Source organism: Drosophila virilis, unplaced genomic scaffold (assembly GCF_030788295.1).
Source record: "Drosophila virilis strain 15010-1051.87 unplaced genomic scaffold, Dvir_AGI_RSII-ME tig00000020, whole genome shotgun sequence".
NCBI lineage: Eukaryota > Metazoa > Arthropoda > Insecta > Diptera > Drosophilidae > Drosophila > Drosophila virilis.
Window position 1 is genome coordinate 1 of NW_027212788.1, and position 68084 is coordinate 68084.

A 68084-nucleotide genomic window follows, 5' to 3' on the forward strand; every position below is an offset into this window, starting at 1 on the left:
ATCTGAGATACAACTAGACTGACAGAAACCTGTTGGGAATTATAAAAGCGGAACGATCTACTAAATGTGGCTAAGTACTAAAGTTGTACTTAAAATATATATAATATATTTATCAGATAATATCAGTACTTGAGAAAGTTACCCGTTCTTTTCTTACTGAAGAATAGCAAAGCATAATATTCGATAAACATAAATATATATTTTGACAATTTCGGCTAAAGTTGAACCGACTGACTCATTGATTCCACTTGTAGATCGAATTTTCCACAACTCCTTCCTATTGTAATAATTTGATCCAAGAGTAAAATTTAGTGAAAAGTTAAGCTTCCTAGCGATAAATGTTTGCGTTTATCACCCATCAGTTATACTATTTATATATGGATACATCTATCTGATCTCTAGTATTGAAGATTTAATTATATATATATATATATATATATATATATATATATATATTTCTGTTTAAACTAAATGGTTAGCTTTTGCGCAGCTTATCTAGGAACTTAAGTAGTAAGAGAGTTCAACCCTTAAACCAAATCCAACATCATGTTAGCTTAAACTTGTCAAGTATAACTGCAAGTGTATATAGATTTCGGTGCAAGTTCAATGCTTGCTCGGTAGCCCGTTGTATTTGTGGAATTGAAAGGAAATGGGGAAGAAGCAGAGTCGTGGACTGTTACCAGCCAGTTTAAATATAGTCGGAGAATGGCTAAATATATAAACAAAAACAAAAATATTTTCTTGGCGAATTTTGAATTCGCCTAATTCGACTCGTAATATCCATAGATTAGTCATTCCAACTGGCTGTCTAGTTCTAAGCCCCGACATACATACATATGTATATATATAGATATCATACATGCGAAATTTATCCATATCTAACTATATGTAGAGATCTATATAGAGCGCCAATAAAAGCATATGGCCTCGCTGTCCTATTTGCGACATAAATCTTGTCCATTCTTTTACTCTGCAGTAAAACAACATATAACGCAAATATATGTACATATGAATATATGTATGTATATATGTAAGTGTGTGTGTTTGGTTGGAAGAGAAGAGTATGCCATAAAACGTAAACATGCCCCACTTAGTTGCTGCTAAAAAAAAGCATAAAACCTAATTTAAATGGATGATACCCTGCAATGGGCCTAGCGACAGGGCTGGCCTGCGATGCCAAACTCCCCCCCAGCCGAGTTGCATACAATTCGTAATTGTAAATAAACAATTTAGTTACTTGAATTATGCTCAGTACATGGTCGTTGGGGGGGGAGGGGGGCTGAGTGCGTTGCGCTGGGAAATATGACCAAAAATAGAAGTGCGAACCGTGGAATTTTTCATTGAAGGTGCAAACGTGCGCGAGAGATTCGAGCTGCGAGCTGCGAGCTGCGAGATGTGCGATTGAGATGTGAAATATCGAAAATAGAAAATGAATTTATTACGACATACGAAAAACACGAAAGTTATGAAAACCAAGAAAATTAGAGAATAGGCAACACAACTAGAAGCGGGGGGCAGTGGGCGCGCGTAAATGGGAACGAGGCAAACGAAATTAATTTTCTAAATCCCCCCACGACCTAAAAAAAAAACAAGTAGCAGCAGCAAACGAAAAGGAGAAAGACGAGCAGCGGCAGCCGAATATGCGCGCTCTCACGCACACCCGCACAGGCAGACAGCAGCGGCAGCAGCAGAGCGTGTGAGAGCGCGTGAGAGCGAGAGCGAGCACGCTGGAGCAGCAGCCTTGCCTTATACGGCACTTTTGGACTCTGGGCAAGCAACTCTGCTTCGGCCAGACGTTTTGTTCGTACGTTCACACGAAGGCGCCGCCCGATTGCGATCTGCATGCTCGATCATGCCGAACTGCTTTGTTGCACGCTCGCGTTCTCGCATGCTCTCTCGCTTGCGCCACCAGCATTTGTCCAAAGGCGGCCCCCCCCTATGCTAAGGATCTATTTTTAGGCGTCGCTGCCGTTGCCGAAGGTGGGCGCAGATATCCATGAGCGAGCATGTGTTGCTGTATTTGTAGCTGTGTCTGCATGAATATCTCTAGCTATATTTGTGTTCTTGTTGTTGTTGTTGTTGTTGTTTCTGTTGGTATTGCTTTTGATGCTATGCTGCTGCTGCTGATGGCCTGTACAGGGGCTGAGGGGGCTGGCGGGGACCCAACGGCTGTGACGATGTTCAATTTTCTTGAACGCCAAGACAAATCGCTGCTGGTATAAAATCCGTGTACCAACGCGGGGATACGTTAGTCAGTCAGTTGTGTTCCAAAGCGTACACATTGCCGTATTTCTTGATTTAAATTCACCCGTGGTACCGTAATACAAACAAACCCCAGACAAAATGTGTGACGATGAGGTTGCTGCTTTGGTCGTTGACAATGGTGCGTATACCGAAAAAAAAAGAAATGAAATCAAAGAAAATAGATAGCTGGACAACTATTAACGGATAGAGAAACGGATTATACACTTTATTTGTGGATTATATTTTCAAGGATCAATCAGTGCAGTGTTCAAAAGTGCAACACACAAAAGATGTGCATTAACAAAACTTGAGCAAAACTAATTTGCGAATTTTCACAATAACAATTTCCCCAACAAACATTTTCCAACACATTCCCCAAAAGAATTGTGATATTTTCGAGAAGAACAAAAACTTCCCTAGAAATCCAACAAAAATGTATCTACACATACTTCCACTGAACATTTTCCAAAGATTTTGACATAGTTTCTCAATAACAATTTTCTGAACAAATAAAAAAGATACACATGTTATCCAACACATTCCCCAAAATAATTGAAAATGGAAAATTCCAAATATTTCAAGAAATTTCCCTTGATCACATTTCTAGAGCACTTTGCTCGGGAGTCATCCCCTAAATTTGATCAGTTGGAAATTATCTCACATTTTTTTGGGAAATTTCCCACGAAGTACTCTATCCGTTTGGGGTCGCCCTGATTTGTAGTTTTTTTTTTCGTATTTTTGCTAACGGACGTTTGGTTTGTGTCTTTGCTATGCAGGCTCCGGCATGTGCAAGGCCGGTTTTCGCCGGTGATGACGCACCCCGTGCCGTCTTCCCCTCAATTGTCGGTCGTCCACGCCACCAGGGTGTGATGGTCGGTATGGGCCAGAAGGACTCGTATGTCGGTGATGAGGCTCAGTCCAAGAGAGGTATCCTCACCCTGAAATACCCAATTGAGCACGGTATCATCACCAACTGGGATGATATGGAGAAGATCTGGCATCACACCTTCTACAATGAGCTGCGTGTTGCCCCCGAGGAGCACCCAGTCCTGCTGACTGAAGCCCCCCTGAACCCCAAGGCTAACCGCGAGAAGATGACCCAGATCATGTTTGAGACCTTCAACTCGCCAGCCATGTATGTCGCCATCCAGGCTGTGCTCTCCCTGTACGCCTCCGGTCGTACCACCGGTATCGTTCTGGATTCCGGTGATGGTGTCTCCCACACCGTCCCCATCTATGAAGGTTATGCCCTGCCCCACGCCATCCTCCGTCTGGATTTTGGCTGGTCGCGATTTGACCGACTACCTGATGAAGATCCTCACCGAGCGTGGGCTACTCTTTCACCACCACCGCTGAGCGTGAAATCGTTCGTGACATCAAGGAGAAACTGTGCTATGTTGCCCTCGACTTCGAGCAGGAGATGGCCACCGCTGCCGCCTCCACCTCCCTGGAGAAGTCTTATGAACTTCCCGACGGTCAGGTGATCACCATCGGCAACGAGCGTTTCCGCTGCCCCGAGTCCCTGTTCCAGCCTTCATTCTTGGGTATGGAATCTTGCGGTATCCACGAGACCGTCTACAACTCGATCATGAAGTGCGATGTGGATATCCGTAAGGATCTGTATGCCAACATTGTCATGTCTGGTGGCACCACCATGTACCCCGGTATTGCCGATCGTATGCAGAAGGAAATCACCTCCCTGGCCCCATCCACCATCAAGATCAAGATCATTGCTCCCCCAGAGCGCAAATACTCCGTATGGATCGGTGGCTCCATCCTGGCTTCCCTGTCTACCTTCCAGCAGATGTGGATCTCCAAGGAGGAATACGACGAGTCCGGCCCCGGCATTGTCCACCGCAAGTGCTTCTAAGCATCTACTTGCTAATCATCTCCAGCGTCTGCCTAGTGGCCCATGCCTTGTCTTATGCCTGGCTCTGGGTCTACTTTGCACATACGCAATCCAACAACAAGAAGAACAACATCAAACACATCTCCGAACATCCGAGATGCCCAGCCATCTGTTTTTTGAATGTCATTTAACCAATGTGTCATCATCCTTGGTTCCAGATTATTTTTTGTACTGACTGAACACTTTGTAATGAAAACGAACCCCATTTAATTGTTTATTTTGTGTGTTTTCATCAATGTTAACCATCTGATTATTTTATTAAGAAACGCCAGCCTCTTGTTTTGTATAGAACATCCTTCAATAGTCTAAATGGGTCTATTGCTACGAAATATAAAATGATCGCATGAATGTAATTTTAATTAAAAACAAATGAATTTATAATTATTTATAAATAAAAACGATTTTTTAGATTTAATTCTTTTCTAAAATCTGATGATGATGATGATTTTCACAACGGGCAGGGCATGGGGCGTAGGCGGATCAGGGGCTGGGCGGGGTTCAGGCTCGGCTGGCTTAACCGTGGGAACTGGCATCCATATGGCGAGCTGCCTGTCGCTGCCTGCTCTCGTTTCTCTTGGCGAATGTTTCCGGATTTCTATTTTCACAGGCAACTCGAAAAACTAGAAAAGCTTTTCCGTCCGGTTCCAGCCGGCTGCGTTTCATATTTCCCATGCTTTCTAGAGCTTTCTGGTCAGTTGCCTAATCGTGGCCAAAAATATTTTCGAAATGCTTTTGCCCCCACGCCTGTGTATTCGAAAATTCCAAATGCTCTTCGGATATTTTTAGCTGAGAACAGCGGCATTCCAAAGCCAAAAGCATATCGAGAAATAGCATTTGTTTATGCACAGCCCGATCTGAGGAAGAGTAACTCGATAGGCCATGACGCAGATAGCTCAGAACGGAGCAAACATCGCCAGAACATGGCAAAGATCAAAGCATTGGATTTTCGTTAGATGAATATGTGACAAGGCTAGACGACTGTGAGAAATACCCTGCAAGCGTCTTACACATTGTTATACATATCGATTATGTATATAATACATATATACATATATTCCACATTTAACATTCCAAGGATCTGATTTGACGCTTAACTCGTAACGAGGAATTTCAAGACATGGCTAGACGACTATATTATACCCTGCATATCCTTTTCAGACATTGTTAGACAAAGAACATATATTATAAAAATATAATATGTCTATTGCATTCTAAGGATCCGATATGTCGCACAACTAGCTAGCAAAGAAATTGGCATCTTGAATAGGGCTAGAGGACTATGGGAAATACCCTGCAAGGAAGTTGAGGGATTGTTCGAATCTCTAAACAAAAATTTTGATATATTAAAAATATAGAATATTTCTTTTGCATTATGAAGAGTTGATAAATTTGACTAGCTAGCAAAGAGTATAATGAGTATAGTTTAAGAAATACCCTGCCAGCAGTTCAGGAATGGTGAAAATTATAAATTATTAAAGAATTCAAGAAGGAACCTTAAGTACGATGAAGTGCTCATATAATGCTGAGTTCCTAAGCTACCCCATATAATTTAAATTACAGGGCATTAACAAGCTGACAATTTTGACAACAGATTAAACAAATTGGCGGCTATATAATGCACCAAATGCAAAGCAGACAAATTACCAAATGCCTAAGAGCTGGCATTATGATCTATCTTGAGTACAAAAAGAGAATGTTTTGCCACAAATTGTGGCTGCAGCAGGGAATATACACACACGCAGACAGTTTGTCAACGTTGGGGCGTTTAATTAGAACTCGATCTTCATGAATGAAAATTGTGTTTGGCGGCCAGATACGTGTGCATCTGGCAACTGCAGACGATGGCCAATTAATGGGCGCCTAATCTGGCAGTTAGCCAGCAAAAAAATGAAAAAAGAAAATGATGGCTAAAATGGGCGCAAATTGCTGGCCGATCGAAGTCGAGTTCCTGGCTCGGCCGGCAACGGCTTGCCACATTTTCTCAAGCGAATCACTTTACAGGGCGCTGCACAACAATGCGCAAAGTCAAAGTCAAAGTCGGCGACGTTGTCAAAGCCAAATCCAAATGCAGAGCCAGCCCATCGTACAGCCCAACGACAACCCCAAAAAAGTTTCGGCCCACTAATCAATTTGCAACAAAAACAAAAATAAACACGCACACAATAAGCGGGCACGTCGAAATAATGCAATTTTCAGTTTTATTTAATTTCCATACAAATTCGATTTGAAATTCATAATAAAGAGCACAAATACACTCGTTGCCCCGTTTCCACACGTTTCCACCCGTTCGCCCAAGTTTCAAGTATGCCACACAGAACGGCCCATATGGTCAATTAGTTTATGACTGGCGCGGCACAAAGCACAATGAGGAGGGCATCAAGTTCTTCAAGAAGCTTTGCGACCGCCTCATGCACACACACACACACACACACACACACACACACAGTCGCACACGCACACACGCCATCGCACACACATTGTTTTCACTTCAATTATTATCGATGCCACCAAATATGAAAAAAATACCGAGCTTGTGTATTCGCTCAAGCGTATGCAAAGTACTCCTGAGACTTAAAACCTTTTTAAAATCGCATATTTTGCATGCTTAAACTTTAATTGCACTTAGATGCCACAAATGTACATATAAGATAATGAGCTAGTCTCCTTTGCAGATGGAAGATACGAAAGCGATATGCCATACAAATGATTTACCACAATTATTATTAGCTGCGTATACTTAAGCTAGTTTACTTTGTCGCTTGCAAGTTGGAAGATAAGAAAGCGATATCAAAAGCGATAGGCAAAAGATACTTTGTCAATTTCTTTAGCGACAAGTGAATTCCTGGTATGACTTATTTGCGCCATGAATATTACCAAGTTATTAACTCGTATATTCCATATATCAGGGGGGGGGGGAACCCTTTTTTGAGTTTCATATTGAGCGTTAAATGCAGACTGCATAAAATTGCGCGAACAAGGCGATTTAATTTGATTGATTTCAATTTGGCCCACTCCAATTTGGGCGAGAGAGATTCGAGATTCGCAAGAATAATAAAAGCGTCACATTTGATTGCATTTTTTGTGTGAAATTGGGCTGACAATGTGCGCTGACCAAATAATACAAGCGGAACCCATTCAACTGCGAACTGGCACACACACGCACACACAAAAGGGGGTGCATCAATGGGGGTGATTGGCATTTGTCTATGTGTGTGTGTGTGTGTGTGTGTGTACAGGCACAGCCCACACCCGCTCAGCGGAGGCTCTTGTCCGCGTGCTGTGTAAACGTGTTAGGGCTGAAATAAAAAATTGCACTTTACGCAATTTATGTGCAAATTTCTGCAATGACTTTAAAGCGTGCGAGTTTGATGGGTGGGGCGGGGAAGGGTAGTGGGGGCATGCAAAATGCCATTATAATCGCGCGCTAATTGACTCTAATCGACTGGACATGTGCACAGGGGTTGTTCGAGCTACATAAAAGCAGCCCAAAAATATATTTGAAGACTTGGCCACAATCCTTAGCCCGGCCGAGAAACGAGAAACGAGAGCTGAGCAGGTCTTTGGCCACTTGATTAGTTTCAGCCAAATGAGACTTAAGAACACTTCAGCTCGAGTGCGTTAAATCTGGCCATTATGCTAGCCAAAGTGCCCACAAATTAGTGCGAGTAATGTGTCTATTTAACAGCTATGGGCGATATTTAAATAAGCCGCCGGCTGAAAAGGCGACAAGAGCCAACAAATTGCAACAATTGCGGCGACAATCCGACGGCCCGAAATCCCATATACACACGCACACACGCACCCATTGTGCGCTTCTCTCACACACACACTCGCACACATGACACCTTTTTGGCTAATACCTGCCCGGCACACGGATAGGTGTCTCTGCATACAGTTGGAAAAATAATTATGCGCCTGATTTAACTCTAAATGGTTGATAATTTGTGACAAATGGCACTGTATTTCACACACTCCGGCCCGAGTGTGTGTGTGTGCGTGCGTGTATATTATCTGTGTATTTTTTTAAGTGCTTTGCACTTGAATTTTACCGTTCTTTTTTTCTGGGTGCGTCCTTGAAAGGACATTGTTGATGGCAACGCTAACAGCAAGTTTGACATTCGCATTGGCAGTTGAGCAGAAAATCTGCCCGGCAAATGGCTTCGCTCATCGAATTATGAATAAATGTGTGTTGACAGCCACAGAAACAAACAACAGGCACGAGTCGGGTGTGCTGCACTAGCAGTTGCCCTGTACGGATAGCCGTAGCTGACAGATATTCGATTACATATTGTGATATGTTTGGATTTCTTCAAATTATTTATACCATGATTGCTTACTACAGATACTTTTGTATCTCCGAGATATAATTGTATCTCAAATATACTATTGTATCTCAAATATACTATTGTATCTCAAATATACTATTGTATCTCCGAGATACATTTGTATCTCAAAAATACTATTGTATCTCAATATATTTAAATGACTGCTTATTGCTGATACTCTTGTATTTCAAAGATACTCTTGTAATTAAATGATAAATGAGGTCCCATCTTAAATAGACTGAAGATTAATCAAACTTATGCAAAGATACTTTTGCTAGCCAAATTTAATCGAGACAAGCTCCCTTTAGTTCTTAAGTCTCGCTCTTTTACATCACAAATAAAATATCTGACCCGGCCACGCCTCTAAAACTCAATTCGATTGCTTTGCGAAGTGGCTGAAGGGCTGATAAATTTATAGCCACAGCTAAGGAAATGGGCAAGGAAATTCGCATTTATTATAATCGCCGCATAATCATGGGAAATGCGAAAAGTGAAAAGAAAATTGCTGTCAATTTCCAGCGTCAGTTTACCCAATTGAGCACAATTGGCGTTTTGTCATGCCTACGCAAGCAGATCAAAAAAGATATATATACACATATATACATAGTATAAAAAAGTAAAGTAAAATAAAATTAATTTGCCAAAGAAGAAGGCGGCAACAACAATGCGACAGTCGCTGCTCAAACATTGCAATTTGTGGCGCGTTTCCGGCTTCCGCAGTTAGCGCGAATGAGCAGCAGCAGGACGAAGGACGAAGAACGAAGAACGAAGCAGGCAGCAAGTCTGCCTGCGCGTCTATCAGACAGTCGGAAAATGGTGAAAAGGACGCGCAGCTTCAATTGTCATCAAATTCGTTTGATGTGCTTTCTGTCGCATAACAATTTTATGCCCATTCTCACACTCTGCCTCCCTCTTTCTTTCTTTCCCTGCGCTACGATTAGCGGGCACTTAGAGCAGTTAAGAGTTTCATTGAGTTTATTAAATCAGGCGTAATAATTGGGCCAATTGCGCTCCACTAAAATTGACTACATTCTCGACCTAGAAATCGATGCGGCATGCTTCACATTCGATGCCAGTTCCAGGCAGGCTATGCCTTAAGCATAGCCCAGTTCTTATATTCAAAATTCAAAATTCACAGCTCACAGCTCGAGTTGAAGACGTAAATTTTCGGTTTTTTGGTTTAGTCAAAATGCCCTTCGCCGACGATGACTGGCGTCTAAATGCCACAATCAATCACATATCCAGCGAACTAGGCAAGTCACAAGGAAATAAATATTAAATATATCAAAATAATTATTTTATGTAGGACTTAGAAAACTTGAAATAATAATAATAACAAAATTAATTATAATTGATAGATACTTTTGATACAAATTTATGTTTATGTCAAATTTCTGTTTTTCTTTTATATTTCTGCAATGCGCAGAGCGCACACATTTGGCCCGCTCTCCCCAGCTGCTGCGGGAGTTGGACAACATCAAGGAGACCTGCCACGAATTGGGCCAGCCGGAAAGTTTTCGCTTAAAGCAGTACTACAATGAGGACGTCTGAGGTTCATCGGGGCGCAAAAAGGGAGCGAAGGAAAATAAATAAAAGAAATGCATAAACCTATCCAAATCACAGGAAAGTCATCAGCGACACCTGTCGAGCTGCTCACCTGGCAATTAATAAAACGCAACGAGTAACTTGGTTAAAACAAACAAACCGAAAGGCGATAACAACTGACACGCCAGCCGAGAGGCAGCAGAGGCAGGCAACAGAAACAGTTTACAAATTGCGACAAAAGTTACGGAAATTTAATTAAAATCAAATACATTCATTTGCCAGCGCGCTTTTTGGTAGGACCAAAAAAGGGGGCCAAAATGAAGGGGGTAGCGAATTCTCAGTCAGGTGTGACTTGATAGTTTATAGCACGCTTCACGAAGGGCGAGTGTGTGTGCGGGTGTGTGCGGGTGTGTGCGGGTGTGTGTGTGTGTGCTTGTCACTAGTTTTCCGCGTCGTTGAATAAACAAAATGTAAACAAAGTTTAACAGCAATGACACAGAGCACACACACATATACAGCAAGCACACACACACACACACACACACACACACACCTTCACACTCACTCGGCTCTAACCCCACCAAAAACTCACACTTGAACAATTGTTGTTGCTGCTTTTTTTTTTTTTATTAATATTATTTATGAGCCTGTGGTTGTATTTTGAATGAATGCCTAGAGTAAAGGTGTATCTACCAACACACACAAACACACACACACACACACACACCTACACCAACCTGCCTTGCCATCATTTACAGCCAGCAGCTGCTCAATTTCACAGCGCACACATTTGATTAACTTAATTTAATAGTATTTTGTTATTTTTCGTTTTTGTTGTCACTTTATTTAATACTCGTGTTCGTGTGCTTTTTGATATATTTGTTTGTTTATTTAATTTATTAGCATTATAAATAGGCACAGCTTGACGGTTCAGACCCAGTTTTTATTGCCCGTTCTGGGTCTGGGTCTGCAGAAAAGGGGTTTTGGGGTTTTATTTCGTATAATTGCCGACGCTCTCCATTCGATTTCCAATATGGAGCTTATTACAAATGAAGATGTATTTAAATAGACAGGATAAGGTCCTGGTATAAATATTTTAACTATGATTGCGACAATTGTCCAAAAATCAGCTGAGCCTTAGCTTGAAACTAAGACCAAAGTCTTGAATGTATGAAACTAGCTTCATGAGTTTAAATCTCATCAAAAATTATATAATATTAATTTGATAGGCTGGATCCATTACAATTTACTTTTATTTAATTCCAACCACAAAATATGCATTATCTATATCTTTGTCTATTTCCATTACAAGAGTATCAATATCAAAATGCACAAACTAGCCAAGGTGAGGCCTTAAAGCAGATCCTTTCATAAAACTGCCTGCAAACAAAGGAGAGGTAAGAAAATAAATAAAATGTCGTCAATTATGTGTGTGTGGAGAGACGAGGCGACCATTGGCTAATGAGGACACAATTAACTGCACAATTGCCCAGCAGCAGAAGAAGAGACAGCAGGAGCAGGAGCTGTGATGGCAGCTGTACAGACTGGACAAGCTCTACCTGAGGTCCTGTCGAGGACTGTTGGCCAAAACACAGATAAACAACAAATCGTTTGACAAATCAGGCATGAAACCATTTTGGCAAAACGATAAACAAAAGCAACTCGGCTGCTGCTGCTGCTGCTGCTGCTGCTCATTCTTTAATCACAAGGACACTTAAGGACGAACAGCCAGGATCAGTAGCTCAGCTGCTGCGAGCGATAAATAAGGCACAGCTTAGCTCATTGAAAGTCAGCACAAAAAGGAAAACTTCACTTCACTTTCAACGCCGCCAAGGATAAGATCCTTGCGGCTCTGGGCGGCTCACTTTGAAAACGTTACAAAAAAAAAAGTATCGGGTATCGGATTGCGACTGTCGCCAACATGCTTACAGGGTATACAGGCGCGCATATATCCTGTCGGAAACTGTTGCGGTGATCCTCGTCGCGATCGTCGTGTCATGCGATATGCTGCGTAGGCAGCGGCAGCGTCTCAAGTCGGAGCAAATTACCGTAATTATCCTGCTGCAACAAAATGGCGCTCATTAGGCGCGCCTCCTTCAGCCGCGCCCACACAATGGGGCGCACAACGAGCCGCAGAGACAAGCGCTGCATAATTATTTTTCGCTGACAACTTTTTGATGAATTATATAATTTTTTAAGTGCACCACAAATGATGCGCCTGATGATAATGACAACGATGATGACAATGATAATGATAATGATGATGCTGATGATGTGGCAAGCACAGGCTGAAGGATGCGCAGGACGACAAGCGGGGCTGAAATGAAATCTGACTTGAGCATCTGTTGAGCGGATTTAACTTGTTTAATTACCGTTGTATTCAGTTTTCCACGCCCTCAACCTCTCTCTTCCCCCTCTCTCTCTCTCTCTCTCTCTTGCTGTCACCGTCGACAGTTGCGCTCATTACACGTCCAGCTCGTCAAAATGTGGGCAGCCTTTCGAGTGTGTATCCCACAACGCTTACCCGGCCGCACCCCCTTCCCTGCCCTTCCCCCCCCTCTAGGTAACTGTAACTGTTGCCATTTTAATGCGCTCGAGCTCAAGTGTCGTCCCAAAATTGATTTTCATTTCATTGTTCGGCCTCTGAAGAGGTTCATAAAACAGCAAGCAAAATGGCAATGTGCTTGATTATGTTTGATACACACACACACACACACACACACACACACACACATAGTAACTGAGATACAAGGTGAAACTCGCTTCTGGGCTGAGCTGAATGCAAATACTGCACACACAGTCACAAAAGCAGGAGCGAGACGAAGCGATACTCGACACTCAATTTCATAGAGCCAAAAAAATACGAAACTCAAAAGGCCACTTGATAAATTTCATATATTTATAGCCCGCAGAGTACTGCGCTGCATTTGCACACTGAATGAAATTCCTTGAACACACACACACACACACACACACACACACGAACACAAGGACATTTTGACGGGGCCCGCTCCAAGTGCCGCCCCGGCACCATACAGCTTGGCCAAACACTTGCACAAATAAAAGATCTACTTCAACTTATTGAATTTTCGTTGATAGAAACAAGATAAAATGCGACATGGCAATAGCGACATTTGAATACGCTTCTTATAATGATAATGATAATAATATTTATAATTATTATTGCTGATGCTAATGTTATTGCTAATGATAATGCCAATGTCAATGCAAAGGGAATCGTAATGACAATGATAATGATTACGATAATGATAATGCTAATGCTAAGGCTGATGCTAATGCTAATGCTATTGCCAAGCCGAATTCTAATGCCAATGAAATTTCTAATACGAAGTGCTTGATAATAATGAAAATGATTATTGATTTATATTAATGTATCTGTTAGACTCTCCAGATAGTTGAACAAATGTTATTCAAATGCTTATATCTGACAAGATATGCTACTTTCTTTTTTAAATAAAGCCATATTTAAATGGCATAACACTCTGGGTAGACAGTGTATAACGAGTTTGAGGTTGGATGTCTTTTGCTGCCCGTGCCCACAAAAGGCATTTGCATATGAGTTTTATGAAAGCTCCTTTGACAACGCTGACTGGGCCGCCTTTGTGGGCTGGTCCTCGACTTGCCGCATTTGTCAGTGACAAATCCGTTAAGTCGCGCATTTCGCTCATTACGACAATGATGATGATGATGCTGATGATGCTGATGATGATGATGATAATGCTGCTGTTATAGTATTTGTGCAGGGAATTTAATTCTGACCCCACAGAATGGTAAGTGTAATCAAATTGCAACCCAAAAGCAGCAGCAGCAGCAGCAGCAGCAGAAAACTTGACGGCGATTTTATTAAATTTAAGTCCGTTGCACACACAATGCGACGTCATGTGGCGCCACAGAATTATTAAAAAGTAATTATGGCACAAATTACGAGATATCAATACAGCATTTAGCTCTGCATGCGGCCGGCCGGGCACAAAACCCGCCGTCGAGACCGGTTCGAGAAGTTGAGCAGAGGTGAGGCAAGGTTCGGGGTATGTTTAGGTTCAATTGGATTCGCTGCCGCACTTGAAATTTGTGCAAATCCTTTGGCTCACATCCTTCGGGAGCGGCTGCCGTTTCCGCTGCTGTCTGCGGCTCACAATGCGATTACAGGCATTCTTCGGCCAGACTCCGACTTCGAATCGACTCGTCTTCTATGCACATGTGCGCAACCATTTCTTTCCGCTTGCAATTTGACATAATATCAAGATTATTATTTAATTTCAACTACTGCTCCGATCCTTGAATGAGCCGAGCTACGGGACGCATTGATGCATTGTCGGGGTTGTTACATTCCATTTATCGGCCGGCTCCGGTCTGCTCGGGAAGATCAATTCTCTTGACTTGCTGAACATCAAAAAGGTCGACAGCTTGCATACAACTATTTATAAAAGGCCTCGAGATTACGTGTTACTTTGATGAATTGTTAATTTTGCGCTTCGATTGCGCAATGTTCGCAGATCTTGAAGGGCAACGAACCGAAATCAGTCAAACAAGTATTCAAGCGAAGTCTAAAGCCGAAGTCAATTGAAGAAAAAAACTACAAGGTATACCCTGTAATTTAGATTGCTTACAAACATATCTCTAAATAAGCTCTAGTCTTAGCCTAGAAATCTTCCTCTTATCAACAGCCTGGGCTTGATAGCCAGGTCCGTCGATCTGTCTCTATGCATGCTAGTCTCTGAGTTTCAGGCGAACTCATTGAAACCTGGCATAGATCTATTGATTTTTATAGGCAGTACATATTTCGGAATAGGTCGGAACACGCTACTCGCATTTATAACTGCCGTAAGTAAAATATTAAGACTGTGTTTTCTTCTTCTTAGGAACTATTGGCAAGAAATTAATTGAGTTGTATGAGTTTAAAGATTTATATATATATAAAACTGTTGACTGACTGATCTATAAAAATATCTACATGTATATAAACCTATACCTGAGGTATACCTAAGGGTATGTAATCCCCAAGTTCGATTTTCCTTCCTTTCTTTTATCACATTAATCTATTTCTTATCCCTAACTCTATATTGATAGGTGAGTATCATATATAAAATCTGAGCCAACTTTTATTTCTCATTTCTATCTATATAAATCTAAACCTTATCCCTTACTCTGTAGTAAATATTATATATCATAAATAAGCCATATAGTATTATAATGTTATTTAATCTGAGACAATTCTACTGTTACTATTCTACCCAGTTTATCACAATATACCATATACCACACCTTAACCGAACGAACGACCGTACGATCTATTTAGACTTGGACATCCTACAGACATATTTAGACTAGCCCTAACTTAGCTCCATTTGGATTAGTTTAAGCGCCGTTTTCTTGACTTTGATTTATTTGTTTTCTTAAGATTATTTTTAATTTACACATTCGTATTAACTAGATTCTATGACACTTGCAGCAGTTAATTAAAGATTAGTTTCTTAAAAGTAGGCAATATTTGTGGAAATATTTGCAACACAAACAGAAAGTTCCATTTCCTTATCCACTTAGGGGCTATGCTAAAGATATATACACAATCCGTCCATTATATCACCACGAGGGGGGAATTCCTATTTGCGAATTCGAGCGTCGAGCAGGTTACTTCTCTGCCGCTGGTTCAGTCTTCGCTCTTGGTAACCACGGAGACGGGCGTGGAGGCGTTGCTGCTGCCGCCCGTGGCGCTGCGTGGCGACTGCGCCGCCGTCGAGGTGAGCGTCAGGTCGCCAGAGATGAGCGTGGTGCCGCCATGCGCCAGCTGATGGGGCGCCAGCGAGTTGGGACTCTCGCGCGGGCTGCTGTTGCTGCACGGCGGACTCACCTGCGCCGACGACGGATGCAGCGACAGATTCTGCGGATAGCCGGCGGATGCGGCCGCCGCCGCTGCACAGCCGCTGGCCGCGGCCGCAGCCGCTGCGGCGCCGGCGCCAAAGATGCCATTCAAATTGCTGAGGCCCATGTACTGGGAGAGCAGCGTATGGAAGTTGGGCAGCTTGTAGTGGGGCGGCATCAGCTGTTGTGGCAGCAGGCCTGGATTGAAGTGTTGATGCAGCGCAAAGTGCGGCGGCCAAAACTCGGCGGGCAGCGCCGCCGGATGACCGGGCAGTGCGTGCGGCGGCAACGGTATGCCCAGCGGAAACTCGGGCAGACCTGCGGAGAGGAAGGAGAGAGAAGGAGAGCATGAGATTTGGGCGTCGATTGAGCGACACGCGGCACACACAATTCTAATTATGTTGCACACGTAATTTGGTAATTTGCTTACCTTGGTCGGGCAGCAGATAGCCGGCCTTGTCCTGATTCATAAACTTCTCACGTTTACGCCATTTGGCGCGTCGATTCTGGAACCACACCTGCAAGAGTAAATGGACAAAAGTTGCAGTTAGCAGTTCCACAATGCAAATCCTTTCCAACGTCTTTTGTAATTGGTCCTAAGCAAGGTGTGAAGCTCGGCGAAGAGCTCATCAAATGCCTAGCATAGCACCGCATACACTCTAAAAAATAACTACGCACCAAAGTGTACAATTTTGTTTTTAATTTAAATACTAAAATAAACATCGAGAATATAGTTTCTTTTTTTTTTTGGCTATTTCTTTCATGGAAAGTCTGGAAAGTCTTTTTAGAAAATCTTATTTTCAGCAAACAATTTTCATGCTTCCAAAATAATTAATCATCATCTGATATTTTCTATTTTTACTTTAAGATAAATCTGAAACTATTTTCTAAAAACTAAAAAAGTTAAAAATAAATCAATTAAAAGCCGATTTCGTGTTAGTTTTTTTTTCTGAGTGTCGCTCAAAATCAAACCCAATCCCAAGCTGAGCCAGAACTCGAGTCGCAGTCTGACTCGTAGTCGGAGTCGGAGTCTGCGTCTGCCAAATACAATGGCATCCAATCGGAAGTGTGCAACTGTGATTTGTCCTGGCGCCATGCGAGAGAGAGAAAGAGAGGGGGGAGAGGGGCAGACCGAGGCTGGCCCCATGCATTTTTGACACTCTACGCAGGGGTTGTAGATGGTATTCACTGTAAGGTGGATAGGTGGAAGGGAGGAAGGGGGGCTGTGGCACTTCCGGCCGTTGAGCTGGGCCGGAACAGTGGAAGAGCTGTCTCGTCTTGGTCTTGGCATGTATTAAGAAAATTAATTGTTTGTAAATTGAAATCACTTGACAACTGTGCACAGCTCGAAGAGTTGTGCAATTATAGACACCCTGTATTTAGCTGCTGTCACACACACACACACACACTCGCACACAGCATCCTTCGTTGCAACAACAATGCGTGCAGCGGAGCGAGTCGTAAATTAGCAACGATTTCCTTGCAATAATTGCTGCCAATTATTGTCCTGTGTCTGTGCATGCCACACCCCTTGCCCCCCTCCCTGACCCAGCTCCAGCCTCCTTCCATGTGTGTGCAACCCTTGTGATTTTGTGCGCATTTTAATTGTGAGTGCAGCGCAATTATAATGCGGCTTTGGCCAACAACCTAATGCCACTTTTCAGGCCCAACCAGCCGAGCAGCCGACCATCGGGCCGGGCCGGTCGTTAAAGTTGAATTTACGGATATCCTGACCACATTTATCGCACATGTGCGATCAGCACGAAGATAAGGCTCCAAAATTAAATATTTGACAACAACTAAATGAAATTGAGTCTAAAACTCCAAACAAGTAAACATTTCTGGAGCATAACTCGGACATTATCAGAGCTAGAGAGAAGAAATTTAGCATAAAGATAGTTGCACAATATTTCACTTTTTAGACAAGTTCTTGAGGTTGTCCCGTATTTTATTGAACTCTTAATTACAGAATTACAGTCTTGAGCCTAGGTATCTGCACGCATTTCTATGCGATCGGACAATATGCTCCGAAGTTAAGCAAGCATGTTTTAGCCAAATATAAAGTAGGGTTAAGGCAGGATGAAGCAAAGTATAAAGTCTGTCTTAAATCGTATCAAAGCATGTCTGGCCAAGGGAAATGTTATTATATATTAATCGTCATAACTCACAAAACGCAACAGATTTGAGCTTTTCAAAAAGCATTAGCAGGCTGATTTGTCATGCAAAATGCGCTTAACAAAATATGTTTTTCCCCCCCAAAAAAAAAATCGAAAAGTCGTCAAGCACAACATTTTTTTGTTGTTGGGGAAGGGGGCGTCCCGCAGAATGTGAACTGTTTCCACATGCCTCATGCAAATCCCAAAATAATTGACCGCTCATCAACCCCTTGCGACAGGGCAACAAAGTATCTGATAGATACTAGAAAAAAATAAACAGAACGAAAAAAAAGCGAACAGCTCTAAATCTGTTACTATTGAAGCACTGAAGTGGGACTGAGAGCATGACGTCTAACGTATGCGAATCAATGACCAATTACGCTTAATCTGCCAGCGGATACACAAACGTGAAACGTGGCTTAAAACGGGGAGGACAGTGTTCCGCAGGACGAGTGATAATCCCTCAGTGAGTGCCAGGTCAAGTTGTTTTACATTCCCTTCTATTTTTTTGTTGGGAGTATCTCTCGTATCTGTGACTGTCAACTCGAGTGCTTGAAAGCATTTCAACTCAAATCAAATTGCGCAAGGATCGAAACAAGGATCGTAGCCCAATTGCACGTGTGTGTGTGTGTGTGCACCACCCAAAGCCACTTTTGATTGTTTACCCAAAAGTAGAGTTAATAAAAATACCAACACCCAAAAACTGAGACTCTCGCCCTGCCAAACTTAATCATTTGGAAAATCACAATATCTAATGTCCTTTAGCCACCCCTAAAGCAGCAACCCCCAACTATGTGTGTGCGTGTGTGCATGCGTGTGTGTGTGTGTTTGCATACAAAGTGTGCACTAAGTGTTTAAAAGACCATTTACAAATTAAGTCCTTTGATTGTTAGCGATTTTGTTGGCCAATTACAATTTCTATAAACACCCTAAATAATATACTTAGCGAAAAAGAAACTGCAGTTTGTTGTCAAAGCAGCTCGAAATGACTTCAACTAAGCACAAAATTCTTAATTTAAGCACTTTCTTTTTGAGTTCAAGTACAAATTCTTTAGCTAACCCAGTCGTCAAGTATTTTGTGCTTATCTGAATCTTAGTTTTAAGCTTTCTACGCACAAAAACCTTTTCTTAAGAATTTTATGCTTATGTTTTCTAAAAGTTGAATTAGAAGACTTTATAAATTGTATTAAACAAATTGTACGCTTAATTTAAGATGCAAAAAGTCGTTTTAAAACGAATCTTTTTCTCTTGTTTTTACCCCTTCACAAATTATATTCAAATCAATATTCAACGCATTGAAATACTTTGTGCCTAAATAAAATCTTAATATTTTTTTAAATACTTTGTGCTTAAACCAATTCTTTTTCTCTTTTCTTTTTTTTTCTCTTCAACAGTTGTTTTTAAAGTCGGTATTCAACTTATTTTAAGCAGTTGCCAAAAAGACTTGCGCTTGAAATTGAGAAAAGCAAAACGCTTGAAATTGCCTGCGAATCGTTTTGACAGCTTCGCGCTTGGCTTTTCGCTCAGTGTAAGCCGCTTAGCTTTGTGCGCTGACCTGGCCGACATAAGCCGTAAATAATTACATAATCAGCAGCTAAAAATACTCAATTGAGGCAATATAAATCTAACTGGTTGATTTACCTGAACGCGTGCTTCGCTCAGGTCGAGTCGCATCGCCAGATCCTCCCTTGTGAACACGTCCGGATATTGTGTCTTCTCAAAGGCGCGCTCCAATTGATGCAATTGAAATGTTGTAAACGTGGTGCGAGATCTGCAAATCACATAAAAAAACAGACGCGGGAGAGGGTAAGTCGATGCTGTCGATAACAATAAAGTTGTTTAGTTGCTTTTTAATGGGCCCAACAATGGGCCGAATACGATTTTATCTGCTAAGCGGCTTGTTAAGAAGGACTCTTGTCAAGGACTCTAATAGATATATATATATTATATATACTCATTGCTTACCTGCGAACTTTGCGCGGTCGCTCCATGTCGCCCAGATCGTGTCCATTATTGAGGCTCGAGGAGAGCTCGTCCTCGTTGTCCACGTCCAGGCCGCTTTCCGTATTTGTGGGCGAGTCCTCGCGCTTGGCAATCAGCTGTTGTTGTTGTTGTTGCTGCTGCTGCTGCTGCTGTTGCTGCTGTTGTTGTTGTAGTTGTTGCTGGTGCTGATGCTGATGTTGCAGTTGCTGCTGCTGCTGCAACAAGCTGTTGTTGTTGCTGCCACTGTTGCCGGCGTGATGCAGGTGATGTATGTGATGCGCGTGTGTTATCAGCACCTCGTTGGGTGTTTCTGTGAAAATCGTTGAATTGAAATAAAATTAACTGCAAAGTGCACTTCATAATCAAGAGCGAAATCCAAAAGTTTGCCAAATTGATTTCGAGTGCTTCAAAGTTTGCCGATTCGTGTTTGACTTTGGCATAAAACAGTACAAAAAGCCAAAGCAAATGGAAAACGAAACAAAATAAAAACAACGCAAACATAATGTCGCAGTTTAAATACCCTTACATGGAAACGATTTACCATTAAAATATATTAAAATATATATATATATATGGAGTTATTCATATATACTTCAAATTTACAGACATTAGCTCGCCAAATTTTTGGAGAATGACGCATTCAAGTCAACAAATTCCTCTTCTTTTTATGAAACCTGTTTGATGTACATCAAATTTATAATGATAAATCTTTGATGTACATATACAACTTACATAAACATATTTAAGACTGAAATATTTTACAAAATCTATTTGATTTACATCAAATTTTCATCTGATGAATTTCATGAAGTGTCTCTGATGTACATTACTCATTGCTGTCTTCTTAATTTTTCCAGTTATAGTTCGATGTACATCAAATAACTTTAATGAAACTTATACACTTATATATCGACATTCATGAGGCATTATATTATATAAATATTTAGAATATAGAATTATATACATAATTCCAAGCGTTACATATAAGCTGAGAATATTTTATTACCCTATGCAAGTGTATATGGAAAAGTGAAATAAAAAACAAATCAAGTTGCGCTGCGGCAGCTGCGAAAAAGCGAAATTCATTGAATTGCAACTGAAGTAGTAATATCCTGATATATCCTGGCTGATTGAATGCGCCGTCAACTTTGCCAACTTTAACCCCCATTTAAATGCTTTAAGCGGCAAGCTTTCAAGTGCGCTCTCCAAGCGAGTGTGTGTGCGAGCGAGTGTGTGTGTGTGTATGTGTGTGTGTGTGTGTTGCACGCAATTCGATTTGGCAATCAATAACAAATAATTATGGGAAGCAGCGAATTTTTAACTGAAAGCCAGCAAAAGTTGCCTTTCTTCTGGCGGCAACAGTTGCCAAAAAGTTAAAAGCAACCCCTTGAGGCCTTGATCCTGGCAAGTCCTTTCACACGGCCCGAGAACGTTTACGTGTGTGTGTGTAACATTTTTCCAGCAGAACATGCAATCAAATTTTAATGAACCTCAAATTAATAATATGCACAATGACGAGCCAGAACGAGGCAGGACCAGGCAGGAACACACACGCACAGCGGGACATCGAGTAGTGCACAGGATTCGGCTATTATCCTGATCGTTTGGCATTGGCGTTGATGTACATTGGCAACATTTATGCGCCGCTTGTTGCGGCGAAAAAGGTAATTTGCCCCGAAAGCGGCATCAAATTACGGCGCACAGGACACTCGCGATTGAGCATGAAATTGCGCCAGCTTTGCGCTCAACATATATCCTGGCAAAATGTCCTGCGGTGCGCACGTTGTCACAAAATTGTAAGCTTGGGTGCTCCTCCTCATCCTGCTGCTGCCCATGAATGTCAATCTGAAATCTAATTACGGGTCTAATGATGGCAAGCGTCTCATTACGGCCGTCCTGCTGCCAGGATATCAATATCGTGATATGTTTTGATTTGCGCTCGACTGTTCCCATTTTTTAATACTTCTTGCCTCAGTGCTCGCCCCTCCCCCCCCCCCTTCTCTCTCACTCTTTCTCTGTTTCTCTCTCTTGGCGCGTCGCGGCCACGCCCACAACACGCTGCCCAACAACGGAACGCCCCATTGCATTGAGTGTGAAACATGGCCAGCTTTTTGTCAATGCCCGAAAAACTATGGTCATGTCCTCGTCCTCGTCCTCATTTGCATATGATGAAGACATCCACAGACAACGATAGGCGGTCCTTTTGATGTGGTTTTCCATGGAGCACGTTGAAGAGCTGCCCGTGGACATTCTTAAAGGGACTCCACAGGAGTGTGGATTCTCTGCGGGTTTTGTGGGTGTGCAAAAGGTTGTTCTAGTGAAAAGTTTAATTGCAATTTCTGTTCAAGGAACTTTGACAGCAGCTGACAAAAGGAGAGATTGAAAAGGGGTTTCGAAAGGAATAACAAAGGTTTATACAAATATACAATAGAATATTTTTATTACTATTTATTCCAATAATGTTTCCTATTTTATCATTATATTATTTCAGCATGAGCTAATAAATATCTGATTACTGCTTAAAGAAACTGTTCTTACATATGTTAATAAAAGCTGCCTTTACAATTTTCATTTGTCATGAAATACATAAACTTCGGGATTCAAACTCCCAAAAAGATGGAAGACGGAAGCAGGAAATTTAGTGCCAAGAAGAGATATCTACAGCCAAGCTTATAGTGAGAGATTCAAACCCGATACAGGTTTAAGGTAGAACCCGTAAAGACAGTTTTCTCTATATATACAAAATATATTTCAATTAAGACAATCAATTGTTGTTGTAACCGAACTTTCAAAGAAGCCTTCACCTCCATTAAAGAGTTTACTTCTACCAAGCCCTAGTATGAGGTTCGAGCTTTAGGAAAAAACTAAAGACGGGTATTTTGATTTGAAAATAATATTTTAGGCAAGTTTCTATTAAAAGAAATTTCCTTATAACATATTAAAATTGTATCAATTTATTATATTGATGCAATTTTGTTGATTTTGTTTATATTATAAGTTCGAACTCGTATAAATGCTTGTTCTTGTAAGTAAAGGATATATATCTTCAGCCATATTAATTTGTGGCCAATAACTAGTCAAAGCTACATCACTTTTTATAGACAATAATAGAACCTCAAGGCAATCTGGGACTCGAACCCGAAATTTCGTAAATTCTATGCCATTTATCGGCTTAAGAACCATTCGAATAAAACTTGACTTGGCTCCGATCACCGACGGCAAAAGTATTTGGCATAGCTAAGCTTTTTTATATGGCGGTTTTATGGCTAAAACTTACCGCTGCGCTTGGTTTGATGCTGATTGCCCAGGATCTGATCGATGCTGTAGACGGCGCGCGGTCTGGAGACGGGACTCTCGGGTACTGGACGCATGGCTGGCGGCATGATGGGATGTTGTTGTGTTGTCGTTGTGGTCATCATCGCGTGCAGCCAGAACAAACAGGTCGAAAACAGCAGCTGTTTAATTAAGCTCTGATCACATTGACTTTTGGCTAACAGCAGCTCGCGACGTGCATGACCCGGCGGGGCTTGTGCTATTGGATTTTTATATTCTTTGACTTTTTATTGGCCACAAACTAGAAAACGCGCACGCACAAAAATTGTTAACTGAAATTCGATTTTTGTTTATATTTGGCTTTTCGGCTAACGACAACAGTAAATTTGACACGTACGCTGGCGGCGATCAACAACCACCGACTGAGCTCGGCGACGGCTGAGCGAGGGCATTAAATACGTCGGAGAGGCGTTTTATTGTCGTACCAGCGGGTGGGGGGCGGCGGCAAAGTGAAATGGGCGAGGCAGCTGCTGCTGCTGACTGTTATCCTGCGTATATCCTGGCTGCAAGTCTGCCGTCTCGCTTGCGCAGGGTAGTTTGTGTACAGGTAGTCTAGGGGCGGCTCTCTCTCTCGCCGCGCTCTCATCCTCATCCGCTCTCCCTGTCATCCTCTCCCTGACACCCTCTCTCTCTCGCGCTCTCTTTTAATCAATTTCTTTGCCAGTTAGCTCTGCAACTATGTTTGCTGATTAATTTTATTTATTTCATAAATTTCGCTCATTAAAACTGAGCTCTATTTGTTAGTGGCTCGCCCTCTCGCTCTCACTCTTACTCTTGCTCTCCCTCGCTCTCTCTCCCTCTTACTCTCTCTCTCTCTCTCTCTAGCCTCACGGGCGCACGCATCAACAAATCACAAAACAGGTTAGTTCCTACCTGAAGCTAGGCGGCCATTTGTAGCGCATTTATGATTTCCGCTTTTTTATGCCCGTTTTACCTTTCAGTCCACAAGTCGTAAATTGTGCACCTTGTCCAGCCAATTTTATGATCCCCGCTCGGGTTAAGCGCTGAGCCTCGCGTTTTCATTGAACAATCCAAATGCTCAATGGAAGAATCCCCTTACTTAGGCATACGACATCAGGCAGCGGGCTAGAGGGGCAGCTCCTGGCAAGGGTTTCATTGAATAAACAAATCTGCAGGATTTCCAAAATTAGGTACAGCACCATCTAAGCGAAATATATAAGAGATTAATAAACTAATCCAAGGCGAATATTTAAAGAAATTTTATGTACAAAATACAATTTTAATTATGTGTACAAAAGTAATTTGTTCTTAAATTTATTTAAATATTTTCATATAACACCTTTCCCTTTTTTAAGTCTTTGAATAAGTGATAAAATTTTGATTTAAAAAAATATATACAAATTTTAAGGAAAACGGAGAAAATATTATTCGATTTTCGCAGTCAAATATAGTTTGGGAATACCCTTATAAAAGGGTTTCAATATCATTCAATTATTGAAATAAAATAATTATAATAATAAAATATTTGGTGTTCGAACCCTCAGATTCGAGCCCATTTTGGGTGCAGAATTCAAATTAATTTTAGAATCATTTCTTAAATTAATTTTGACTTAAAATATAACACGAATGATTGAAAATTAATAATAATAAGTCCTGATAAATGAATATTATAGTATCTAGGATTTGATTTGTTCTCCCTTGGACAATTTTTTTAATGTCTTTCTATATCAAATGAAAACTGCGAAATTTTCCTAGAATTTTGTTAGACCTCCTGTAGTGGCTGCTTTGCACTCCCCAAACGAATCTGCTTGTTGATCAGCTGCTCTAGTTTAGTTACTGCTTTACCGACCGCGCTGGAAGCCAATTCTTCGTTTATTGCACAGCTGAGGGCATGCGCAACCGAATAGGGCGAATAGAGAGGAAAAAGGTGATAAGATCAGGCCATAGTACCGTTTTAAAATATAATCGCGTGATGTAGAGCTTTTGAAAGCTTCCTTATTTTTTTTGTCGTTGGGAAGTAGTAAAGGTTAAAAGTACAGCTTAGCATGTCAGATATATTTGAAGCGCGTGCGAGTTAAGTTCATAACATTTTTTCTTTCTTTGCAAATAATTTTTGCAAAGACATCAACGACCAAGGCTGCAATTGTGGTACAGTTTGGAAGTGTTCTTTTGGTACGCTAATAGAAACCAAAAACCTTCATAACAACTCGACCCACTAACCTAATTGTGATTCGGGGTGACCCTTAAAGAAAAGGTATTTATATGTGCTAGTGTTGAGACTTGGAACTAATTAAGGCTTCCACAGTTTCCGTGCCTGCTCAGTTGACTAGATTTAGACGTACTAGTCGGCACTACCAGAGGGGGAGATCGGACCAGACAAGGGCAACACCAAGAGCACGTGTCGCACTTAGCAACCCAGCAGAACCAATTTTGTTGCTATTTTACTTATCAGCCGCTGTCTTGCGAAGAACAACATCTGGCATAGCCTCGGAAAACGGCGTCAAGCGGGTGAAACGCTTACTATTTATGCAGCACCATCGGGACCGCATGCACTAAGCATATAGTGTAACCTGCAGAGAGTAACAAAGGAGCCGAGTCTGTATTACTTTTGGTGTACCCCTTTCGCTTGCTTAGCAGCATTGCCATATAATTCCATTAATTGTTTAACGTTGCCAAGATGGACGGCTAATAGATCCTTAGTTTTAATTTTTATTTCCTTTAATTTTTTTTTCTTTTACTAATTTCTTTAAAACAAAATGTGCAATGAATATGCCTAAATAAGTTAAAGCGAGAGGAAATTCCTACACCACCGACCTTGACCGTTGCTCATATATATATATATATATATATATATATATATACATGTGTTTATATACTTATAAATTTCTTTTGTAATATTTAGCAATAGCGATCATAATCGTCGTATACATTGGGCCCAACGTCTGCTTCGAAGGATATCGCGTGAGTAAGAGTTTAAACCAATGCCTATAGATATATGTAGTTATATACACACATGAACATTTAAATGCAGTTAATTTAGCAAGACGGTAAATTAATTACTATCCGTCAAGTCTCAAGATAATGTTGGTGAATTTCTCCTTCCCCTTAATTTCTTTATGGGATTTAAACTCGTTATTGCACATTCATCATATTAACTTTGGATTCAAATTTTGTTTGGAAACTGTATATTTTTTCTTGTAAATAGAGTTATACTCACCTTGCTATTAATTGGCAACAAAATTGAACAATGCGTGAATAAACGAATTATATTAGCTTATATGATATGATATCCTAATTCCATAATTAATTGTTTTATCTGTCAAGTACCCATGTTAGCCGCTTGCAATTTATAGTGATGGTTTAAGAACCTGAAATAGGGACAAGCATCCACATTCCATTTTTTTTTTGCTTGTCAAGGTAGGGAGGGTAAAGAGAAAGAGAGACGATCAACACCTTAGTTCTCTCACTTACGCGAAATTGAATAGTTTGAATTTGGGTGTTCGGTCGGAACACATTAATGGTACCCATACTAGAATCCGGTTTTTTTTTTGTTTCAATGGATTTACTTAAATCAATAAGTTTTTTTTTATTTTTTTTGATCGCACTTAAACTATGTGTTTATGGTAAGTGCAAAAGGGAAAGGAAAAAAACCCCGACCAGTCCGACGAGCTATTGTCCGAGTATTAGCAAGAAGTGCGAACCTCCAATCCCTATGCACCCGGTTAGGCAACAGCCACGGCCGTTTGTTTTTATTTTTGGTAGATGGCCAAACGAAAGGCAAAAACTGAACCCGAACCCCCCCACCATTACATATATGGCGCCCAACACGTGGGACCCTAGCAAGAACGTAAAACTTTTACTTCTTGCGTAAGCACGACTAACACCTAGTGCACAACAATCCCCAATCGAAACTCGAAGTTATACCATATCAATTACTACCTATTATTTTTTAATTACCCTGTTAGGCCCCTTTCTCGGGAAAATACGTTGTGTTCAGACAGTAGTTAGTTGTAGGAATTTGCGATTGTAATTCAGGCATTGCTGGATTAGTCGACCACAATTAATTACTAGTACTTTAAGCAGCGGGTAAGATCGGAAAAGAGGGAATAATAATCAAATTTGGGTTAATTGTTTCAAGGACTATTTGGAATTACAACAAACTGGAAATAGTTCGGATGTTGTCTAGTAGTCCATGAGCAGTAAAAATCCAAATCAGAAATAGACTCCAGTAAAATAAATAGCACAAATTCAACTACTCAGGTTTGCTTAAGAATTGTAAGCAATAACGTGTGGGAAAAAGACAGATAGAATAAATAACCAAGACTTAATAATACAAGTCCTATTTAGTTTTCCTTTTGTTGTTTGGAAACAAGCAAAAGTTTGCATTCATTATGGCAGTGAGACGAAGCACAGAGAGCATAGTTGCAGCGATTAACGCGCAAGATCCATTTTGTGGCATTTGCCATGAGCAATTGCAAGCAGAACAGCTATCTGCGACTACTCCTTGTCAACACCGTTTTCACGACGTTTGCATAAGCAATACACTAAAGACAACCCCAAAATGTCCAGTATGTGAGGCAGATTGCAACCCAGGGCAACTAATATTTATGAACAATACACTGGCAGCGGAGTTACACTCAGCTGGTAATGCTGAAACAGACGAAACTCTATCGCGAAATACTCTACCTTGCCAAGATGGTTCGACTACTACAGGTATCAGGAGAGGTCAGCGATTCGGAAAAGGGCGAGGAGCCACGCCCAAGCGAAGTATGCAAACTAGGTCTATGAATCGAAATCATAGAGAATATTTAGGTAGTTGCATGTCTTTAGGCAGCAACGGAAATAAGTCAGTGGACAATGGTCCAAATGTAGAGACAATTACCTATATCAACGAAGCTCTACAATCTCAGCAAAGGACTTTAATAGCAGAACTCAAAAACGTTATTAAAGCTTCTGTTGAACAATCACTGCAAGAGAAGTTAGCAACATTAAATGTACGAAGTGAGCAAGCTGAATCAACACGCTCTAGATTAGTTCAGTCTCCAAGGGGATTAGGTGCTGATACTCTCCCTAATAGTGCCCAGAACTCTGACATACCCCTTGACTGCGGACCATACAGCCCCAGAGGTAGCAATCGATCAAACTCAAGTTTGAGTTCAGAAAAAGCAGCTAGCATTATGCAAACCTGGCGACTTAAATTTGACGGTTCGAAAGACTCTATGCAGATAGATGAATTCTTGTATCGAATTCGTTCATTAACGGCTCAAAATTTGAACGGCGACTATAGGCTGCTTTGTGACAATCTTCATTTACTTTTCTTCGGGAAAGCCAATGATTGGTTTTGGAGCTTCCACAAGAAAAACCCACAGTATACCTGGTTGGCTTTCTGTACGGATTTCCGACTTAGATTCGAGGACGTTAAAGACGACTTTGACTTGTGGGAACTAATTAGGAAAAGACGCCAGAAAGATCAGGAGACATTTGATGATTTTCAATCAGCGATTGAAGGCCTGGTTAGCCAATTATCTAACGAAATAAGCGAAGACAAGCTTGTTGACCTATTAAAACGCAATGCGAGAACAGCGCTCAGGTACGAACTATTGCATTTGAAGATTAGAACTCGAGCAGAATTAAGAGAGGAAGTTAAGAAACATGAAAGTTTCTGTAGAGAAACTGGCTCGTTTCCCAATCGAACCAAATACGGTAGAGGTAATGTCTCTGAGTTACTGGAAAATAATGATATAGAAGATAATATTTCAGAAATACAGAACAAGAAAATAGTGTGCTGGAATTGCGATAAAGTGGGACACCGATTCGATGACTGCATGGGAGAAAGGCGTATATTCTGCTACGGTTGCGGTGCTAAAAATACTTTTAAACCCAATTGTAGCAAATGCAATCTTTTGGGAAACCGGAAGCGGGATGCGCAGACCAACACCAGTTTGACGCATCCCACAAAAGAATAAAGTCCTTGCCAGAAATACAGTCATATGGTAGTTTGGAGCAATCAACTCCAAATACTATATTTACAACTTATATGGCAAATACATGTTCAGTCGCCGAGACTGCAACTCAAACTGATATTGAAAATAAGTACGTACCGGACCATATTAGAGTAAAACACTATCTTGACACACGAAGACGAATTTTTAGCAGCATAGAACCCATCGAATTTCTCAGTCGGCCAAAACGCTCTACTGTTCGACTTAGGAAATTCTGGAAAAATATTAAAAGTCTTCGTAAGAAGCTCGTTCAATCAGTGTTTATGAGCTCAGATAACCGCTTGTACACTGAGTTAAGCCTAGAGGGAGAAAAATATGTAGCATTATTAGATTCCGGAGCGACGATTAGTTGCCTCGGTAATGTTGCAGCTAAGTCACTGTTGTCACATCCCAAAGCGCGCAAATGCTCTGGATCAATCCGAACAGCTAACAACGCTATTTGCCCAGTGGTAGGCAAACTGACACTTAAAGTTGAATTTCGAAAACAAGTGCATAATGTTGATTTTTATGTTATACCCGATTTGAAACAAGATGTTTACTTAGGCATAAATTTTTGGCAGGACTTTGGACTGTTAACGAATTTAATTCGTCCTGATGAGTCCGTAAATGAATTAGACAACAGTAACGAACAGGATATCCAGGAAACAGCGAAAATGCATCAGCTAACCGCTGAAGAAAAGTCACGATTAAATTCGATCATTTCTAATTTCTATTCTTATGAAAAGGAAGGATTAGGACGCACTGAGTTAATCGAACATCGCATTGAAATAGATAATGTGACCCCCGTCAAACAAAGACATTGGCCTATTTCGCCAGCCGTTGAAAAGCTAATGTTTGACGAGATCGAGAAAATGCTAGCTTTAGATATAATAGAGGTATCGCATAGCCCCTGGAGCAGCAACTGCGTCCTTGTGCAAAGAAAGGATAAAAACAGGCTGTGTCTAGATTCTCGAGTCATAAATAAGTACACTCGTAAAGATGCGTACCCTCTACCCCATATCGACGGAATTCTTAGTCGTCTGCCGCCGGCTAAATATATAACGGGCCTCGATATGAAGCACGCATTCTGGCAGATACCCCTAGAAGAAAAATCACGTCAGTATACCGCTTTTACAGTCCCTAATCGTCCATTATTTCAATACAAAGTAATGCCGTTTGGATTGTGTAACGCTCCTCAAACGCTTTGTAGACTAATGGAACGCGTGATACCAGCCCATTTGCGGACCCGCGTATTTGTCTACTTAGATGATTTACTTCTGCTATCAGAGGACTTCGATTCGCATATGTTGCTTTTGCAGGAAGTAGCGCTGCACTTGCGTAAAGCGAACTTGACAATCAACATCGCAAAATCAAAATTTTGTATGCGGGAAATTAAATATTTGGGCTTTATAATTGGGTATGGTCAACTAAAGACGGACCCTAGCAAAATACAAGCTATTAACGAATTCCCTGTACCAAAAAGTGTAAAACAACTGAGACGTTTTCTTGGACTCGCTGGATGGTACAGACGTTTCGTTAATCATTATGCAACAGTTAGCTTTCCGCTTACAGAGTTGCTAAAGAAATCGAAAGTATTGAAATGGAACACTGATGCTGATTCCGCTTTCAACACCTTAAAAACACTTTTAACTTCTGCACCTGTATTGGCTACACCCGACTTCTCAAAACCTTTTAGATTAGTTTGCGATGCTAGCACAACTGGTTTAGGATGCGTTCTAGCTCAACTAAATGAACAGGAAGAGGAGGCTCCAATAGCATACATGTCAGAGAAACTGTCAAAGGCCCAACGGAATTATAGTGTGACCGATCTGGAATGCTTAGCCGTAATAAGAGGTATTTTTAAATTTAGAGCGTATATAGAAGGACAGGACTTCGAAGTAATAACTGATCATGCTTCCTTACAATGGCTCATGAGACAGAAGGATCTCAGAGGACGTCAAGGTAGATGGGTGATCAAATTACAGGGCTTCAAGTTTAAAGTCTCGCATCGTAGCGGTACACAAAATGTTGTCGCTGATGCGCTATCGCGTCAAAATGAGACAGAGCTTGCGGAATTCGAGGAGCAAGGTCCCATAGTTGACCTGTCTTCACCCGAATTCAAATCGCCAAACTATCTGGATCTGATAGACAGTATTTCTTCTAACCAATCCAGATTACCGGATTTACAGATAATCGACGGTTTTATATATAAACGTACTGAGCCAGCGACGGGATATAGCATTCAGGAGAAACAATCCTGGAAACTCTGGATACCTTCGTCTCTCACCCTACAAGTGATAGAGAGAGCCCACAATCCCCCTAACGCTGCACACAGTGGCATCGGAAAAACAATAGAGAAACTCAAGAGATACTTGTTTTGGCCAAAAATGTCGGCCCAAATTCATGAATATATAGTCAATTGTAAAGTTTGTCGGCAAACGAAAAGCCCCAATGTAGTGTTGAGACCTCCAATGGGCAAGCCTATGACGTCAGAACGGCCATTTCAGAAGCTCTACATGGATCTTCTAGGGCCATATCCTCGGTCCAAGAACGGCAATATAGGTCTCCTGATGGTTGTAGACCACAATACTAAATTTCATTTTATGTGGCCTCTTCGCGCGTTTACTACCAACAAAATTATCGACTATCTAGAAAACACACTGTTTTGCACTTTCGGCGTGCCAGAAACTATTCTGACCGACAATGGCTCTCAGTTCATTTCTAGTGTCTTTAAAGCTTTTCTTACCCGGTATGGAATCATCCACATTCGAACGGCAATATACTCGCCACAAAGTAATGCGAGTGAGCGAGTAAATAGATCAGTATTAGCGGCTATTAGAGCCTATATCGGAAAAGATCATTCAAATTGGGATAAAAAGCTGTACGCCATTTGTGCTGCCTTGAGAGCCAGCGTTCACCAAAGTACAGGGTACTCTCCATATTTTTTAGCGTTTGGACAGAATATGATGTTAAACGGTAAAGACTATGACTTGCTAAAGCGACTTAACCTCTTGTCCGAAGACACTGCTATTGAGAGGCCCACAGCCTTACAAGTAATCCGTCAGATAGCTAAAGACAATGTAGCTCAGTCACATAATAGAAATGCTAAGATATATAATTTGCGCAGCCGAAACATAAGTCTTACTGCCGGTACGAAAGTCTTCGCCCGCAATTTTTGTCAGAGTAACGCGCAAAAGAAGTTTAGTTCTAAGCTTGCACCAGTTTTCATTCCGGCGATTGTTGTACAAAAAGTCAGCCCAGCCTACTATCAACTAGCTAATGAAACAGGTAAATGCATCGGTACTTTTCATCTCAAAGATATACAAACTAGTAACAAGTTCTAACTCAACAGTTATTATAGTTATTTCAGTTTATGTCCCGCTAGCAAGTAGCGCTGCATAAACTGTGGTGTAGTGGCTGCTTTGCACTCCCCAAACGAATCTGCTTGTTGATCAGCTGCTCTAGTTTAGTTACTGCTTTACCGACCGCGCTGGAAGCCAATTCTTCGTTTATTGCACAGCTGAGGGCATGCGCAACCGAATAGGGCGAATAGAGAGGAAAAAGGTGATAAGATCAGGCCATAGTACCGTTTTAAAATATAATCGCGTGATGTAGAGCTTTTGAAAGCTTCCTTATTTTTTTTGTCGTTGGGAAGTAGTAAAGGTTAAAAGTACAGCTTAGCATGTCAGATATATTTGAAGCGCGTGCGAGTTAAGTTCATAACATTTTTTCTTTCTTTGCAAATAATTTTTGCAAAGACATCAACGACCAAGGCTGCAATTGTGGTACAGTTTGGAAGTGTTCTTTTGGTACGCTAATAGAAACCAAAAACCTTCATAACAACTCGACCCACTAACCTAATTGTGATTCGGGGTGACCCTTAAAGAAAAGGTATTTATATGTGCTAGTGTTGAGACTTGGAACTAATTAAGGCTTCCACAGTTTCCGTGCCTGCTCAGTTGACTAGATTTAGACGTACTAGTCGGCACTACCAGAGGGGGAGATCGGACCAGACAAGGGCAACACCAAGAGCACGTGTCGCACTTAGCAACCCAGCAGAACCAATTTTGTTGCTATTTTACTTATCAGCCGCTGTCTTGCGAAGAACAACATCTGGCATAGCCTCGGAAAACGGCGTCAAGCGGGTGAAACGCTTACTATTTATGCAGCACCATCGGGACCGCATGCACTAAGCATATAGTGTAACCTGCAGAGAGTAACAAAGGAGCCGAGTCTGTATTACTTTTGGTGTACCCCTTTCGCTTGCTTAGCAGCATTGCCATATAATTCCATTAATTGTTTAACGTTGCCAAGATGGACGGCTAATAGATCCTTAGTTTTAATTTTTATTTCCTTTAATTTTTTTTTCTTTTACTAATTTCTTTAAAACAAAATGTGCAATGAATATGCCTAAATAAGTTAAAGCGAGAGGAAATTCCTACACCACCGACCTTGACCGTTGCTCATATATATATATATATATATATATATATATATACATGTGTTTATATACTTATAAATTTCTTTTGTAATATTTAGCAATAGCGATCATAATCGTCGTATACATTGGGCCCAACGTCTGCTTCGAAGGATATCGCGTGAGTAAGAGTTTAAACCAATGCCTATAGATATATGTAGTTATATACACACATGAACATTTAAATGCAGTTAATTTAGCAAGACGGTAAATTAATTACTATCCGTCAAGTCTCAAGATAATGTTGGTGAATTTCTCCTTCCCCTTAATTTCTTTATGGGATTTAAACTCGTTATTGCACATTCATCATATTAACTTTGGATTCAAATTTTGTTTGGAAACTGTATATTTTTTCTTGTAAATAGAGTTATACTCACCTTGCTATTAATTGGCAACAAAATTGAACAATGCGTGAATAAACGAATTATATTAGCTTATATGATATGATATCCTAATTCCATAATTAATTGTTTTATCTGTCAAGTACCCATGTTAGCCGCTTGCAATTTATAGTGATGGTTTAAGAACCTGAAATAGGGACAAGCATCCACATTCCATTTTTTTTTTGCTTGTCAAGGTAGGGAGGGTAAAGAGAAAGAGAGACGATCAACACCTTAGTTCTCTCACTTACGCGAAATTGAATAGTTTGAATTTGGGTGTTCGGTCGGAACACATTAATGGTACCCATACTAGAATCCGGTTTTTTTTTTGTTTCAATGGATTTACTTAAATCAATAAGTTTTTTTTTATTTTTTTTGATCGCACTTAAACTATGTGTTTATGGTAAGTGCAAAAGGGAAAGGAAAAAAACCCCGACCAGTCCGACGAGCTATTGTCCGAGTATTAGCAAGAAGTGCGAACCTCCAATCCCTATGCACCCGGTTAGGCAACAGCCACGGCCGTTTGTTTTTATTTTTGGTAGATGGCCAAACGAAAGGCAAAAACTGAACCCGAACCCCCCCACCATTACACTCCTTGGTATAATCTAATCCCTTTCTCAGCTAGACTAATATTCTAATAAAAAACTTGAAAACAGCACAAACTCAACGCGTTTTCTAAGCACTCGTCAGCCTCGTACTCGCCTCGTAGCCTGGCTGGATTTGATTGAGCCTGGCTTAGTCCTAGTGTCCAAGGCTCTCGGCGCTGTCGGCCTTATGCAATGACAACGCAGGTTGCATAACAACAAAAGGAGCAGCCAAAGTGGCATATTTGCACTCAGAGCAGGCATTCAAGTAAGCGGACAATGCGGCATTTGTGTACGTGGAACGCCGCTTACAATGCAGATCTACTGCGCCGGCTGCTTAATTTGTCGAAAACTTACACAATTGCTTTGTGCGGCTGTGGCCAAAACAAAGCCCGAAGCCAAAGGACGACAAGGAGGAGGACAATGCGGCACCTCGCTGGCCGCGTAGTTTCCCGGGAACTGTGAACAAGTACTCGAATCGTAGTTGACCAAACTCATTAAGGTGCCAGATGTGTGACGCCACACTTCACACAGACAAACGCGACTGGACACTGGCCGCAGCTTAGGCCCTGGCCAGCCTGATTAGCATAAACCAAAGGCGCTTAATCATATTTTCATAGGACGCGAACACGGCACAGATTTCATTCAGAAATCCGATTGCACATTCGTTTAATATAGAGCTGAACGCCGGTTCAGCTCAGGCGCGGTGAGCCTGTGCGAACCCTGCGAGCCCCTACCTGGCCCAAGCGTTGCTAATCTTTGATCTGGTCGCGATTTGTGCAGCATCATCAGCGCACTTAGCGCACTCTCTGCCCAGTGCCCATTGTTCATTTATCCCTTATCCGGCATCGAATCAGTGGCTCATTAGCCCAATCCAAACATCGGCTGATCAATTTTGTCTGCTAATTGCAGACCTGCCTTGCCACAGTTGATATATCGAGATGCCGTCTCCAAGATGGGACTCCAAAATCCTTAAGAATCAAACAGGCTCGAAGGACTGCGATGCACCTGCAAATATTGATTGAAACTTAAAAAGTCCGTGCGTCGAACCAGCAAGCGAGAAGACGCTGGCTCACATTCCGCTATTATCTGTTATTACACTTAATTAACTAAAAGTACATTTGTTTATTTAATCTATTACTATTCAAAGCTTGTTGGAAAAACATGTACAACAAGAATGCCTATGCGTCGAACTAGCGAGGGAGTGGTCGCTAGTTCGAATCGTGAAATGTTAAATTTGAAGTATGTATTCTATTAGTTTATTTAATTTATTATGATTTTGATAAAAATGTCTGAGCGTTGAGCCAGCAAGCAAGAGGTCGCCGGTTCAAAGTCCGCAATTTTTTATTATAAATATATTTTTTATTTAATTAATAATTAATAGATTAAAATTTCTTCAATAAAAACAGGAGAGGTTTTTCAAATAAAGTCTTACCAAAAATCGATTGCAATCTTAGAGTTTTGTTTCTTTGCCAATCGAACGCTGCCTCAAACTGATCTGCATCTAGTTGCAGTTATTTGCGTGTGGCTTCAAGTCTATTGTCTGGGCCACTTCAGAGGGTGCCACTCCATGGCAACCAGAAAGCCATTTAACGCAAGTGTGAAATGACAAATTGAATCAAAGTCAAACTCAAACTCATTGAGGCCTGCACTTCAATGTAATTTCTAAATTAGCACATCAATGTGAATGAACCCCCCCACACCGACACCCCGCCCGCTCCACTCTAATAGCTGCCAACCCACCAACCTTTCAGAGAGCCCAACTTTCGCTCAAGGGACATGCGCAGCGCAGCTCAATTCTGATTGGCCAATGCGGGCAGCACACATTTGCCCGCAACGAGGTCATTATCGTGTTGTGCAACCCCTGCCCCAAGCCACAGACCCCATCGCACAACCCCCCCTCCCCACGCTTGAGCTGCGTGTAAACACATTGTGGCAATTCTCTCTGGTACGTTGGCTGTGTTCACCTTTTAATAAGGTTAACTGCGACGACGACGACCCAACAACACCCACGACGACAATAGCTCAGATTGTGGGTGTGTGTGTGCGTGTGTGTGTGTGTGCAAGGGAGCTGCTGCTGCTGGCAACATTTTTCTTAACCATTAAATCTAATATATCAAAGTAATAAAACGAATTTCGCAGCAAGTGTGCCTGTGTGTGTGTGTGTGTGTGTGTCTGTGTGTGGGGGAGTGTGCTGCTGTGTGTAAGTGTGTGTGTGTCTTCACCACCTCGTCCCAGCCCCCTTCCCCCTAAATATAATCCAACTAGAAACTTTTCGTCTACTTAGCGTCTGCCTTGCATTGTCTGCCGGATGTTGAGCAAAGGTTGAGTTCTTGCCTTTTGGCCGGGGGTTCGAGTTAAGGGTTCGTTATGGGGCGCTTGGGGTTTTCAATTTTGATTTTTTTGCCCTTTGACTTTGAGCTAATTGTGTGTGTGTGTGTCTCTGGAAGAGGGGAGAGGGGTGTTAAATAGCTGCCGCTGACATTATGAGGCTGAGTTTGAGGCCTTGAAACGGATTGACTTCTTAATTATAAGCGTAAATAGAGGCAAGTAAGTGAGACATAGACCCAAATAATACAAATAGATATTATATAATGCGACTTAGATTCTAATGAGCGTATATTAGTAGAGATATTCGTGTGGCATGTATATATATATACCCTACCTGTCAGAGTTTACCGAATGTTGCTGATCGATTCTTGGCAAAATAAAAAAATATATATGAGAGAAGCTATCAAATGTATGGTCTATGTCTATGTTAGTTACGATCCACCGAACTATAAATACCCTAACATGCATATGGCATACAAAGAAGCTTTAATAAAATATTTGCCATAGGGCTTCCATATTGTTGAGATTTTGAGCAGAAGCAAAGTGAAATCAAGGGATATTGAAAATACAAACAAGCACGACTGCTAGATACTCTTTATCCAGCGTCACGATGCCTTTACAAATATTCTTACCCTACATACTCCAAAATTTCATACCCAGAACTCTTCTCTCCTTTGCTCACACTTTCCTTAGCAAATGCTTTCTTGAGTAACTTCGGAGTTTAAAGTCTGATCTTTATGAAATTTTCACGACTTAAATATATCATACAAAAGTTTTTATATACCAAAGTGCAAGGCTGTATCTTTATAAATAACGCTTTTCCAATTTTGGATGAATAATGGAAAAATTAAATATTTTTAATTTAAACAACGTTGCATCTAGTGGAAAAAATGAGAATTGTATCAAATGTTTGCTGATATTCACGCGGAGAGAAAACTAATTATTCTACAAGCACCCTGTATCCAGCTAGGGAAATGTTTTAGAGGCTAGCAAATGCAGATAACAAATAGTTGGGGCTGGCATAAAATGTAATATATATATATATACGATAGATATAAATGAGCATTGAGCTATTGGGAGCTGGCCAGCCCAACCGCAGCACACAGAGGCAGAGGCAGAGCGGGAGGCAAGGGCAGAGAAATTATGCAATATCCTTTGCTGCTTGTGGTCATAATCAAACAGACGGGGTAGATACGACAAGTATCTGTAGCTGGGTGAAACCAAGCGCTTGTTTGACATTTAGTTTCATAATTTAATATTCAGGCAGTGCGCATAGCGGGCCTAAGGCTGGAGGGCGGAGCTGGCGGGTGGGGGGTGGTGGGGGGTGCTGCTGAGTTGAGTCCGACGCACACTAAATGAAAGCTTCCGTTGGGCAGACAGAAGCCGTAGACGCATCCTTTGGCCTACACCACAGACCGCATATAAATATCCTAGTCGAGCTGTGTCTTGCATTTTTCGGTTGACAATATTGAAACGTTTATTATGCCCGGCAGGCAGCAGAGCGCCTGTGCCAGACAGGAAGACGCTCGCCAGCTAGAGATGCGTAGCGAAGAGATAGACAAACGGGCGGCTGGGCTTGGATTTATGTTTCAGCAGAAGCTGCGGCTGCATATGCTGGCTAATCTGGAGCAAATTGACACCCGTTTGGTGCCAAAATTAAAATGTACACACATGTGCCAAGAGTTCCACAAATTTCTGACCAAGATAAGCGCTAAATAGGCCAGGCTTGAAAGACGTGCCGACGAGCACAGTTTCCAGCTAATTGTGCGTCCTCCGACCTGGTCAGCCGGAGTCAGGCAGCAGTCGGCACATGTGAGCGGCAGCAGCAGGATGTGTGAAAGGAATTCGGGCGAATTACCTGTGCCATTGTTGTGCACTTGAATTACATAAAAATTGTCCAGCCGAACAATGGGCCACTGGCTACCGAAGCGGGCCCAGTTGAGGTCCTTTGTAAAGGACTTGAGAAATATGCAAAAGTGTAGCCAAACAAACAAAAACAAACCAAGAGGACGGCAGCAAGGACAATAAGGCGCTTGAGCCCGCCCACTGCCCATTTCGATGGCGTTTCTGCATGTGTGGGCGTGGCACGCCTTCGAACAAACAACAATTGTAATCACACACCTTTTGTGGCCCGTGTGAAGCGTGCCCATGCGGGAAAAACAAAAAAAAAGGAAGGTAGGAAGGAAAACTGCTCACAAAGCAACTCAAACAAATTCTGTGAAAATTATATAGTTGAGCCTGGTGCTCTTATGGCCAGATTGATACATTCGCAGATTGGCAGATTGACAGATTGAGAGATTGACAGATTGACAATTGAGAAATCAATTCATATGGAGAAAACACTCGCAAGTGTTGATGGCCATGCAAATGAAATGCTGATGAGAGTCGCATCAGTGCTTATTGCAGCCACAATTTCTACTACACCCTCCCCGCGCCTAACTACCACCACACCCCGTGCTAACCCTTTCCCTTTCCCAAGCAAGTGTGTTGACTATGGGAAACTTGTTCAAAAATTTCATTAAAAACGGTTTTCATTGTTATTGTTGCTGCATCATAATGTGCGCATAATAAAATAAAAAGTGCACCAAACACAGACACGGACACAGGACAACCCGCCCCCCCCCCTACCCCTTGCAGCCAAGCAGCCTCACTCGCCACACCCCACCAAACGGAAATGTAACACACAATTGGCACCCAAAAAAAAAAAGAAATCAACCAAAAAAGTTACAAAATGCAGCAAAAAAATGCAACTGCATTAAGCTGCCCGACTATAAGTTACCCTAGAAAATTGCTACTGAATTAAATTTAACGTATTTTAGCAGAAATTTAAGAGATAATGAGTTAGCTAACTGACCAGATCTATATATAAACAAATAAAAGCTGTTCTAATAGGAAAGTGCCCGACTAATGGATACCCTGAACTTTCTTCGAGCAAGATTCTTGATCATTATATACTAGTCTGAAAAAGATGTGTCGAACTTGTTGACTCTAAGACTCCTAAGACCTAAGAGGTTGGTTAATAAAACGGAAAGACAGACGGATAAACGGACAGATTGCGTATCTGGACGGATAAACAGACGGATAGAAAGACGGATAGACCGGCGGTGGACCGGTGGATAGACAGACGGATAGACAGACGTATAGACAGACGGACAGAGCTGGCTCGACTTGGCTGTAGATGCTGATCAGCATTATATACATTATATGCCGGATTAACCGAATTTCAAGAAGAAACATGAGTTTTATTCATAAGCCTAGAATATCTTTGGTTCTAACTATATCGACACGATAATGCCCGCTATCCGTAACAAACACTTGCAGTAGTCTATCATGCCCTTTATACCCTTTCGTGGAGCACATAATAAGAACTGGGCAACCGAATGCGGCAAGCAAAAAATTTTTTAATATACCATGCAAAATTGCATTCAATTGCGTCTGCCAGTGTACACATGTGTGTGCGAGTGTGTGCGAGTGTGTGTGTGTGTGTGGGAGTGTGCACAAGTGCTGTAAATTTCCTTATTTGCAGCCCAAATGCCGCACACACCCCCGCCCTCCCCTCTACCAATCGAGCAACTCGAAAGAGGGGCAAAATAATACGGAAAAACTTGCACACAATTTAACTCAAACAAAAACGTTGCAGAAATGAAATTTGTTACATTTTTGTTGTGTTTATTTATAAAAATTGCGTTTAAAAGCGCTTAAATTTTCAGCATGTGCAAATAAGTCGGCATTTTTATTCATTTATGCACTGGCCACGCCCCCACCCGCCCTCAGACAGCGAGTGCAATTTCTCGTTAGCTGCTTTTTGAGTTGGTTTTTTGTGCCTTTCTCTCTCTCTTTTTTTTTTTGGGTTTTGTTTGAGTTTTGGCCCGGGCCACGAAAATGAAAACTAAATGCAATAAACGTTTGCGCCTAAAAGCTGCAACAAAAAATCAACGTTCCGAGATTAGCACATATGCAGCACATGGGCGCACGTGTGTGTGTGTGTGTGTGGACGCCATTTTTCTTGCTCGTGTTTTTTTTTAGCGTTCATTTAATCTTTGTCTGCTGCAGCTGCCGCCGTTGTTGTTGTTGTTGTTGTTGTTGTTGTTGTTGTTGTTGTTGTTGTTGTTGTTGCTTTTGTTTTGTTGTCTTCTTCCTGCTGCTGCTGCTGCTTCTTCCTTTTTTGGCCGTCGCTTTGTTCTGCATTTGGCTGCGCCGCAATTTTGCGTTGCCTACTTTTGTGCGTTCGTTTTTTCGCTCTGCGAATTGTAATGAAATTTTTTCTCGGTTTTTGTCCAAAAAAAAAAAAAAACAACGAAAAGAGCAGAAAAATCAAAAAAAAAACGAAATATAGCCGGGCAAATTGTCAGCGAATTGCAAAAATCGAACAGCGCAATGCTGCGAAATTTCATTTCAATGCAATTTGCCTGTAATTGTTTGGAAAACTGTGGTTGGCTTTGGTATTGTAGCCCCCAGCAGCTTCCAGCCCCCGCTGTCCCCTGCCCACACACACGAATCTATATGGCATAAAAGGCCCTTAAATATGCATATATATCAATAAGCGTACATCTTATCGTGCTTAATTGAAATAGAAAAGATACAAGGAACATGCAAGCAGGATACAAGCAGGATAAAAGCAAGCTACAAGCAGGCAGCAAGCAGCATGAAGCTGACTGAAATCCTAATATTAACAGAATAATAATAAAAATATTTTTAAAAAACAAAGATATGAAAACAGAATTTTAGAAACTGTAGCTAGTTCTCGAACTAGTTGCCGAACTGAACCAGTTCATTTGCTTAACTGAACCACGAGCTGTGAACTTAAACATCTGGTTCATTTATGGAAGCAGTGTTAATATTGTTATTATGACTAATATTACTATGCTTAAAAAAATCATAATACAATTACTAAATGTATCAAGGTATATTCGTTTCAAGCGATTTATATTTATATAAATTGAGACTGTTTTGAAAATAAAACTCAAATGACTTTAAAAGATGTTTCGCATAAAACCCCAACTAATCCACAGACACGGATGACAAACCCTTTTGGGCCAGTTTGAAGTTGTGTGTGAACCTGTGGCAGGTTTTCCTGGTTCGCACTCATATTGGCCAGCCCCGAAATGTTCAAATTGCAAAAAATAACATGACCGCAGGCAACACGCTGGGGGTTGACACGAACGCGAATGCGGATGCGGATGCCAATGGCTTTCATTTTTTATTATGTTTTTTTTTCTTTCATTTTCATTTTCTTCTTTTTTTTTTTTGCGTGCTGCCGCTTAGCTAAGCCGCCGCCCACACTCGGCCCGGCAGCCTTTGGTCTGTCGTCTATATTGACACAACATGCCAATCCGACTTGGCAGGTGGCGACCTTGTGGCTGCGGCTTTGCGGGTGTCGCAGGGCTGCACCACGAAAAATGTGAGCGACAGGGGGCGGAGTGCGAGCAGACAACGTTGCCATATCAACTGACAAAATAATTAATTTTATTCGAGTTTTTTTTTTTTTTTTTGTAGAGTTAACTGTTGACACAGAGAGCGCCGCGCCAGTGCTGATAAATGCCAGCAGACGAATGTGTAGAGAAGGGGCCGGGAGAGTAGCGGGGGCGGTAATTCGAAGTACGTGTGGGAGTTTTGGCATTTGCTTTGAAACGACACGCAACGCATACGCAATTAAATGCGCCTTACGCAGTGTGCAAAAAGAAGTAAAAGAAACAGCACGAAAGAGAGTGGGAGAGAGAGATTGGCAGAGAGAGAGAGAGAGAGAGTGAGCCACACTTGGCTTAAGCGGGGCGTATACGCAACACACGCCCACTTGGAAGTCGCAATTTCAACTTGGTTGTAATTAGTTTTCGCCACAAGTTTTTTTCCACACCAACCACCCAACCCTGCCGCCACCCTCCCCCCCTTCTCACGCTCCATCAGCTCGCCCCTGCTTGAGAAGAGTTTGCGCTCTTTTCTTTGCTCTTCACTTCTTTTGCTGCTTCTTTTTTGGCCTTTAGGTATTTTATTGAATTTTCTTTTCATTTGTTTGTTGATTTTTGGGATTTGCCGCATTTCGTATGCACAGTGGATAAACGGGAACGGGTGGGCGGAGGGGCGGAGGGGCGGGCACAGAAGGAGCAGACAAATCTCAGCAAGTTTTTGTTGTTGTTGTTATTGTTGTTGTTGCTGCTCTGCTTGGTCGCCTGTTTTTCCAATAAATTACTTTGTAATCAAGTGAATTCGAGTGCAACAAAAAGGTAAAGTGCGGGGTCGGAAATGTTGCAAGGACTTCACAAATGATGACTATAATTTGCAGCCGATATGCCAGCTATCAAATGTCCTTATTTGCAGGGGGGTGGGGCAACCAACGCCCAGACGAGACACAAATGATGAACATGCTAATAAAATGTTCGAATGTTTCAGGAAAATTTTTGTTTATGCGGTACGCTGAGAGAAAAATTAAAGCGATTCGCTCGGAAGCGAGAGTTTAATCAATTTAAGTAATTAACTCTTTTTTCAAGTAAGACTTTTATGACTTTTGCTTAAATCAAAATTTGGGTAAATTAGGATATTCGAAAGCAAAGCAGAAATTTAAGCATTATTCAACACTTCACTTTAAAAGAGAGAAAAAATCGAGCTACTCCCAACCCAACTGTACCCAGCATTTCTTAACTTACGCCCAGGCAATGGCCTTAAATCAATCGATGAATGTGCTTAAAGAAGAAGCCCCGCCTCCTGCTGAGGTTTAAGCCTTTTATGTTATATTCTATATGGCATGCATAATGGCTAATACGCTTAACAAAGCCAAGAAATCAACAATAAAAACAAGTGACGGCTGTAACCGACTGCGCAATACTCTGTTCGCAGCAAATGGCTGGATCTACTTGATTATGGATAAAGTGACTGTCAAACCTTGAAGGAAAGACTTTGAAACTGTGAAATTTACCGACCAGCAAAGCCAATATACCTCTTTCGCTTAGGAAACAGGGTATAACAGTCAACTGGCTGCGACAAAGTTTGCGCAATGCATTAGTCGAGGACGCTGGCATATTTGCCTTTTGGTACTAGGCTACTCGGAAGGACCAAAACGGAACCAATGTTGCCATTGAGCAGCTAACATGCAGCTAAATGTGACATCCAAGGACCTGTATGCATATATTTATATTTATTTACGTAATATGACTCTGTGAGTGAAATCTAATTGCTTGAATACAAATTACTTGGGCGAAACAATGCAAAAAAAAGAGCAGAAGCAGAAGCAGAAGCAGAAAAAGCAGAACAACAACAGCAACTAAATGACTGTCAGTGGCAGATGCGGGCGCAATGATAGAATTAAAATTGGACTGCAAGAATTGTAATTATGCTCAAATAAAAAAAAAAAACAACAACAAAAAGCACATAACAAAAAAAACGGCACAAGGGTATGCGCCCGCTGCGAGCCAGAGCGAGAGGGAGAGAGCGGCAAGTTTTGCTTATCTTAATGAAATAAAATAAATGCAGCCAGCAGAGAAGCTCAAGCAGGGGGAGATGAAGAGCCAAGAGAGAGAAGCGCAACAGTGCTGGCTAGCTAAATTTGACAATGAGCCGAAAATATTTGCAATTTCAAGCTGTTTCAGCTGTTTGCTGGCCGCTCAATCGCAAGCTGAGCAAGCTATTTTAGCTATTTTTGGCTCTCTTACATCTCTTACATTAGTTAAAGCTAAAGCAGTTGGCAGCACAAAGAAAGAGCGCAGAAAGAGGAGGAGTAGCAACAGCAGCAGGCAGCGGGCTGTGGTCGAATCAGCGGGCGAAGGGGGCAGCAGCAGCAGCAGCAGGTCGCCGGCTTCAGTCACAAGGACAAAAGCCAGTTGACATTATGGCTGTGTTTATGGCATTGTTTGTGGGCTTTTTTGCCCCAGACTGTGCGCCACTCTACTTGTGAGTGCGAGAGAGAGAGAGAGAGAGAGAGAGAGAGAGAGAGAGCGGAGTGGGAGTGAGTGAGTGTGTGTATGTGTGCATGCTGTTGATATTATATTACATTTTATAAATTACATTTTGTGCGCAGGCTAATGCACAACATAAAAAGCGAAACGTTGATTTTTGCCTTCACTTGCATACAGTACAGTTTTGATACTCTCTAGGGAATGTAAAAGGCGGGCTATATTCATTTATATAAACGTTATGCTTTTAAAGACTTGATATGTGGAATATATTCGTTATGTACAGGCACGTCACAGTTTGAGCATCTCTTACAGTTTTAGAGCAGTCGCTTCTCCAACTGTTAAACAGCTGCTGCCTGGTAGAGTATTGCACAGTCGGTTACAGTCGATATTTTATTATGTTTAGCTGCTGCTGCTGTACATTAGCAGTCGCCTGCAGTGAGTCCTTCGTCCTTCGCTTGAGTTTGACTTCAATTGCGCCACGGAAATGCATTAAGAAATTCAACTTTGGACCACGCAGCTGCAGTGCACCCATCTGACCCCCCTCCTGCCCCTATCCATCGCCAAGAATGCTTTTAATAGGCACTTGCATAATACACCCATGCCACCAACCCCTCCCACCCCTCTAACTGGACAATGGCTTGGGGCGTTTTGTATGCGATTTGAATGGGCGTGAGCTAATGCGATGTCTAGCCAATATTTCGATTCGAGATGCCATATTATTAGAATGGCGCAATAGGCATATTAGAAATGCGACTATGCGCTTATTCTAAGCGAGGCTCATGTACAGTGAATAGCCGCTAGAGCGAACTCTCTACAGATAATGAAGTTCGCTTAGAAGATATATATTGAAGAAATATTCAGAAAATAAGGAAACAATTAATTAAGACTTCTTTTTATATAGTTTTTATAAGAAAAAAAAAAAACAACAAACTTTTCAATTTTGGTTGCAATAAATCTCGAATTTGTTCCAGAGTTCTTGCGTCTACCATTAGAAAAGTTTGTTTGTGCGTTCTAGGGATAATTCTTATACAAATTAAAGTTGTATAAGAAATAGAGTCCTATAGAACGTTGCATAAGTGGAGTTTTTACAGTATGCTTATGCCTTCTAGGGATATTTCTTGCTGCAAAATGCAGTTGCATATTGGGAGCATTCACTGTACGTTCACAGATATTGATTGAAATTAGTCAAATAGAATGTTCCTTAAATGCAAGTTTTACTGTAAGTTAAAAATCTCAAATTTCGAGTCTCGAAAAGTTTATCTCTACAATAAAATTCTAGTCCCATAGAATGTTCCACAATTGGGGTGTTCACTGTATGTTTATTTTGTGTATTTTATAAATCAATGCATTAAAACGAAACCAATTCAAATAACAGGCTAATGATATGAGAGCATTAATGCACCCAAAAAAAAGGTCCCCCCCACCAATCAATGCAGCCCCCTAGCCCACTCCCCCACCTCCTTGTGGAGCACACAACATTTATATAAATTTGTTGTATCAATTTGTTGTGTGTGTGTTATTTTTTTATGACAAATAATCCGCTTTCACAGCAATTGATGTCAGAATGAATCGACGCAAAATGAAAGTTAATACCCAACAACGGGACAATTGATTGAGGCAGGTGATAAGCCTCAGCTGCGATAGGGCCAACTTCTCTATATATACTCTCTGCCTTTTTTTTCGTGATTAAACATTTCATTTGATGTGGCTGTCGATAAGGCTAATGATCAGGCTCCGGCTCAGTGCCGCGGGCCAATATCATATTATGATTGTATTACACATATTTGGCTTTAATAATACGAGAGGAGAACAAAAAAAAAAAAAGGGAAAAGGTTTTTCTTATCTGTTTGATTTCGTATTAAATTAGTGTCATCAAAATGTGGCCGCAACTGTTGCAATTCCCACGGTCGGGCCCTTATCGGACGCATTATTTACAATGCGGCATTAACAATTTATTAAACAATTTTATGGTGTTATCGTTGCGGCTCGCTGCATTACGCATACGCCGCATGGGCTCGCGCCTCATTTCGCACCCATTCGCGCACTTGTTATGTAATTTCCGTTATGCATTTCCGCCCACTCGCGACCACACCCCCTCGGAAAAACCAGCGCGTAATTTGATTTATCTGCTGCAGTTTGGCAGCATGCACGACACAGTTCATTTCCGTTGACATCGAGTTGGGCTCATCAGAAGTAGCCACTCATTTGGGTCGTTCCCGTTTTCGATATCAGCTGCACAACACACATTATTGAAATTTCAGTAAATTTATGTTTTAACTTTTAATTGTATACCGCATTTCTTAGATTTATCTGTCGAAAAAGTTGCGTTAGTATTTATTCATTTAAATTGCAGTATTTTAGGGCGTTCCCATTTTCGATTTCAACTGCAAAACACACAAATTTAAATAGGCCTCTTTCTTCAATTTTATGATAATAACATAATTATAATGTAATTTTATAATACTAAGTTTTGTAAGTATTTATGCAAGTTGCATTCAAATTGTTCCAGTAAAATGCCAAATAACACGAACGTAAGGTCGTAAAAACTATTTAATTGCATAATTTTAGACGCAATTCGGATATTAATTTCCTTTGGGGAACTCATGAACTTAGAGCTGAATAGCTTTGGGTTAGGTCAATGGCAGAAGAATCTAATCTAATTCCTTATTAGAAGAAACTTTTTTGGGCAACCGCCTCAAGAAATGAAAATTGAATGGAGACAAAATCTTTGCTACTCTGCATTCAAAATATTAGTAAAAATAAAAATAATGATAATAAAAAATATAATAATAATAATAAAATAAATATACTTGCTTAACAATTGAATCCCAACGTTTTCTCCTCAATTCCGACCGCGATTTCCATTGCCAGAATGCCGCTGCAGTTGTTTCGCAATTCATTGTAGCCTACTTATTGGCGCTGGGCAATTTGTTATCCTCGTCTCGCGCGCATTGTTCCGATTGTTCGCTCAGCTGGAGCCTGGCTGCGAAATTGGCTTCAATTATGCGCCGCATTATGAAATTATGAAAGTAAGTAGCTGCTTTTGCTGATGCTTTTGCTGATGCCTCAGTTGCAGCTGCAGCTGCAGATGCTTTCGCTTTGGCCAAATGTAATTGCCGCAATTTGTTGCAGTTGCAGTTGCAGTCGCTAATAACGTTTATTAAAACCATAACAACACCCCAGCCCCAGCCCGCTTGAGGGCCATTAACAATATGCCAGGCATGGCTGAATGTTGCATGCGGCATATGGCATGTGGCATGTTGCATATGTGTTACGTTGGCAAATTATGCAAATCCTTGTGAAGCACATTAATGACAATTAATCGCTGCAAATTAAACTGATGACAATGCGCCAGATATGCCACAAAGATTTATGCTACCCCTCCTCTCTCTCTCTCTCTCTCTCTTTCTGTCTCGCCCCTCTACGCCCTTTTATGCATAATTAACTGGTAATTTATGAGCTAAGCTATCTCAGCCGGATAGTTGATAAAGTGCTCGCCATTCAAGCGTCCCAAGTCGCGCTCCTCCTGCGCCTGCCGCCGCTCCTCGTGCCGTCCATCCAGGCCTACGCCTATGCGCTCGATAAATTTCGCAGAGCGATATCCATTTTTCTAGAAAAAAAAAACAAAACAACATTCCATTAGATACTCTACATGGCTGGTGTAGCGACTCGCACCTCGTAGTAAATGGAACGCGCCTTTTTGGCCGCCTCCGGGTCAAAGTTCCAATCGGTGCGCACGTGGGTTATGGGCTCGCCGGCGACATTGTTCTGCAGCGTCTCGCTGATGAGACGCAGAATGAATCCATCAGCCGGCTGGCTGTACAACAGCAGCAGGGTGCACTGCAAGCGAAAGAGTATTAGTATAAGGAGTATCAAGAGAAAGAGTATGCTCTTTCTAATCCCACATCAATCAAAGCTGATTGAATGGATTGATGCATGATTTGAGCTTTAAATCAAATCAAACTGTATTTCGATATCAATTCTTATCGATATCATCGAAGCGGCGCAAGTTATCGATAACTGGAATCAAAACTAATCTGCGCGATAAATAGAAGAAGCTACGCTTAAAATTTCAGTGTTGCCCATTTGCTTTAAGTTCGAGGCTTAAAAACAAAGTCTTCTTCGAACTCTGTTACTGCACTTGAAAAAGGTTAATCGAGGTGTGACTGTTTTCATTTTTTATGACCTGCTAAGTCCAGTAAACACTACTCAAGGCACTTGAAACTTTTTTTTGAATATCGCGCCACATTATTTATCCCAGTCTAGCGTTAACTTTCGTTTTCAAGGGCTTGAGTCATGGCTTGAATATTTTGCACAAATGCGACTTGTCTTACACATTAATTTCGGCTCTCTCACTTACCGCAAACGAAAACACAAACAAAAATCTCATTTGCAACATTTTCTGTGGCTTTTGGCGTTTATTTGGTTTATTTTTGATTTCTTGAAGCGCGGCCCGTGCGAGTCACTGGACCATTGATCACTAAAACCGAAACCGAAACCGAAGCCGAAACCGAAGCCGAGAAATCGCGCAGTTGCATAAAACGCAGCCAAGCGCCAACGCAAATATCGCACGAATAACAAGAAATAAAGAAGAAATATCGAAAAAGATACGAAACGAAATACTCGTACATCTTGTTTGGCAAACAAAACAAACGCCGAGAAGTTGCACCGTTATGCGGATGGCAGACAGGGTTGCCAGCTTGGCTACTTTCTGGCTAAATTGTGCTGCTTCAAAATTGATGCTCTTAACAGATTTGACTATGTTAAGTTATGTTATGTTAAGTGATATTATGTTAAGTTACTAATTGCCCATGTTTAGTTTTCGGCTGAAAATGCCATGTTACCATATGCCTGCAAGCTAATTCAGCTATTTCTAGCTATTTTTAACATAGCTCTTAGCTACAGCTGGCAACACTGTTAACTAACAGTTAAGTACTGAGAGCGACAACGCAAGAGTGAGAGCGAGAGCGCGCTTAAATAAATATTCAATAAAGCACAACAAAAGCAACAACAACAACAAATTGAGTTTGGTAAGAAAAGCATATTTAAGCTTTGTTTATCTATGGCCCAATTTATGAATGCAAAGACAATATAACAAATTAGATAAGTCCGCATAATTGGAGCTGCATTGAACCCTGGCTTTGAGCGCGACCTTCAGTTTAAAACTTTAAGTACTCTACAGCAATTATTGTCGCGCATTTATGTGCCTTTTTAATGGCACATTTTAATGGCAGACCAAATTTGTGTTTACGGCAGACGGAACTAAATTGTGGCCAAAGGTTAGTGGCACCTGGCTTAAAAGAAAAACAAATAAAAGACAGTATGAATACGCGTTGCTGTCAAAGAAAGTGCGCCAGACTTCCATAGAGGAAAGAAACTAAAAACAAACAAACAAAAAATAGCACAAGATACAAAGAAAGACAAGACACAAACTGGTTGAACGCATTATCATTGCAGAAGTTACATAATGGCTTCGTCATCATCATCATCATCATCATCATCAAGATCATCATGCAGAGACAGCAAACCAGAAAGAGCCAAAGACAACACTTTAGTAATTTGGCCTCAATTCCGTTACAGCTTTTTGCACTGCACTTTAACAGCTGTGCGACGCCGCTCTCCCAGACTCTCTCTCCCTCGCTCTCGCTCTGGCTCTCTCGCAAAAGCTACGTGCCTGGCTTCACGTCAGCGAATTGAGCTATTAGTTGCGCTTGCCGCTAGAAATGCAGTCAAAAGCTTTTATTAAACTTCCGTCTGTTGTTGCTGCCTTCAAGGAAGCGCCTTAACAGCTGCTTAAGCCCGTGTTATTTAACAGTGTCAGAACTTTCACTTTCATTGAGCGCTGTTAAGAGCGCACGTATTAGATCAGAAGAAGATTTCAAGCAGACTTTGGTTGAGCTTTTATTGGCGCGCAGCTTTTAAGCTTTCGAGCGGACGCTCTGCAACACTCGCTGGCTTCAGACTGGAGTTCAGTTACCAAACAAAACGCGCGCGGTTAACAACACAGGTTTGCGCGTTGCGGCAACAAATTACCGTTAGCGTGAAAAACGTGCCCAGCCAATCAGTTGTTTTGGATATTCACAAAATTTGTGGCGATGGCAAATTTAAATACACTGCTGCTGCCAGTAAGTCTTGAGAGAGCGCGCGTCGTGCATTTCACTTGTCGCTGTTGTTGACCCCATCAATTAACATGGCCAAAGCAATAGTCGCGCTCTGACACAATTTCCGTGTGCCGCCTGCGCGAAAGTCGCACCAAAAAGAAAAGTGCCTGCACGAAAATGTGGCTGGAATTCACAATGAGCATTGATGTTGTTGTTGCTTTGCACTCATTGGTCAGCGCAGCGACACATTTTGAATTGATGTCGCGCCAATGTGATTTGTAATCAGCGCACGACCCTCGCCAGCGAGAGAGAGCGAGAGAGAGAGAGAGAAAGACCTTGAAATGTGCCCATTGCCCAATTCTGCAAACGATCGTTGCGGCTTTTCCGCTCTCTTTCGCTCTCTCTCTCTCTTTCTTGTAGGTTGACCAATTGAAGAGCTTACAAAATGTGTCATAATCTCAAAGCTGCGCTCAGGTTGGCCACTTGTTGTTGCTGTTGTCGCTTTGCATTGCATAATCGTGGCCAATAACCGTTTTTAACTCATGCAAAAGTTGGGCCAAATTACATGTGCATTTATTACAGCTTTTATGTGCCTGACACACTGAACTAATGAGCCGGCTTTACTTAACAATAATTGCAAAACAAAAACTGATTATCTTGCCTTTTCAGCTCATTTTACTAATTGTTGCATTTGTCGCGCACACATCCTACGCTACGGTGCAGCCGCGTGCGCCCAACTTCCAGTACTTTGAACGGTAAGCAATGGCACTCAACACTAATGAAAATCTTATTTATAAACAAATTCTTTGAAATAGGCCCAAATATCGTTATCCGTACTATGATGAGAATGGCAGGGGAAAATTGCTGTATGGCTATGGCGGACCGGATTTATACCAATACAAAACCTATACACCTCTGGAGGGCATACATTAAGCAGCTTTAAATATACATTAACAACTATTTGTTTTAATTCTTAATGAATTGTACTAATTAATTTATAAAAACCTAAACTAAACGCATTTTAAAATAAAACAATTTGCGCGCCAAAGTGGCAGCATTGAAAACTAGATGGCGATGCTTTGCCGTGTTGCTTTAAACGCATTTCAAAATGAAACAATGTGCGCGCCAAGGTGCGAGCATTGAAAACTAGATGGCGATGCACTGCTTTAAACGCATTTCAAAATGAAACAATGTGCGCGCCAAAGTGGATGCATTGAAAACTAGATGGCGATGCACTGCCTTAAACGCATTTCAAAATGAAACAATGTGCGCGCCAAAGTGGCAGCATTGAAAACCAGACGGCGCTGCTTTGCCGTGTTGCTTAAATAGGCGAATGGCACAGTTGAGCTGTGAATGGCACATTTCCAAAGCCAGCGACAAAGAGAAGGCATTTCTTAAATATTATTAACTTGAATTAAAAGGACGTATTAATTGTTTGTAAATATAGATAAAATGTCACGCAAGGAGGCACTGTCACAGTTCATTAATCAAATACACGGCCGACCCGTGGCCGTAAAGCTAAACAACGGCGTGGACTACAGAGGTGGGCAACCCAAATTGTTTGCCGGCAGCTGGAAAAACATATTTCTTGATTAATAATTAATGTTTATAGGCGTTTTGGCCTGCTTGGATGGCTACATGAACATCGCACTGGACCAGACCGAGGAGTACGTCAACGGGCAGCTGAAGAACAAATACGGCGACGCCTTCATCCGCGGCAACAATGTGCTCTACATATCCACACAGAAGCGTCGCGTGTAAAACTAATTAACTTAGATTTATTACATAAATACAACAATCACATCTCGTTTGTCAAAGCTCAGCTCAGCTCGTGCCGTATTCCCTGGGTATGGCGCCAAAGTGGCGCAGCTGGCGCAGCGAGTAGCCGGAGCCGAGCGCCGCGATCAGCCGCTCGCCGCGTCGTCCGAATTTGCGCTCGTACGTGGGGCGCCAGGCGCGTCCGAAGTGCGGATCGAAGGGTATTTCGCTGGGCTGCTGGAAGGGTGAATTGCCCAGAAAGAGGCGCTCAATATAGTCCAGGACGGCCTTCTTCTTCTGGAAGTGCACCAGCAGCGGATGCGCCTCCGGCGAGTCCAGATTCTTGAAGTACTCGAAATTGACCAGATCCACGTTCGAGAAGTCGAAGGTGGCCTGCACCATGCCCAGCTGCAGCACGCACTGTATCCAAAGACAAGGCCAATGTTAATGTGGTGCTTGGTGTGGACGCAGTGCGTCGAGCTAATTGCCACTTACCATTAGGGCGACTGCAATTAAGACGTATTTGCACATGACACTCGCTTCGATTTAGCTAATTGATGTTCCGCCTGGGAGCTGGAGCAGCTTACGCTTTCCCGCACGGCATTCAACTGAATTTGAATTAATTCGGCCACGGCTCTGCGTTGTCCACGTTGTGTGTGGATTGTCAGCGCGATTTGCAATATAATTTCCACTCTTGTCTTTTGTCGTAATCAATGCCATATTACCCAATCCCAATCCGCCTGTACCGCCCGCCCAGCCAAAATGTAAAAAGACAATACGGCCCACCACCTCGGCTAATTAATTGATATGCATGGCGCATGAGCTAAGGGCCTCGCCCCCCGCCCCTCGACGCCAAGCGACGCTTGTGATAACCAGTCCAAGCGTAAAGAGCTGCTGCCGGCCGCCCAAATCAGTCTTCTTTCAGCTAAAAAAAAGTAGCTGAATTTAAATATTTTAAATATCTAAAACTAGCTTAATTATCCTAGGTACAAATTTGGAATAAATAGCTAAATGCGTTAAGCCTTTTAACTGGTTCCGGCTGACAACAGCTCGAAAACAGCTAAATTGACAGCACACAACAAAGTCAGTGCTGCCAATTGCAGCTAAAAAATGAGTAGCTGAATACAGCTAAAACAAGCTAAATTAACGTGCTGCGATAAGTAGCTAAATCGGCTAAACTCTTAAACCGGTTCCGGCTGAAGATATCTCAGAACCAGTTCAAAAGCAGCTAAATTGGCAGCACTGCACAAAATACATTTGTTTCGCCTCACACGCTACAAAGCCAGTTTTCCCAACTGAATACAATATTTGAAATAGCTAAAACAAGCTGAAGTAGCTTGGGTACAAATTCATAACTAAATACGTTAAACTCTTAAACTGGTTCCGGCTGACGGCCTCTCAAAAACAGCTAAATTGGCAGCACTGCACAAAACACTGCATTTGAAAAAAGCGTTCAATTTGAATTTATTTTCGAATATCGTTGTTCTACGCGCTCTCAATAAACGATTGCAAAAAAATAAAACATATTTAGATGAATACAATGCAGAGTTAACTTGTTGAATTTACGTGTAATGGTAGCGTATTGTTGTGTGCTTGTTGCCTGACTATTTTATTATTTATAAAATCACATTCCTATTATTTATAAATATATATATAATGCGTATTATTGCTCGTGATAATTTGCAAATTGAAATTTCGCGCTTTTCAACTTAAATTTTTGTTTTCAGTTAATCATAAAGAATATTCAAAATTACAACAAAAGAGCTGACTTGGGTTAATCGGGCAATTAAAACAATGTGTGTGTGGGTGTGTGTGGGGAGGAGGGGGAGATTTCATAGCGTGTTTTTAGTTGGCCCAAGACAACAATTGCTGCATAACTGGATCATCTGCAATGTACAACAACAAACAGGTTAAACAGTTTACAGGGTATTTACGGAGCCCGCACACTCACCATCATCCTCTGGCTTGGTGGCCGACGCAACGGTTGCCTTTTTCTTTTCCTTGGCCTTCTCGGGCAAATCTTCGGTTGGCGCTTCTGGCAACGTGGGCGTTGGCTCTGGTATGCCAATAATTTCCTTATCAAAGTTCTCCTGCTCCAGTTCATCGAGTTCCCGCTCGAGATCCTCATCATCGAGATCGGCGCCAAAGGCGACCGGATTCGAAATGGCATCAGAAATTTCGCGCGCCACATCCTGTTGCTCGGCAATGTCATCCATCATATCGTGCACCTTGTCCACATCCCTGCAAATCAAACAAAGAGACAGCAAGTCAGGCATACCCGTTTTGGGAAATGCGATACGATATACTCACATGTTCTGGTGCGCGGATTTGAGCGCATCCGCGGCGTTCTTCATGGTGGTCAATACGGCAGTATTCGTGTTGGCGCTCTCCAGAGCCTCGCGCTGCATCTCGATCGTGGAGAGGGTGCCATCGATTTGTTGCAGCTGCTTCTCCAATCGCTTCTTCTTTTTGAGCGCCTGCAGAGCCACTGCAAAAACGTTGCCGAAGACATAAAATAATTAAATACAAATAAACGGAGCGAGACAACTAAAATAAACAAACGAATGAATCCAAAGATGCGATGACAAATTTTGTTACGAGACTTTCTTGCCCAATACGAGAATACGAATCTATGAGTTTTGCAATTGAGTAAATGTTTATATTACGTTCTTATGGTTAGCATAATTATGCGTATATGTCGGGGGTGCGTCCATGGCAGCCAGCGGATGTTTGTATGTAGGAGCGCATAAAGAAAGGCGAAGAAATATATAGAATACTTTTTACTTTAAATTCTAGCACTGGCGTGGCAATGGAATTGTTATATACATATGTTTATTTAAATGCAACAACAACAAAAACAAAAACAAAAGGCAACCGAAAATGAGTCATAAGTTTAATCTCTGATTTGTGGCAGTGTAGGAAATCCCTGATGTTTAGTTAGTATCGAGCACTTACCTCTTTTGTTTTTGGATGCATTTTTTCGTGCTGTATTTAACTCTTCCTCGATTTTGGACTCGAGAAATTCCTGTTTTTTGATCAACATGTTCTCGGTCTCGCGCAGCTTCTGTATCGCCTCGCCCGTCGTTGGGGCCACCTCCTTTTTGGCACCAAACATTTTCCCAAAGAAGCTCATCCTGTTTTTTGTTGTTTTTATGCTTTTTACACGCGCACACAGCACTAATTCTCTATTAAATTAAGTTTTTCCTATTGCGTTCTTCCACAGACGTCGTCTGCTGTTTTTGTCTACAGTGAAGTGTGCGTCATCGTGTTATCGAAAAAGCCTGCAGCCAATAGCACATATGATTTGAAACCGATAGGCAGCATGCAGCCCTGCTGTTAAGCCATTTTATTCGCCAACCCTGGAGCCAATTGCAGAACAGGGCTGTCCGCTGTAATGCATTAAAAACAAAACACATTACGAATTATGGCAAATCGCACAGTTAAAGAGGCGAAAAACGTGCACGGCACCAATCCGCAGTATCTCATCGAGAAGATCATACGTTCACGCATCTATGATTCCAAGTACTGGAAGGAGCAATGCTTTGCACTTACCGCTGAACTGCTGGTGGACAAGGCCATGGAGCTGCGTTTCGTTGGCGGCGTCTACGGCGGCAACATCAAGCCGACCCAGTTCCTGTGCCTCACACTGAAAATGCTGCAAATCCAGCCGGAGAAGGACATTGTTGTGGAGTTCATCAAGAATGAGGAGTTCAAATATGTACGCGCTCTGGGCGCCTTCTATTTGCGCCTCACCGGCGCGGCCATCGACTGCTACAAATATCTCGAACCCCTCTACATAGACAATCGGAAGCTGCGTCGACAAAATCGCGCCGGACAGTTCGAGATCGTCTATATGGACGAGTATATAGATGAGCTGTTGCGCAATGATCGTGTGTGTGACATTATATTGCCGCGCATACAGAAGCGTTCCATACTGGAGGAGAATAATGAACTGGAGCCCAAGGTGTCGGTGCTGGACGAGGATCTGGATGACGAGGTGCCCAGCGAGGATGAGGCCAAAGACTCTGAGGACCAGGAGTCCACTCGCCAGAAGAACAGTTCGACGACTTCAGTGCGACGTCCCCGTCGGGGCCGCTCCAAATCGAAATCGCGCAGTCGAGAGCGGGACAGAGACAGGCGCGGTGCACCGAGCAGCAATGCACGCTCCAGGGACTACTACGATGAACTGGAGGAATATGACCGCCAGCGCAATCGTGTGCGCAACCGGGACACACAGAACCACAGCACCAACTACAACGACGACTACGATCGCCGGCAATCTGGACGCAATGAGAACAGGCGGGACGGAGAACGCGACAGACGAGATAGGGATCGCGAGCGGGAACGAGAACGTGAACGACATGGGGACAGAGAACGCGACCGGAATGGTGAGCGAGAACGGAACGGTGAGCGCGAAAGGAACGGTGAGCGTGAACGTGAACGGGAGCGGGAACGCAGCAGCCGCTATGAGCATCGGGATAGAGATTCACGCAATGAGCGCGAACGTAGACGCTACTAAAATTTGCGCCTAGTTTAATTATTTGCACACCTTTAAGTAAAAACGTAAAGCTCTAAAAACAAATTGTTTTTACTAAGGTTGGGAGGGTTCTGTTGAAAATGAACTAAAACTGGTTCAAAATAAAGCACGCTAAAACGCGACAAGTGGAAACGGCACATTACGCGCCAAGCAGCAGCGATTTACTCAAAATGGCATGGTAAACAAAAACAGCTGTTGCTGCGAATGCAAAGCTTTGTTTTTTAGAAAGTTTGTGAAGCGCTGAATGGGTTAATGTGCACAAGTGAACATAATATTATTAACTAGTATTGGCTGAAGTGTAAACGCAGCAGGGCACAAGCTTCGTTACGCTAAATTACTCACGCACACACCCACACACACATATAAACACTTCGAAAGCGTTAACGTCGCAAATTCTAAAGAGCGCGAACCGTGTCAGTGGCTGATTTGAGCTCGACGCGCAGAGACTGTGAGATAAACGAATTGAATTGTTTTGTTTTAATAACAACGCATCATGATTTGCTAGTTCCTTTGTCTAAACAAATCGAACATCTGTTGTATTGTTATATTGACAACAATTAAATATTTAAAAGCGCACGCTGATGCAATAATATACAATGAGCACCTCACCCCTGGTAAACGATTCCGTGGCTGACGTTGAGCATGAGGAGGCTGCGCCACGCCTACTTGATGCTGCCCGCTCGGAGGCAGACGCCGAGGCGCCAGCCCTGGCAGGACACAACGACTCGGCCCTGGCCGCCAAATGGTTCATACTGGAGCCTGCCGTGTTTCTCATATTCATGGGCCGCAGCTTGATCGGTGCGTAAACTAAATGACAATACCCATTAGTTCGTTATACTGATAGCTCACTGTATGTGTTTTAGGGGCGGTCCTACAGAATCAAATTCTGTACCAAACCTGTGTGACGATCATGCACTACAATGAAACCGACTGCGAGCCGCTGCTGGGCAACGATCGCGGTTCGGAAGCTACAAAAGTAAGTTTAATTAAACACCATAAATTATCTTATATAGTATACGATATACGATACGATATAAGCCCATGTTTACTAAAGCATGGCATCGTAATTATATTTCGTGCACTCGGAACGAAATGTGAGAAAAATCCTATACATATTATATATATTCTTGATCAGTTAGCTTATCTTCCTTGAGGCAGTCAAATATGTGGCAATTCGTCAATTAAAGGAGTCTTACTGTACGAATGGGTTAAACTTCCGGCGATCCGATAATAATATATATTCTCTTCTTCTTATCTCAAAGGGCGTTAGTTATGCGAATTTATTATTCATTCAGATACCCAGATACTCCAATTTATTCATGCGGGCGATTAGCCATACAAAGTGTTTCATTGCCTCCACAAAGCATCATCAAGAAATCAAATCAAAGCAACTATTCGACGATCTATTGTTTGCGTCGAGAGATAAGGCTCGGACACATCTGTAGACATATTGGAATCTGGCACAAAGCTATTGTCCCAGTTTTAAACGGGTGGGGGGAGGTGTGCGGGGCTAATGACGGGCAAGTAAACATTTAAGAATGCATGACTAATTGTTGGGCTTATCGGGAAAATTATCGATCAAGGGATATTTCGGCGTAGCTGTGCCTAATGGAACGCAATGAATCATTTAAGTTGCATGTCAAAACAGTTGTTCCTATAATTGTTATTCACGAATTGTTTACGCTTGCAGAGGCTAGAAATTAAAGTTCAGGGCTATTCGGCGGACATAACAATGGCCATATCGCTCCTGGAGAGCATAATACCCGCCTTCGTCAGCCTCTTTATTGGACCCTGGTCGGATAAATTTGGACGACGTCCCATATTGCTGACAGTCTTCACAGGTTGCCGTTGACAATAAACATGGCAAATCCGTGCATTTTCAATTAATGTTTACTTAAACCTTCCAGGCTACGTGGCCGGCGCTACGATATTGATTGCCATCGGTGAGGTGACCACGTTCCAGAACATCAGTCCCTGGTGGTACCTGCTGCCTTCGGTGCCCTCCGTTTTAAGCGGCGGCGCTTGCGCTTTAATCACTGGCATTTATTGCTACATCTCCGATGTGGCCAAGGAGCGCAAGCGCGCTTTGCGGTGAGTTGAATCCCCACCCTTGCAACTGCTTCGTAATCATCGGGCATATTTTTAGCATGGTGCTGAATGAGGCATCGCTGTGCACCGGCATGATGGTCGGCAATGTGGCCAGCGGTTACATATATGCGGCGACGGATGCGGTCACACTCTTTGGCATTGCCGCCGGCTTTATGTTCCTGGGCCTGCTCTATGTGTACTTCCTTGTTCCGGAGAGTTTGCCGGACGAGGATATGCATCGGGGTTCACGTGTTCGCGAATTCTTTCGCTTCGGTCTGGTCAAGGATCTCGTGCGCACCTGCTTCCTGCCGCGTGCCAACTACGATCGGGCCATTATCTGGCTGACCATGGTGGCGCTGACCATAACCATCTTCAACATGGAGGGCGAGAACACGGTCAATGTGCTGTTCATGCGCGAACAGTTCGACTGGACCATCAAGGACATCAGCCAGTTCAATGCGGCGCGCATTGTTATCCAAATAATTGGCAGCGTGGCCGGCATGATTGTGCTGCGTCGCGTGCTCAAGGTGTCCATCATCAGCATGGCGCTGCTCGCCCTGGCCGCCTGTGTGCTGGAGAGCACAGTGCGCGCCACCGCGCACTATTGGTGGGAAATGTATTTGGGCATGACGCTGGGCATGATGCGCGGCGTCCTGGGACCCATGTGTCGTGCCATACTATCTCATGTGGCGCCGGCAACGGATGTGGGTGAGTAGCTTTCAGAGCCGGATTGAGGATGATACTCTAATGACTAATGATTATTATTAACAGGCAAAATCTTTGCTCTGACCACATCAATGGAAATGGTTTCACCACTCGGCGCTGCGCCGATTTATACGGCTGTTTACAAGGCGACGGTTGCCTACTATCCGGGCGCATTCAACTTCATTAGCGCCGGCCTATTCTTTCTGTGCTACATTCTAATGGCGTAAGTGGTCTACTTGAAATCTATTATCAATTACTTAAATATAAATATCTGTCTTTCCTGCAGCATCATCTTTGGCATACAGAAGTCGATGGGCAGTGCCAGCGCCTATAAGGTCATAGGCAGCTAACCATCTCGTCTCTGCTTGGCTTAGTTCAATTAAAATACCTTAAATATCCGACTTGCTATTTGTGATGCCTAGACAGTTTTTTGTACAGTATATAGAATCAGTTTTTATATCAGTGTGTAAAGTATTATCATGATATTTATCTTTTTTGTTCGAAACCTAATTGTAATTGTTATTGTACATTGTTTTTCAGTCTATTTGTAACTGCCCATCAGAACTGACAATGTAAATACATATAGAGTTTTTATAAACTGAACATATACACATTTAATTTATAGAGAATGACACCAATAATTATACGGAGCAACTAAAATGAAATTAAAAAAAACTGCATTTTCATTTGTATATATGATATAACCCTTATATAGACTTCAAACTGGTTTATATATGCCGAACCATAACCCGAACCAGTTAAGGAGAACTAGTACCAAAACATTATTAGCTTGGGCCTTAATTTCTATATGAAAATCTGCTTTGTACGCGTCAGAAAACAGACATTTAAAATGTGGCCCGCAATTTCTATATGAAAATATTAAATGATTTGCAATATTTTCAGTAGAACGGGCAATCAATTTAAAATTGAATTATTTCATAAAACCAAAGCCTGGCTCACAAGGGGCGAACAGCTAGTTCAAAATCTTATACAAATTTTTGTTTAGCTTGCAACCCTGTCAGTTAAACACACACAATTCAAATGAGCTGTCGATTTAAATAATGTTTATGTGCAGCCCTGGCAGTTAAACACACACAATTCAAATGAACTGTCGATATAAATATTGTAAATGTGCACATTAACCATCAGAACGGAGTTTTGCCGCATAACTAATGGGATCTGTTTGCATTGTTTATTTGTTTTTTAAATTTCAAACTACTCGTTAAGTTTATTTCTTATTAGAGAAACGGCGCTTTGGGCAACCACATCACACACGATTAAATACAATTAGTCATAAATATTAGGCTAATGGGACGTACTACATAAGCGGATCAGATCGGAACGGTTGTTTGTCTTATTTTAGCACCTTGGCGTAGTACTCTTGATGCATAAACTTAATGCGTAGCACACAGCTGCAGAAATGTTTCAACAATTAGCATTAAAGCGTACACAAATCGGCCCAGAATCGGCGCAACTTACCCGATAAATATGAACGACATGAGATACAGGCCCGCGCTCACAAAGTTGAAGAGACCCGGATAATAACCCAGCGAGCACTTGTAGATGAACGTGTAGAGCGGTGCGGCCACTGGAAGCACGAAATCGAAATTAATTAACAATAATTAAGAGCTGGACCTGTAGGCCTTACCGAAAGGTGCAAACGATTGCAAAACATTTTTAATTGAGAAAATTTTTCCTGCAAACCAAAACGAAAGCCAGGCAATAAATAACTAGAAATCGTCAAATCGTACAAATTAATCGAATACTCACCCAAATCTGAGGCAGGTACTATATTTGAGACAATGGTGCGGCACATGGGCCCGCCAATGGACCGAAAGACGCCCAAGACGACGGACAGATACATGTGCCAGGGCTGCGTCGAAAAGCCCCTGGCCATATTCTTGAGTATTTCCGAGGCGAACGCGAGCATCGCCAGTGTGACCACCGACAGGCGAAAAATCTGCGAATATACTTAACCCCTAAGATCATCCCGCATATACTCTATATTGTAATGCCCACCTTGCGCAGTATCAGAAATCCGATCAGTGCACCCACCATGGGCACCAGGTGGCTAACCGTCTCGTAGAATGTGTAATCTCGCACGGACCAATGGAACTTTTCGCGCACAAACAAATACATAACCGTCATGACGCCGTCTGAAAAGAGAAGAAGGTTATTTACTGTATCCGACTAGTCGCTACCCTTTAGCCAGCTTTCAATTGCTGTGCTTCGTTGGAATTGGAATTCAATGTAAGCTTTCTACTTCCTCTCTGTATAGAGATCGGCGGAGTTATGTCAAAACGACCATAACTACCCCGAAAACTTTAAATGGTCATATCTAGGCCAAATAAAGCCTGATAGGGGCCAAAAAGGGAGGGGCTAGTCGGGGAGGTCCGTAGAATCCGCCAAGATCGACGGCGAAGTTATGTCGCTTTGAAACGTCATACCTCCATGATTAATTTAGATCGGCGGAGTTATGTCGCTTCAAAACGACATAACTACCCCGAAAAACTTTAATAACTATATCTCGGCCAAATAAAGCCCGATAGGGGCCAAAAAGGGAGGAGCTACTCGGCGAGGTCCGTAGAATCCGCCAAGATCGACGGCGAAGTTATGTCGCTTTGAAACGTCATACCTCCATGATTAATTAGATCGGCGGAGTTATGTCGCTTCAAAACGACATAACTACCCCAAAACTTTAAATGGTCATATCTCGGCCAAATAAAGCCTGATAGGGGCCAAAAAGGGAGGGGCTAGTCGGGGAGGTCCGTAGAATCCGCCAAGATCGACGGCGAAGTTATGTCGCTTTGAAACGTCATATCTCCATGATTTTTTTTAGATCGGCGGAGTTATGTCGCTTCAAAACGACATAACTACCCCGAAAACTTTAAATGGCTATATCTCGGCCAAATAAAGCCCGATAGGGGCCAAAAAGAGAGGGGCTACTCGGGGAGGTCCGTAGAATCCGCCAAGATCGACGGCGGAGTTATGTCGCTTTGAAACGTCATATCTCCATGATTAATTAGATCGCGGAGCTATGTCGCTTCTAAACGACCATAACTACCCCGAAAACTATAAATGGTCATATTTCGGCCAAATAAAGCCCGAAAGGGGCCAAAAAAAGGAGCAGAAGGTTATTTACTGTATCCGACTAGTCGCTACCCTGTAGCTAGCTTTCAATTGCTGTGCTTCGTTGGAATTGGAATTTAATGTAAGCTTTCTACTTCCTCTCTGTATATACAACAGTTGGTTAGCTATTTTCAAAAGAGTCCTGTTCCAACTTACCAAAGACAAAGATGGACAGGCACATGGCCAATGTGACTAGCCAAATAATTGCGCGCGCATGATTCTCGCGCGGCTTGGGCAGGTGTTAACCATCTCTCGGATGTGTGAAAAGCTGAAGAGGCCAGCCCTTTTGGCATCCGGCTGCTGCTTGGACTGGGCTTGTGCTCTGGCCTTCACCTTGGCGGCAGCTGTTCCACATATTTCGCCAACAGATCCTCATCGAATGTCATGTTGGGCGTAGCCGGTGTGGGCAGCTGATGTATATGTTTCTTCTGTTCCGCTTCGAAATCGGGATTCATCAAGATGGGCGGACAGTCGATGGACATGCATTCCGGCTGCAGATCAGACGCCGTAATGGGCATCTCCTTCTCGCCGCTGGCCGCGTTGCGGCAGCCCTCTTCGGCCTCCTGCGCATGCCGTATGTGCAGGCTCTCCGGCACAAAGAATATGACAAAGAATGTGCCCAATGTGGTTATGCAACCCGAGATGCCAATGGTCGTGGCCGCATTGGTTGCCGCATAAACGAAACTGGACAACAGCGAGCCGCTTGTGAGCCCAATGAAGAACAGCGACTCCATGAAGATCATGCTGGGATAAAAGACTTTGGATTAGCTTGGACAAAGGCTAGGGCCTTTAAAAGAGCTCTGCAGCGGTTAATTCATTTGCAACATGTTCGAGCTTGAACAGTTCGATCGAGTCGAACGGCTCGAGCTAATTGTTCGTGTCGCGTTATGGCTAACTCTTTGCAGAGCTCTCTGACTTGTAACCTACCGATAAGGCCGCGTCTTGGTATCCGTGATGTCCGAGATGAAGCATAAGCCGCCACGGAGAATACACAATTGCCGCCGAGCAGAGAATGCGGCACCGCGGCCGCAATATACCACCAGGGATTGATCACGTAATAGCTGGACAGCTCGCAAATGGCAGAAGTGACCAGAAACGAGAGGGCAAAACCTAAACAGACTATTCAATTACACTGCACACACATAGTATATACGTATATAGTTGGGTATGTACCTATCATCGATACTGTGAGCAGCGGCTTGCGTCCATAATGATCTGACCAGGAACCAATAAAGAGGCCACAAAAAGCGGGAACAATGCTCTCCAGCAGCGTGCGCGATAGAAATAGATTTGCCACATATGGCTGCAGTTCCGTTTCAATTGCCTGTAAAATAATACGATATAGTACCTAATATACCTAAAGACAGTGTTGCCAAAAAATAGCTGAATTAGCTGCTGAGCACAGATTATAGCTGAATGCTTCTTAAAACAAGCTAAACGTAGCTAATAAGCTTGCTAAAAATAGCTGAATTTGCTAGCTGAGCAGAACTGTAGCTGCATTCAATATTAAATCTAGCTTTAAGTAGCTGAATAAACTTGCTGAATACTAAATATAGCTGAATGCAAGCCCAATTAACTTGCAGTTACAATTTGTGGCTAAAAATAGCTAAATGAACCTGCTAAACACATGTGGGCTAACTCTGTTTACATTTTTAACTACTTTTTGGCTAGTAATTAGATGAATTGTTAAACGCGTCTTATAGATTAGAGCATTTGGATGTGCGAACCTTTATCTCGGCGCTGGCATTTTTTATCATCCAGCAATTTGCAGTCGCTGACATTGTAGCGAAAGATCACCGTGCAGGTCTGGTAGATGATCTGGTTCCTCAGGATGGTATCTGGGGAAAAACACTGCGGAATAGCAAATGCATACAGATAATGCTAATTCGAGGCACTTACTGGACAATGTGAGCGAAAATAAGAGCATAAAGACGACCGGTTTCGATGTAGAACATATGAAAGATGCGATGCCATTGGAACTGCGAAGACGCTTCAGTGTCAAGATGTGCGCGACTTTTCGACCATTTGAGCAGCTTTAAGATTCTAATTGTTAATCGCAAGTCGCGAATCAAATACTGGTTTTATATTGTTTGCAAGTTCAACGGATTCAAGACCTCAGCCAATTCGCGTAGTTACATTATATGTTTATTAATTAGTTGCTGGCAAAACTTTAAACAATGGCAAGAGGCGCACACAAAAAAGCACTTATCACAATGAGCACGTCACAGCCTAATTCAAATTACGTATACGCTATATATGCACTTATATACATTTATACACTTATATGCAAGCATTAACTGTCATATCGGGCTGGATGCTTGGCCGTTTAATATGAAGCCCGGCGCCTTTTTCGACTGCGACAATTATTTACAATTGGAGTTGGATTCTCGAATGAGCCTCTAACGTTAAGTCCGAGCGTTTATATATGCGGCCACAAAGGTAAAACAAAAAACAAAAAACAAAAAACGGAAGGAAACCCACGTCAAATAGAACTAAAACTAAAGCCGCACAGAAATATTCCACAACACTTGTTCATCAAAAATCCAATGTTCTAGTTGTAGATTTTCGATATATGCACACGTATATATATATATATATATATATATGTGTATATATATTTGTATATCGCGTGTAAGCCGATGTCTGTTGTTGGTCAGAAAAATTCCGTTCCCGACTATTGAGTTATAGTTGGGTCTGTTGTTGGACCCCGAACAGCAGCTTGATACGGCGACGGCAACGTTTCCGATTCGTTTAAATTCGATTTCACTGCGTTGACGGCTTAAATAAGTTTTTTTTTTTTTTTTTGATTTTTTTTCGGTGACTGAGCTGAGACTCCCCGCCGTCCCGCCTTATCACCTGCAGCACCTGTGGCTTGTCTAGGCCCAGAAACTTTTCTAATCCTCAGTTTGTTTGTTTCGTTTTCTTACTGCCAGTTCGTGCAGTTCGCACGCGCCAAAGCCAAGGCCCGCAGGAGGGTTCCATCGAAAACAAAACTCTTAACAAATGGCATTTAACAACGACTAATGCTGACTGGTTAGATTAAAAACAACTGCTTTTAACAATATATACATACATATTATATAAATAAATGTCCACTCTTAGCTGAAACAGCCCGTGCTATGGGTAGCATCTAGATAATTAATCAAATGTCGAACCGAACATGCTCGCATTATTCTTTTAAATCAAGGGTGCAAAAATAAAAAAAAATGTGACATCTAATTTAAAATTAGCAAATGAAATTAGCGCTCAATTTAACATGAAGTTAACACCACTCATTCTGCTGGGAAGTTTATTTATTTGTGTTTATTATATTATATTTATTTGTTTTCATGCCCATCCATCCATATATATATACATATATATGTATGTGTATTGTAAGAGTTTGTCAAGTGACTGCGCACACGCCGTTGCCTGGAAATTAACAGAGGAGCAGCCCGTCGAAGCGTGCTGTTATATTAACCCATAGCTGAGGTCGAATCGAAAATTGTTTAGTTATATTTCGAATTTTTTTAAATTATTGTAAAATATGGCAAATGGCAAGCGCAATTACACACGTTATTTGCCGGTGTGTTCGCTTTTTTATGGTACCAAGCTGATCAATAAAACCCCCCTTGAAGTGCACAGCTAGACTTCACACATTGGTTGGTGCTTATTTTTTTTGTTTTGTTTATAATGTGCAAATACGTAAATAGATATTTGTATTTGGCATATTAGCCAATTTGTATAATTGATGTGCGAATTTGCCGAATGACTGGCGAATTAAGCTCTTTCTTTTCTTTTTGCTTAATATCAGTTTTATGGCTGAGATATCACTTGAAAATGGGTTCGTAGTGTGCGGGATGCGTGGCTTTCTTGCGCCAGACAACGCTGAAAGTAATAAACAAGAACGATTATTTAGCATAGTAATATTTGCATAAATCTTTAACAAATTGGACACGCACAGCAGCAAAATAATCGCGAGTCCAAATAAATTGGCGCTGATCAGATTGAAACAAGCCCGGCGCACTGCTCAATGTGAGCGTGTAAAATATTATATACAGTGTGGATGAGGCGAACGGGGAGAGCGTTTGCAGTACGCTGAGCATCGCAAAGACTTTGCCTAAATAGAGAAAGAAAAGATACAAATGTAGCTTAAAGATACTTTTCAAACGAACGAAAAGAATGATACAAATATAGCTCAAAGATACATTTCGAACGAACGAAAGAAAAGATACATTTTAGAGGAACGAAAGAGAAGATACAAATGTAGCTCAAAGATACAGTTAAGCAAATCTAAGAAGAGATACTGAAAAGATAACTGAACGAAAGAAAAGATACAAATGTAGCGCGAAGATACATTTCAAATGAATCAAAGAAAAGATACAAATGTATCTGAAAGATAGATCTTAAGAGAAGAAAAGAAAAGATACATTTTAAACGAACGAAAGATACAAATGTAGCTAACAGATACATTTCAATCGATCGAGTGATGAGCCACAAATGTACCTCAAAGATTAATTTTAATAGATTTACGCACCGCGCTCCTCGCCTGGCAACAGGTTAGTTATCATGGTGCGGCACATGGGATTCACCAGAGATTTGAATATGCCCAAGCCAATGGCCAGATAGATTTGCCAGTCGACGAAGGCGAACGCTTTCATCAGACTGCTCGCCGCATGACTCAGCAGCGAGATGAGGGCCAGCCACAGAATTGCCGACTTGCTGCACTGCAATGGCAACAACAAATATTATCTTAAGATATGTTATATATAATTAATATCATTTGTAAATCCCACCTGGCGCAGCGAC

General features: G+C 42.0%; 9 protein-coding genes, 2 long non-coding RNA genes and 2 pseudogenes across 11 annotated transcripts; 7 read left to right on the forward strand and 6 right to left on the reverse strand.

The window, feature by feature from the left end:
- The first annotated feature begins 2251 nt into the window (after positions 1–2251).
- LOC6635889 (actin-57B-like) lies at positions 2252–4370 on the forward strand (annotated as a pseudogene).
- Positions 4371–15245: 10875 nt separating this feature from the next.
- LOC116650938 (homeobox protein orthopedia-like) lies at positions 15246–23754 on the reverse strand. The gene is made up of 5 exons (XM_032436197.2): positions 23323–23754; positions 20028–20355; positions 19704–19833; positions 16337–16424; positions 15246–16224 (listed from the first exon to the last, which is right to left on the reverse strand). Exons 1-5 carry the CDS (start codon positions 23462–23464, stop codon positions 15695–15697), a joined length of 1218 nt encoding a protein of 405 aa, XP_032292088.1. The 5' UTR covers positions 23465–23754; the 3' UTR covers positions 15246–15694.
- Positions 23755–25117: 1363 nt separating this feature from the next.
- On the forward strand, positions 25118–26616 carry LOC116650901 (uncharacterized). Its single transcript, XR_004303897.2, has 2 exons — positions 25118–25593; positions 25645–26616. It is a non-coding gene; the product is annotated as an uncharacterized lncRNA (long non-coding RNA).
- Positions 26617–27515: 899 nt separating this feature from the next.
- On the forward strand, positions 27516–34234 carry LOC116650894 (uncharacterized). Its single transcript, XR_004303891.2, has 2 exons — positions 27516–33211; positions 33263–34234. It is a non-coding gene; the product is annotated as an uncharacterized lncRNA (long non-coding RNA).
- A 13876-nt stretch (positions 34235–48110) lies between these two features.
- LOC116650916 (uncharacterized) lies at positions 48111–49497 on the reverse strand. Its single transcript, XM_032436068.2, has 3 exons — positions 49339–49497; positions 48654–48818; positions 48111–48588 (listed from the first exon to the last, which is right to left on the reverse strand). Exons 1-3 carry the CDS (start codon positions 49375–49377, stop codon positions 48439–48441), a joined length of 354 nt encoding a protein of 117 aa, XP_032291959.1. The 5' UTR covers positions 49378–49497; the 3' UTR covers positions 48111–48438.
- Positions 49498–50942: 1445 nt separating this feature from the next.
- Positions 50943–52146, forward strand: LOC6635887 (uncharacterized). The gene is made up of 3 exons (XM_002059376.4): positions 50943–51103; positions 51749–51834; positions 51895–52146. Exons 1-3 carry the CDS (start codon positions 51074–51076, stop codon positions 52010–52012), a joined length of 234 nt encoding a protein of 77 aa, XP_002059412.1. The 5' UTR covers positions 50943–51073; the 3' UTR covers positions 52013–52146.
- Positions 52147–52430: 284 nt separating this feature from the next.
- On the forward strand, positions 52431–52901 carry LOC116650883 (U6 snRNA-associated Sm-like protein LSm6). Its single transcript, XM_032435846.2, has 2 exons — positions 52431–52622; positions 52692–52901. The coding sequence occupies exons 1-2, from the start codon at positions 52532–52534 to the stop codon at positions 52838–52840; spliced, it is 240 nt and encodes a 79-aa protein (XP_032291737.1). The 5' UTR covers positions 52431–52531; the 3' UTR covers positions 52841–52901.
- On the reverse strand, positions 52710–54246 carry LOC116650877 (uncharacterized). Its single transcript, XM_032435791.2, has 2 exons — positions 53333–54246; positions 52710–53257 (listed from the first exon to the last, which is right to left on the reverse strand). The coding sequence occupies exons 1-2, from the start codon at positions 53366–53368 to the stop codon at positions 52904–52906; spliced, it is 390 nt and encodes a 129-aa protein (XP_032291682.1). The 5' UTR covers positions 53369–54246; the 3' UTR covers positions 52710–52903.
- A 139-nt stretch (positions 54247–54385) lies between these two features.
- Positions 54386–56098, reverse strand: LOC116650853 (charged multivesicular body protein 4). Its single transcript, XM_032435733.2, has 4 exons — positions 55793–56098; positions 55148–55325; positions 54789–55078; positions 54386–54723 (listed from the first exon to the last, which is right to left on the reverse strand). The coding sequence occupies exons 1-4, from the start codon at positions 55968–55970 to the stop codon at positions 54683–54685; spliced, it is 687 nt and encodes a 228-aa protein (XP_032291624.1). The 5' UTR covers positions 55971–56098; the 3' UTR covers positions 54386–54682.
- A 97-nt stretch (positions 56099–56195) lies between these two features.
- LOC6635979 (pre-mRNA-splicing factor 38-like) lies at positions 56196–57419 on the forward strand. The gene has a single exon (XM_002059372.4). It carries the CDS (start codon positions 56262–56264, stop codon positions 57354–57356), a length of 1095 nt encoding a protein of 364 aa, XP_002059408.1. The 5' UTR covers positions 56196–56261; the 3' UTR covers positions 57357–57419.
- Positions 57420–57606: 187 nt separating this feature from the next.
- Positions 57607–60770, forward strand: LOC6635978 (probable peptidoglycan muropeptide transporter SLC46). Its single transcript, XM_002059371.4, has 7 exons — positions 57607–58172; positions 58238–58350; positions 59065–59215; positions 59282–59465; positions 59521–60170; positions 60234–60390; positions 60454–60770. The coding sequence occupies exons 1-7, from the start codon at positions 57971–57973 to the stop codon at positions 60515–60517; spliced, it is 1521 nt and encodes a 506-aa protein (XP_002059407.1). The 5' UTR covers positions 57607–57970; the 3' UTR covers positions 60518–60770.
- Positions 60771–61288: 518 nt separating this feature from the next.
- On the reverse strand, positions 61289–65263 carry LOC116650928 (probable peptidoglycan muropeptide transporter SLC46; annotated as a pseudogene).
- A 1643-nt stretch (positions 65264–66906) lies between these two features.
- LOC116650911 (probable peptidoglycan muropeptide transporter SLC46) lies at positions 66907–68078 on the reverse strand. Its single transcript, XM_070210757.1, has 4 exons — positions 68072–68078; positions 67813–68002; positions 67238–67395; positions 66907–67163 (listed from the first exon to the last, which is right to left on the reverse strand). Exons 2-4 carry the CDS (start codon positions 67934–67936, stop codon positions 67092–67094), a joined length of 354 nt encoding a protein of 117 aa, XP_070066858.1. The 5' UTR covers positions 67937–68002; positions 68072–68078; the 3' UTR covers positions 66907–67091.
- Between the last annotated feature and the right edge of the window lie 6 nt (positions 68079–68084).

Bases quoted from the DNA above. Each gene is read 5' to 3' on its own strand.
- LOC116650853 (XM_032435733.2), bottom strand. From the start codon at position 55,970: ATGAGCTTCTTTGGGAAAATGTTTGGTGCCAAAAAGGAGGTGGCCCCA. The intron at 55,326-55,792 runs GTAAGTGCTCGA...ACGTTTTTGCAG, and splicing joins TGCATCCAAAAACAAAAGAG to TGGCTCTGCAGGCGCTCAAA. The intron at 55,079-55,147 runs GTGAGTATATCG...TTTGATTTGCAG, and splicing joins AAATCCGCGCACCAGAACAT to GGATGTGGACAAGGTGCACG.
- LOC6635887 (XM_002059376.4), top strand. From the start codon at position 51,074: ATGGCAAATTTAAATACACTGCTGCTGCCA. The intron at 51,104-51,748 runs GTAAGTCTTGAG...TTGCCTTTTCAG, and splicing joins TAAATACACTGCTGCTGCCA to CTCATTTTACTAATTGTTGC. The intron at 51,835-51,894 runs GTAAGCAATGGC...TCTTTGAAATAG, and splicing joins AACTTCCAGTACTTTGAACG to GCCCAAATATCGTTATCCGT.
- LOC116650916 (XM_032436068.2), bottom strand. From the start codon at position 49,377: ATGTTGCAAATGAGATTTTTGTTTGTGTTTTCGTTTGCG. The intron at 48,819-49,338 runs GTAAGTGAGAGA...TTTCGCTTGCAG, and splicing joins TGTTTGTGTTTTCGTTTGCG to TGCACCCTGCTGCTGTTGTA. The intron at 48,589-48,653 runs GTGCGAGTCGCT...TTTTTTTTCTAG, and splicing joins CGCGTTCCATTTACTACGAG to AAAAATGGATATCGCTCTGC.
- LOC6635978 (XM_002059371.4), top strand. From the start codon at position 57,971: ATGAGCACCTCACCCCTGGTAAACGATTCCGTGGCTGACGTTGAGCAT. The intron at 58,351-59,064 runs GTAAGTTTAATT...TTACGCTTGCAG, and splicing joins GCGGTTCGGAAGCTACAAAA to AGGCTAGAAATTAAAGTTCA. The intron at 59,216-59,281 runs GTTGCCGTTGAC...TAAACCTTCCAG, and splicing joins ATTGCTGACAGTCTTCACAG to GCTACGTGGCCGGCGCTACG.
- LOC6635979 (XM_002059372.4), top strand. From the start codon at position 56,262: ATGGCAAATCGCACAGTTAAAGAGGCGAAAAACGTGCACGGCACCAAT.
- LOC116650883 (XM_032435846.2), top strand. From the start codon at position 52,532: ATGTCACGCAAGGAGGCACTGTCACAGTTCATTAATCAAATACACGGC. The intron at 52,623-52,691 runs GTGGGCAACCCA...TAATGTTTATAG, and splicing joins CAACGGCGTGGACTACAGAG to GCGTTTTGGCCTGCTTGGAT.
- LOC116650877 (XM_032435791.2), bottom strand. From the start codon at position 53,368: ATGTGCAAATACGTCTTAATTGCAGTCGCCCTAATG. The intron at 53,258-53,332 runs GTAAGTGGCAAT...CTTTGGATACAG, and splicing joins TAATTGCAGTCGCCCTAATG to TGCGTGCTGCAGCTGGGCAT.
- LOC116650911 (XM_070210757.1), bottom strand. From the start codon at position 67,936: ATGAAAGCGTTCGCCTTCGTCGACTGGCAAATCTATCTGGCCATTGGC. The intron at 67,396-67,812 runs GTGCGTAAATCT...TTCTCTATTTAG, and splicing joins GTTGCCAGGCGAGGAGCGCG to GCAAAGTCTTTGCGATGCTC. The intron at 67,164-67,237 runs GTGCGTGTCCAA...TATTACTTTCAG, and splicing joins CTCGCGATTATTTTGCTGCT to CGTTGTCTGGCGCAAGAAAG.
- LOC116650938 (XM_032436197.2), bottom strand. From the start codon at position 23,464: ATGATGACCACAACGACAACACAACAACATCCCATCATGCCGCCAGCC. The intron at 20,356-23,322 runs GTAAGTTTTAGC...CGATTTTCACAG, and splicing joins GCATCAAACCAAGCGCAGCG to AAACACCCAACGAGGTGCTG. The intron at 16,225-16,336 runs GTAAGCAAATTA...TCCTCTCCGCAG, and splicing joins CTATCTGCTGCCCGACCAAG to GTCTGCCCGAGTTTCCGCTG.